This window comes from Maniola jurtina, chromosome 15 (assembly GCF_905333055.1).
Source record: "Maniola jurtina chromosome 15, ilManJurt1.1, whole genome shotgun sequence".
NCBI classification, from domain to species: Eukaryota; Metazoa; Arthropoda; class Insecta; order Lepidoptera; family Nymphalidae; genus Maniola; species Maniola jurtina.
The window spans coordinates 10,374,117-10,443,207 of record NC_060043.1 but is presented as its reverse complement, the minus strand read 5'-3'; the positions used below and the strand labels follow the sequence as shown (position 1 = coordinate 10,443,207).

At 35.9% G+C, this 69,091-nt stretch overlaps 1 protein-coding gene across 1 annotated transcript; it reads right to left on the bottom strand.

Moving 5' to 3' along the window:
• Positions 1 to 43,428: 43,428 nt before the first annotated feature.
• LOC123872557 lies at positions 43,429 to 64,201 on the bottom strand. Its single transcript, XM_045916885.1, has 29 exons — positions 64,000 to 64,201; positions 63,108 to 63,250; positions 62,293 to 62,457; positions 61,547 to 61,739; positions 58,778 to 60,937; positions 58,555 to 58,695; positions 57,687 to 57,827; positions 56,921 to 57,057; positions 56,342 to 56,412; positions 55,739 to 55,830; positions 54,703 to 54,963; positions 54,015 to 54,200; positions 53,313 to 53,437; positions 52,969 to 53,130; positions 52,399 to 52,485; positions 51,790 to 51,988; positions 51,332 to 51,457; positions 50,805 to 50,933; positions 50,206 to 50,403; positions 49,517 to 49,723; positions 49,283 to 49,373; positions 49,066 to 49,161; positions 48,450 to 48,589; positions 47,767 to 48,007; positions 47,326 to 47,493; positions 46,527 to 46,614; positions 45,426 to 45,531; positions 44,050 to 44,168; positions 43,429 to 43,485 (listed from the first exon to the last, which is right to left on the bottom strand). Exons 1-28 carry the CDS (start codon positions 64,162 to 64,164, stop codon positions 44,052 to 44,054), a joined length of 6,135 nt encoding a protein of 2,044 aa, XP_045772841.1. The 5' UTR covers positions 64,165 to 64,201; the 3' UTR covers positions 43,429 to 43,485; positions 44,050 to 44,051.
• Between the last annotated feature and the right edge of the window lie 4,890 nt (positions 64,202 to 69,091).

Genomic DNA, 69,091 nt, shown 5'->3' with positions numbered 1-69,091 from the left:
ATTATCTATCTGCATTTAAAATTTCAGCCAAATCCGTCCAGTGGTTTTTGCGTGAACGAGTAACAAACATACACACTAACTTTCGCCTTTATAATATTAGTGTGATCACGTTATGCATTGCCAACCACTTAGTGTCGTAGCAACCCCCTGCCAGACGCCCTTAAAAAGGGTTGCCACGACTCTAAGTGTCTGACTGAAATAACGATGTTACGGAACCCTTCCAGTGCGAATCAGACTCGAACTTGACCAGTTTTTATGAATCTCATTTTTATCATTTTCGTTAAAAGAGGTAGGCAATTATTTCGAAACAGCCTTCACCACAGTACACCAAAAATCTTTTAAAATTTAATATTTTACGAGACCTTTTACGATGGAAATTGCCTTACTTTTATATTGCTCATAGCAAAAAGTTTTAAAGGGTAGATAACCTTTGAGGCTTAGTAAATAAGATAAAGTTTGATATATAGGTAAACTGATTTTGTTTTCCTTAAGTATTATGAAACAAAAAAAAACACAATAAAAAATTGTTTTAGATGATTGGCAAAAACACCTAATGACAGCTTCGAGGTAATTTCCAATTTACTAGAACTAGGTTCTTCATTATACGTAGTTGTATTCCTCATTGCTGAAGGTCATGACCCCTTTCCATTAATTATGTACCTAATGGTCGGAGTTCTCTTGGGATAATAATTTGGTGGGTTCCCAGATCCTTTCACATACAACTCGACTAAGAGAACGAGATTGCGTCTCTTAGGTTTTACAGTTATTATCAGATGTTATAGTCGTAATAACCGACACCGTCGAGGAACGGGGGAAACGAAAAGGCCAAAGGACTCAATCTTTGGTATATTATACTATAAATAGTCGGTCATCCATCCAGTTTATCGTATGATATATTAGGTATAGGTATGTATTTAATTAAGGTAATTTTAGGTACTTTTCGTAATTATAAAATTACAAAGGTTGCATTTAGTTGCCAAGTTATAATTGTTTTATGTTTATGCAGTGACTGGGAGTTATCTTGGAAAGGTAATGGACAAAGTTGGAACAATTTTGTCGGACCCTTCCTCTGGAATTTAGATGTTGCGAACTTTACTTGTAAATCAAGCTAAACACTGTCTTGTCATTTAGCGAAATTACTGAGGAAAATAATTTGCGTAGAAAAGAAATTCAACTCAGGGGTCCTAAGGTGTTGGATGGCGACGTCGATTGCACCGGAAAGTACTTACAATGTCAGTTAATACCCACTGTGACCAATAATTTCAATCAAACAAGTTGCAGGAAGCCACTGGATTTCGGCAGCGTGAGATTCTGGAAGAGTCTGGAAGTCTCTACACGAAACTTATAGATAACTAGAGGATGCCCGCAACTTCGTCCGCGTGGATTTAGGTTTTTAAAGATCCCGTGGGAACTGTGTGATTTTCCGGGATAAAAAGTTGCCCTATGTCAATTACAGGGACGCAAGCTACCTCGGTATCTAATTTCATACAAATCGGTTAAGCGGATGGGTTTTTAGGAATCAAGTGGGAACTCTTTGGTTCAGTGGACGTCTATCGGTTGACGACGATAGCTCATAGCACAAACCTACCATCACTTTGCTATGCACATCCTAAAGTTCTAGCAGATAGGAAAACAGAAACACTTTCACACCTTATACTATTACTAGCTGATGCCCGCAACTTCGTCCGCACGGTTTTAGATTTTAAAAAATCCCGTGGGAACTCTGTTTTTCCAATATAAACAGTAGTTTATTACATTCTCCGTCTTTAACCTATATCTGTGCAAAAAATCACGTCAATACCTACGTTACTCCGTTGCGAGGTAATTGAAGTACAAACCAACAAACTAATGAACCAAGAAACAAACACACTTTCGCATTTATTATATTGTAGTGATATTTGGGTAGTGAGGTAGGGATTTATAGCGAGTATGGATTTGTAGCGATTTGTCAGTCCATAGTGTTGTGAATGCTCCGCATAAAGTTCCCGTTTACTCATTCTGCATTCCGCACAAAGAGTAAAGTTTTGCGTTGTGTCCCAACTCCTAGATAACGAGTTGCGAACCGCTTTATATGCGCTTTATTGTGTTAACCGACGAGTCGAAGGTTTGTTGTGGCGATGACAAGTGTTTGGAGTTAGTTGGTTATCGGTCACAGGAATATTTTATTTTTGCTACGATGGCACAAGTATAACAATCACATTATAGACCCCAACTCGGCTGAAGTTGCGGGCTTCATCTAGTTGACAGTATTGTAACTTAAATTGTGTAACTTTTTGTGATTTGAAAAAGTAACTGCTGACTTTCTTGCTGGCTGTTCTCAGAAAATCTGTTTTGTATGTATTGCATTTTAGTACTCCAAACTTTGGTTCTTCTATGGACCAGCTCGTGTGGTTTGATACTACATTTTGTAACATCTAACTTTACGTTTAAGGTACCCACGCACTTGAACTGAACTGCAGCTGAACTGCGCGTCGCGTCAGCGCCCCGCAGGATATTCTCTCCAGCCGCGCCGCGCGGCAGTGACGTACGCGCGTCGCGGCTGGAGAGAATATCGTGCGGGGCGCTGACGCGACGCGCAGTTCAGTTCGAGTGCGTTGGCACCTTTACGCTAAACTATGTCAAGCAAGTTCAAACTCGAGAACCTTACTGCCTCTTTGCACATCATCATACCTAAATGATTTACTGATTGTTTGCTGATCAAAGATTTACATGACAGACAAGGTATGTATAATTTTTTTTTTTTTTTAATGATTTTTTCAGAAAGAAACATAGCCTAAATAGTCCGCCAGTCAGAAAGAGTAGGTTGGGATTTTAAAACCCTTCAGTGCTGCACTTGAAATACAGATGAAAATGATCCATCATTATTTAAGAATCCCATGAGCCATTCAGTGAACGATGAAAAATTTTGCCCATGAAATGCTGTTCATGCAAAACATTTCCCGGATTTGCAAACTAGCGGTCGCATTATTTGATATATGACCAGTGAATGCAAAACAAAGCGTTATTGGTGCGAATAAACCGATTTAACTGCGCTTTTGTGGACTAAATATTATTTTAACATAATCCATACTTAAATTATTATAAATACGAAAGTGTGTCTGTCTGTCTGTCTGCTACCTTTTCACGGCCCAACTGTTTTACCGATTCTAACGAAAGGTACAGGGTTTGCTTATACCCCGCGGACGGACATAGGCTACTTTTTATCCCGGAAAATCAAAGAGTTCCCACGGGATTCCCAAAAACCCATCCGCATAACTGATTTGTATGAAATTTGGTACCGAGGTAGCTTGCGTCCCTGTAATTGACATAGGTTACTTTTTATCCCGGAAAATCAAACAGTTCCTACGGGATCTTTAAAAACCTAAATCCACGCGGACTAAGTCGCGGGCATCCTCTAGTGATAATTAAAAACAATATAGGTAAACACGTAAGTACAAAATATATAGCAGGAAACTAAGTCATTGATCCTGAGTCAGGAACCTAATTTTCCTTGTACACTTGTTTATGCATACCTTTGGATACAACCTCCTGTGTACAATTAGGCTGACATGCATAAATGTAAAAGCCTATAAATAAAAGATTAAAAAAAAAAACCTCCTGTGTAGTTATGTTGGCTATTCTTCGTAGAGACTCCCTGGCGTGGCTGAAATTCTACTAGGAGTACATTTTTACAAAATGTTAAAAAAATTATGACTGATGCCCTTATTAGGCTAATACGAGTAACTGTGCTTGATTTTCAATTTTCAAAATCCTAAGAGCTCAAGTTGGCCTTCAATTTAAAAATCAACTAAAAAAAGATAACTCAATCTAAGTACTTTACAAGATACAATTAATTCCTGAGAAGATGAAAATAATATAATCTTACATTTATTATTTTGGTTACCCAAGACTCTGTTAGTCTCAAGTAGTTTGTACTCAAGACTGTACTTAGATCCCTCTTATACTACCTAATTATAGCTCAGAGCCCACTCCAAGTGATTTGTTTTCTGATAAGAAAATTGAAGATTTTCCGCGATAAAAATTAGCCCTACACGTTCGCTTCGCTGGGATGCGACTTCGAATTTCATCAAAATCGGCAAAAAACAGATAGTTTGATTGTGAAAAGCTAGCAGACAGACATAAATACTTTCGCATTCATAATAAGTATGGATGACTTACACTATATCACATTAGCAAACTATATTTTTTAACCCCCGACCCAAAAAGAGGGGTGTTATAAGTTTGACGTGTGTGTCTGTGTATCTATGTATCTGTCTGTTGTATCGTAGCTCCTAAACTAATGAACCTATTTTAATTTAGTTTTTTTGTTTGAAAAGTGGCTTGATCGAGAGTATTCTTAGTTATAATCCAAGAAAATCAGTTCAACTGTTTGAAAGTTATCAGCTCTTTTCTAGTTACTGTAACCTTCACTTGTCGGGGGTATTATAAATTTTTAATGTACACTTGTCACAACTAATGATTTTAAGCTTATTATATTGTAGATAACGGGTACATACCACGACTAATTTGGTGTTTTTAACTACCAATATTTTGACTCAGTTGCATGAGTCGTGTTCATGGCGGGACGGGTATATTTTTCACATTCATAAAGTCAGTTACCTATTTGATAGATACTAGATAAGCTGTGTAGTATATCATATAAAGCGGCTGGCGGGAAGTGGCTGGATGAGGAAGGCTGAGGACCGGGTGTGGTGGCGCTCTTTAGGGAAGGCTTATGTCCAACAGTGGATGTCCACAGGCTGATGATGATGATGATGATAAAGCTATGTTATATAATATGTTGTTCAGAAACTAAATAGCTAAACTTATCTAGAGCACATTAATCTCTCGTAAGCACAGATACATTCACAAACAATTCGCACGGAAAGACGGACGCAATCAAAGATCGATCGACCGTTAATCTATGCTTAATTGGGTAACACTATATACCTACTTGTAATAGGAAATACTGACTAATAAATATTATATGAACTACAGCTCTAACCATTGGGCCTAAATACTTAAGATTTTTTGTGTAAGTTTTTCATTAAGTACTTACTTATTTTAAAACAAAATATTATAAAGTGAAAATGATTTCTTTATACTTGCAAGCGCTTTTCTTAACACTTCACATCCCTTTAGGTAAAAATAAAATTAATAAAGTTACAATACATTACAAAACTTACTAAAACTTTATTCATTTAATGGAACCCCTTCACCTATTTATTCATTTCTTTAAATAAATTAAGTTACTTAATTTATAAGACGTAACATTACTGTTATGTTAATAAAATAATAAGGAAATTTTTACTTTTGATTTAGGTAAGTACATATTACTTATAATTAAAAAAAGTCTTGTATAAAATAAACTATAACAAGAAACACAACGCTACTACTGTGGTATAACGATACTACTGTGATATTTTATATGTGATAAACACCTATCATTACTTTTACGTTCTTGTAGGATAGGTATCACCAAAAAGGTTGAGTGGATACTTGGATAATGGGGTTTAGCTATGAGTCGTTTTCTGTAATCCGCTGTCAAAGAGTTGCTTTAGTAGGTACTAAGTCATGATGTCGCGCAATGTTTTTTTAGTATAACGGATTTAAAGACTGAAGATTTACTTTAATTTTACCACGCGATAATTATTCGCTTGGGATAAGAAAAAACACGCACATAAGTGAGGCTTCACATACTCGTACACTGGCAGTCGTCAAAATTAAGCTTTGAAAGCTACGAACTGTCGTAAGCTATCTCAGGCAACGCGGCGTGGCAAATATTATAGTTTAAACGAAAAAAAAAGCGACAAATTATATCAACTTATCTCATTTAGGGATTAAACGTATTAAAACAAAAATAAATATATTATTATATTATTCTCTGCTATTTTAATCTCGACAATAATTTTTCTTGTAAAACTCAATATTTAAGGTCATATGCAGATTTTTTTAAAGCGAAGGGATAAAACGTAGCTTTGCATTGTTTCCAAAATTCAATAATAAACTTTTAGCAAGTTTTCTTTATTTTCCAGTTATTTGGCGATTGTAAAATCAGCTCTATAAAAATGTTTTTTGTTCCAACTATTTTGTACGTCTTGTAAACAGTAGGCGGAGGACGCTGTATCTACGCCTGATTTTAGAGGTTTGCTCCTCTTAACTTTTACCTCAATGTCCGCTGTCGATTAAAGGATTACCTTCTCTCCTTTTTGCGTCGGAAAATGAAAATATCTTCCCTCCGCGGGAATCGTTTGAGATTGTGATAAGTTATCTGTTAAACATTTTTATTGAAATATTAATTCAAATCTTGGATTTAGGAAGATTATTTCCCTCACTTTTGTCAAATATAAAGCGGTTTCAGTACAAAAAATAGCTTTTACTGTTTTAAGATACTGAGGATGAGGATTGGCTTTTAATCCTGCAGGGACTCTATTTTCCAGGATAAAAAGTATCTTATGGGTTGTCAGAGTGTAAGCTAGCTTCATTTCCACTGTCCAAATCGGTTCTGTCATTTTCGCGTGAAGAAGTAATGAACATCCAAACTTTCACATGTATGATATTAGTGTAGGATTAGGTTTAGGAAAGCACTCGGGAATAATTAAGCTTTCTATTAGTGAAAGAATTACCAGAATCATGTCATCATAGTTCCAGAGATATTATTAAACTTTACTTCTTTATAATATTTGTATAGATATGCCTTTATAATTATATATTTTTTTAATTTTAATTAAACGTATCCAAGCCTTTGATTTGTGTAACACGCTGCTTTAGATACCTAACCATAATATTAAAATAATTTTCCTCTGTCAGGGAACCTAAGGGTACTTCAATGAACAACTTTCATTTACACGGGTTTTCATATTTTCAGTGAATTGCCTTTAACCAATAATTAGACCACGTTCACACGGTATTGGCATCTCACGTTTTTGCAGGAAAAATCTTAGCAAATACGTAGTGGCACACATCTAAATTTAGAACCATTCACATATTACTTTTACTGCAAATTATTATTTAAATAAATATGAAAATCTTAAACCACATTTTTAAAATAGATTGAAAAATACTTAATAGCCTCTAAAATAATTTCTTGCCCGAAAATACTTGTATTTTTTTAAAACGATAAACGTACATGTTCATCGGAATGAACAGACAAACAAACTAACTAACAAACAGACAGATTGCATTGCATCGTCATCCAGTTCTAACCTATGTTTGAAATTTCAAGACTAGCTCATATGGAAGTTAGTTTAAAATCAATTGCAATATTTGTGTCGACAGACAAACAGACCGACAAGAAAGCAAGTTAGTAAATACGCGTTAAAGAACGTTCAGAGTTTTATCCGTATGAGCGATTATGTACTCTGAGTATGAGCAACTACGTAGGTATTTGGAAGATTTTGTTCTGCAAAAAACGTGCGGTATTCATGCCGTGTGAACAGGGTCTTACGGGTTCTCTTGAGCACCCACTTAGTGAATTTATACAAAGTTCTCAATTTAAAAGGAATGATAATATAAGAGACTTGAATAATAAGTTTTTCATTTGAAGAACCTTTCGGATATTTCATGTTTATCCTCCCACGCTTTTTAAAATAGGTATGTATAAGATTGTTAACTTAAAGTTAATTATTAAGAAATGTAAAAGATATTTTCTGTTTTTGCTATAGGTACCTATAGCAAAAACAGAAACTATCTTACTTACCTACACAGTCATAGGTACCTAATAATTGTTGAAACTAAATAAAGTTATTGTAATATGTTGACTTATTTTTGATACTTTGTACGTTCTATAAATTACAAAACAAAACTGTAAGCGTTTGGGACACTCTTAAACATTTAAAATACCCTATCAGTATTCGACCGTTAGACCACTTAGACACTGCCGTGCTTAAATATCTAAGCTGTACTCACAATATGAAAGTCTCGGCGACCCAACGGAGCGTTAATTAATATTTAATCAGAACCCTTACAGCTCCCCAGCGAGATATTGAGTCTTTCGCGGAATCTTATGAAACTTCAGCCCCGTTTGGAACGCCTTAATAGCCGCAAGAACATTAATCGCAGTTTTATTATTAATTCACTTTGTATATTTTTAATTAAGTGCAAGTTAAGTAATTGTTAAGTTGATGCAAAATATGGGTCTAAGTTCTTAAAGGGCCTATAAGTATGTCTTTGATCCATAAGTAATTATTATCACTCTATTTCGTCTGTAATATCGTACTTTCAAACAAATGGACTGATTTCAATGTGGTATTTTTTTCAAATCTAGGATTCTAATTACAATAAAAAAGTTAGGCGATTTTCGATACTGTGTTTGCATAAACTAATAAACTTTGTTAAAGAATACGAATTGCTAATAAGCAAAAGTCTATACCTATTATTTATTATATTATACTCTTCTTCAGACTTGGCATAGACTTCTCGATGTAATTTGGCCGCATATAAATTTACTTCACCAAGTAAATAATCTTTTAGTAATGAAAAAGTTGCTCACTGAATTTCAGCCAGCAAGAAAATAAGTCCAACTTTTTTCATAGAGATTCTCGGCCAACTTTTGATGAGTTTGTTTAATTAATTTGATGGTAAAAGACAAATAAAATTATTTTGAAATTCTGTTTTTCTTTAAAACAACAGGTATGTATGTAGAATGTAGATATACTAAGTTTAAACCCATCATTTCTCAGTTCATCCTAATATCCTAATCCTACTAATATTATAAATCTTTAAGTGTGGATGTTTGTTACTCAATCACGCAAAAACGGCTGAACGGATTTGTAAAGGAATGGAGATAGATTATACCCTGGATTAACCAAATGTACCTATATTTTGTTGAGCTTTTTATGTGTTTTTCTGTACTAATTTTGTGGTGTACAATAAGAGTATACTCATTCATTCATTCATTCATTAACACATAGGTTACCCTTTATCCCGGAAAATCAAAAAGTTCCCGCGGGATTTTGAAAAACGTAAATCCACGCGGATGAAGTCGCGGGCATCAGCTGGTATTATTATATTTAGCAATTCAAAATCGATCCTTAGATAAATAATATAATTAATGTAAATGTTATATTTTTTACAGAGCTTATTCCTCGAGTCAACTTCTGTTTTCTACTTTAGTGGAATGCGTTGTTATACATGCTGACAAATAAAAAGAAATCTAATGTTGAACCTGCGCAGTGGATGATTTATCGATACGTTTGGTTTAGGAAGTGAGGCGAAACGACAGAAGTGTCTGTCTTCCAACCTCTTGCTTAGCGCACTGTAGAATTATAACAGTTCAACCACAGACCATCTGCCACTGTATGTTGTCTAGAGCTTCTTGCGCAGTATGTGGGTAGTCCTGTGGATCAACCGTAGTTGCAATCATCTTTAGTATGAAATATTCGAGTATGTTTTTATTAATAAAATCCATACTTAATATTATAAATGCGAAAGTGTCTGTCTGTCTGTCTGTCCGTCTGTCTATCTGTCTGTCTGCTAAGTTTTCACGGCTCAACTGCTGAACCGATTTTAATGTTTAGTGTAGAGTTAGCTTACATCCCGGGGTCGGACATAGGCTACTTTTTATCCCGGAAAATCAAAGAGTTCCTACGGGATTGTTAAGGGTCTATCCGTTACACCGATTTATTTGGGTACAGAGGTATCTTGCGCCCCGGAAATTGACTTCGGTAATTTTTTTATCCTGGAAAAGCAAAGAGTTCGTTCTCACGGAATTTTTAAAAACCCAAATCCTCGCGGACGGAGTCGCGGGCATCATCTAGTAGTAAATAATTAAGCATATCTTATTAAAATTTTATAAATGTAATAAATGTTAAATAGCGGGAAGCCAGAAACATGCTAAAAGAAAGAGAGCATCACTTCCACAAACCCTGATTAATATTCTCAATATTTCTCTTTACACAATTTAATCAACCGCCTCGTAAAATACTGCATTGAAACAATAAAGTTACGATCAAAGCACTTCCCGTGAGCCTGGGCGTTAAGAGGGCTCTCTCCGTCACTCGTTTCCACTCGTTTCATACAATCGTAGTTCCAATTTCATTTGAATATTAAGCAACCAAAGTCCATGAAATTTTGCACATATATTCTAGAAACTAATATCTATGTCTGTGGTTTTCCAGATTTCTGTTAAAATATTCGGTTTCAAAGTTACGCGGTCTTAAAATTTTCATACAAATCTTTGAGCCCCTGTAATTTTAAAACTACATATTTTTAGAAAAATCTAAAACACCACAGACACAGATATTAGTTTCTAGAATATGTCTGCAAAATTTCATGGACTTTGGTTGCTTAACATTCAAATGAAATTGGAACTACGATTGTATGAAACGAGTGGAAACGAGTGACGGAGAGAGCCCTGTTAACAAGAGGTTACAGTAACACAATACGAAATTGGTTAACTGGTGGGTGTAATTTGATTAAAAAGTCTTAGTAAACCAGGGTTAGTTATTCAATTAACCTTTCAATTAATGATGGCATTCTCGACAATATTAAAACCATCTTAACTATTTTAATTTTAGCTATAAAAGATGTTTTAGGGTTCCGTACCTTAAAACGAATAAATAAAGTAATAAAAATAGGATAAGGAAATGTCGTTTCCTTTCGCACTTCCTGTTGTCGCTTCGAATATATAACTAATATGTAAATACTTTAATTTACTAATACAGAAAATATAAGGATAACTACAAACATGGACTTCGTCTGTGTTGGTGTTAGCTGGCGGGCGTGCTCTGCCTTTTTGGAGTGTTTTTTTTTTTTGTTAAAACTGACTCAAAAGCGCTCTAAGGGGGTGCCGTGCGTATGTCGGCGAGCGCCGGCACAGACGGGGTCCATAATTGTATAGTTTAACTAACTTGTTACAAATAACTACAGACTTGACATTGGCTAATCTTTGTAAAGCCAGACGAGAGAGAAAAAAAAACTACAAACATACACACACACACACATGCACACTTATAATGCAATATGCTCATATACACACACAATCTATGGTTAGTACATAATAAATCTAATTCTACGGTTTCATATAATAATATCCGTTTTTGCCGGCTGTATGTCCATAGCAGGCTATCATTGGTCTGCACCACTCCTTACATCCAAGGTTACGTCACATCCAATTTCAGGAAAGTAGGGTAAGTGGATAATATGGCATTACTAAGAACCGTTGTTCCTTATCTTTAGTCGATTAAAGGTAAAATCCTCTTTCTCATTTCTGTTGCACTAAGCTCGACAGATAAGGAATTTTCTCATTGCAAGGAAAGATTAAGGATAAAAGAAAAGGCACTTCCTAATGATATAGGGTACCTTCTCGTATTTGCTTTAGATAGTCACCTATCTAAGGCCTAGGCCTATAGACTTTTTTCTTTAGAGACCTTATTTTACCTTATCTTTTATACTGTCCGAAACTTCAGAATTCACGGAAGACCAGCGCTGTGCCTGCGTTCCCAACACAAGCTCAGCAAATGGAGTGGAGTCCATTTTGGCACCACCCGTATTATTTCAAGCAATTATTGTTATTATTTTATCTGTACTTTGTGTGGCACCAAATAAATACTTTTCTTTTCTTTCTTTCTTTCTGTCTTTTAACTTTTAATTGACCGCCTTTTTTAATACCTACTTTTACTAAACAGACTCTACTAATTGTTACTTGAAGTGGAGTAAAAAAAAGTTCTAGACCACGGCCCTGCGTAGCGCCCGGTGTTTATTCTTTCGAAGCAAGCTAATGGTTCGTGAACACTCGGCTAATCAGTACCACCACGAGAGGTCAACTATTAGACTACAGGCCCATGTTTAAAAATGGGTGGGTCATATGAACCACCAGGTGACGTATACAGGACGATATAAGAGCATAAAATAATAAGTTTCAGCACTATGCCGTCACTTGTAAGCTGTCCAACAGAGTGCTGGTGAGAATTGAAAAGTGCAGGTAGAGTGAGTACATTTTGGTCATATATTTTTGTACGGCATTTTTACCATCGATAGATCCATGAAAAATAATAAGAAAGCGCGCAGTGCCGTAAAAAAATGGTGCGCCACAAAGTCAGTAAATGTTTTGATTTTCTGACAATTTCCGGGGTAAATTTGGTCATTTCATTCTGTACGGCACTAGTTTCATACTGTTTCAATACAGCCTCTAATCCATTATTCCGCAACGCCGTACAAAAATCATGCGACAAGGGGAAAAAATTGAGGGTAGCAACCCCCTCTCTTTCCGTGGTCCGGGGGGTGATTTGAAACAACATAAAATTAATTTATTTTGAAAGTGTTTTATGCATAGATAATATTTTTTTACATGCCGTACATTTTCGTTGGTCCAAAGGTTTGTAGGGGATGTGGATATTATATACACACCCGTTCACTTCAGTTAGACGACATAGTGATTTTATCATATTATCAATTGTTCCCTTTAAAAATATGTTAATGCCGTACAGTATCAGATGGCCATAAAGTACTACCCTTAAAATGGTAGCGTCATTTTCATCAGCCTAAAAGATATGGTCTGCATTAAAATGTACGGCATAATTTTTTCCTAATTTATTTATCTTAATACTATTTAAAACAAGGGAAAAGCGTAGAAAATTGCTATATTTTATTAATCTATGAATATTTAAACTTTTGCAATAATTTGAAAAATTTCAGTTTTTGTATTTATCTATAATTTTTTTTAGAACAGTTTCTTTTGAACGGCAATACTATATAACAATAGTATTTTACACTATCATGTTAAAAAAAAAGTTGCCGTACAGAGTCAAATGATTTTACAGCTTTAAAAATTAAGTATACCATGAAATTAAGATAATTATTGATACACATTCAAATGAACACTAATTTTTTTACGGCATTATTTTTAATAGTACTTTTGAGTGCTAGATAATGTTTTGGAACCAAAGCCGTACTTTCTCAAATCACCCCCCGGACCACGGAAAGAGAGGGGGTTGCTACCCTCAATTTTTTCCCCTTGTCGCATGATTTTTGTACGGCGTTGCGGAATAATGGATTAGAGGCTGTATTGAAACAGTATGAAACTAGTGCCGTACAGAATTAAATGACCAAATTTACCCCGGAAATTGTCAGAAAATCAAAACATTTACTGACTTTGTGGCGCACCATTTTTTTACGGCACTGCGCGCTTTCTTATTATTTTTCATGGATCTATCGATGGTAAAAATGCCGTACAAAAATATATGACCAAAATGTACTCACTCTACCTGCACTTTTCAATTCTCACCAGCACTCTGTTGGACAGCTTACAAGTGACGGCATAGTGCTGAAACTTATTATTTTATGCTCTTATATCGTCCTGTATACGTCACCTGGTGGTTCATATGACCCACCCATTTTTAAACATGGGCCTGTAGTCTATATGACATGTTCGGACGCAATAAAACAACGATAAGAATAAGGCAATCGATGAGGGAAAAATTTCTGAAGCACGTTATTTATTTTCTCTACTTCCTTGGAGAAACAAACTCATAGACCGTGCTTTCGACTCGACTGATACAAAACTGTTGTTATTTATTATCTATATTTTTATAGTTCTATGCTATTAATATTATAAAGAGGTAAAATTTGTTTGTAGGAACTAGGAAGTAACCTCAGGAACTACTGAATCGATTTTGAAAATTCTTTCCCTACTAGTAAACTACATTATTCCTGAGTGACACAGGCTATATCTTATTTTAAAGATAATAGAGGTCCCTAATGCCAAGGGAACTCTTTGATTTTCCAAGATAAAAAGTAGTCTATATCCGTATACAGGATTCAAGCTCTCTGTACCAAAAAGATGACGATCACGACTTCATCCACGTGGAATTAGGGTTTGTAAAAAATCCCGTGGGAACTATTTAATTTTCCGGGACAAAAATTAGCCACCGGGATGAAAGCTATCTCTGCATCAAAGGAGGGTAGGTATGAACTCGAACATAACAAGTGTAAGTTAAAAATTTATAACACCCCCGACAAGTGAAGGTTACAGTAACTAGAAAAGAGCTGATAACTTTCAAACGGCTGAACCGATTTTCTTGGATTATACCTAAGTAGACTCTTGATCAAGCCACCTTTCAAAAAAAAAAACTAAATTAAAATCGGTTCATTAGTTTAGGAGCTACGATGCCACAGACAGATATACAGATAGATGACATGCGATATGTCATCGCATAGGTTTTTTAAATAATGGCGGGAAATTTCAAATCGTTGTGGGAAAATAAAATGTTATTTCATTAATAATAAACATTTATACTTAATTTATTTTATTTGTGAGGTATAAAATTCTCCTACTTTGTAGATGTTACAGCTGGCAACCCTAATCATAATCGGCGCAGACAAGATGCTGAATTAAGAGGGGTCTCTCCGTCACTCGCTTCATACAAACGTAGTTCCAATTTCATTTGAATATTAAGCAACCAAAGTCCATGAAATTTTGCAGACATATTCTAGAAACTAATATCTGTTTGTGGATTTCCAGATTTCTGTAAAATATTCGGTTTCAAAGTTACGCGGTCTTAAAAATTTACATACAAATCTGTGAGCCCCTGTAATTTTAAAACTACATATTTTTAGAAAAATCTAAAACACCACAGACACCTGATATTAGTTTCTAGAATATGTCTGCAAATGGACTTTGGTTGCTTAATATTCAAATAAAATTGGAACTACGATTGTATGAAGCGAGTGACGGAGAGAGCCCTGTTAAAAACCCCGCTAGAGTTGTCTTTAGCCTGTACCAAATGAAACTACTGCGAATATCGAATCCAATTCCACGCTCAGAAGTGGAACTAGCCTTCAAGCGGTGTGCAAACACAATAAAGTGCACCTGGAGCAGTTCGCAACTCGTTATCTGTATCTGCAACTAGTTGTGTTGTCCCTCTGCGGCGAACTTACTCCGTGATGCAGGCTTATTGCCTTTGAATATCATAACTATAGATCGTTTCAACGAATAGTACCTATGGCGTTATGTTGGCTCCCCTGTCTGTCCAAGTCATTGGCACCATATTTGCATAAGAAGACGCAGATTTTGTTTATTTTCATTTGATTTTTATGAATGAATGAAATGAATAAACAAAATCTGCGTCTTCTCATGCCAATATGGTGCCAATGACCACCCCAATGACTTAGACAGACAGGGGAGCCAATATAACGCCATAGGTACTATTCGTTGAAACGATCTATATTGATGTGTTACATAAGAGCACTTCGCATCGCAACAAACTCTATAATACGTGCGTTGCGCGCACAGAACTCTATTAGTTAGCCATACTTGGGATGCGTTTTCGTACGAAATTCGGTTTTATACGAAAACAGTTCCGGTTTACGTTAAAATCGTTAATAAAATAATTTTTCTTGCATAGCGAGTAAAATAAACATACGAAATGTGTAGTTACAAGATTGAAAAATAGCATATTATTTGAAATAATCACATATTATTCGAAAGACTTATAGAATAATTAGTATCAAAAATTAAAAAATAATTCACCTAAGGAATTTTCAATATTATGAAAAACTCAGAATCAAGCCATACTTATTTCATTTGAATTGGAATTATTTTGTTGTCTTGTACACATTTGACAAGAATTCCTACAAATGTTTATCGGTAAGTATCGATTGCATCACATCAGTATTAAAGAGTCGTAACAAGTGTAAATTAAAAATTTACAACACCCCCGACAAGTGAAGGTTACAGTAACTAGAAAAGAGCTGATAACTTTTAAACGATTTTCTTGGATTATAGCTAAGAACACTCTCGATCAAGCCACCTTTCAAACAAAAAAAAAAAAAACTAAATTAAAATCGGTTCATTAGTTTAGGAGCTACGATGCCACAGACAGATACACAGATACACACGTCAAACTTATAACACCTCTCTTTTTGGGTCGGGGGATAAAAAACAGGCAACACGCGAAACGTCATTTTGGTCTCCGGGAAAAAAAATAGACTATAAATTTTATATTTTATCATACCATAGAGACCACAAAAACAATTTTGCAAAGCTTGCCTGGCCAGTATGAATATTTTATTTTTGCTGCGCAGGTATTCGGAAGCTTTTGATAGGATTAGCCTGCGGAGTGCAATAGCCTGTGTCACACACAATTTATCGACAACGTGCTAAGTTTGTAATACTAAAATCCAATACAAAAAACATAAAACTAGGCTAAAACCTACGCTAGTGCATCTATTTTGGATAACACTTTTTATAGGTATGGTTTTTGTTTTAGGTAGTTAGAAACGCTGCATGGCAAGGAATTAGTTATTAGGAACAGTATACAGGAGCGTGAAAGTATTTTTTTTGCTTGTTCTATTAATAAGTAAGTACAGAAAAATTTAAAACAAAAGGGAATCGAGCTCCAAAATATGCTGTTTCCTATAAGCATTTTTCTAAAATCTAAATCCATACCGAAAAAATCTATCAATTAAAGAATAGTGTATAAAAAAAAAAAAATATTTTGGGTGGACCCGAAACTCTATGGAGTTGGATTATTCTATTTGAATCTATTTTCCGTACCAACCAAATTTTACGACGAAAGTCAGAGATCTGCTATGGAGATTAAAATTAAATTGTCAAATTAAATTTGATTTAATTTAAAAGGTAGCTTACATATTTTGTGAAAAAAAAAATTAACTTAGATCTTTTTTGTATCCACATCTGATTAAAATATAAATCTAGTAACATTTCTTGTCTAACCCTCCGCATTGTAGCACCAATCTTCTTGCACCTAATCAAGATTTTAGAATCTCGAATATTGCTTTGTAATCTTGTTAAACTTCGAGATTTACAACCACAATCTTAGTTTAATATTCTCTGCTGTCCATTTAACCGTTTCATACAATTTAATCAGACCAGAGTTTAAACACTGTATTTCATTTATGATTGAGGTGCTATCAAAGATGTTCTTGCAAGTGGTTTTAAAGTGGTATAAGTGGTTTGCAAGCGGGCTACGAAATTGCATATTGATTCTCTTGAAAATTCGTATCTTATCGCAAGTATTTTATAACTCGGTAATAAGTTAGGCAATTAAAAGTAAAGAGGTATAAAAATGCAAGATGCATTGAAAGATGCATGAAAAATTGCAAAATCTTACAAAACAAATCATTTCATCTTGCACTAATTACTAAAAAGTAGGTATAGTTATTAAAAGTAGGTAGAGATTCAATAGGCACCAAAAAATATTAAGTACTTTGTATCGGTAATGCGGTGAATGCACAATGCTTACTGAAAACTATGGTCCCGTATTATAAAATAAATAAGCTATAAGACTATTAATTAATGCTATAAACTATAATATAAAAGCCAGTAAAAATTAAATTAAAAGCTGCTAGGCTTCCACGAAGGTATTTAGAAAACGTCAGAAGTCTATCCCGTTTATGAGGCTCTTGAAATCTTATTAAAACGCACTAAAGTATCATAAAATTGTGAGAACATGCCCAACTTCTCGCTGGTGGGAGCTATTGGGGCTGATTAAGAATTAATTAATTAACACCCTTATTTCCCTGTATCTTGAGATTGCATTATGTTTTATATTTCTCATTTCAGGTTTCATTTTAACATTTTGGTAATTCAGTTAAGCCTGCAAGCATTTTTTCTTAACTATTAATTTATTGAAATTTATAAATGAAATCTTGACATATAATATTTATCCTCGATAGCTCAACGGTTAAAGGAGCGGACTGAAATCCGAAAGGTCGCCGGTTCAAACCCCACTCGTTGCACTATCATCGTACTGACTTCTAACACAAATATTAGTCAGCACAATAAACTTGGCCAATATTCTTTTTTTATATTTAAAAAAAAAAACCAAAATATATAGCAGTATAATAATCCAGGGCTCTATCCCGGGCACCCAAAGTTAGAGCTTTGCAAAGTTATGTGCGTTTGAAGCAATTAACTTGCTTTAACGGTGAAAGAAAACGTCGTGAGGAAATCTTATCTGAGAGAATCTTATCTGTAGAGAATTCTCAAGGGTGTATGAAGTTTACCATTTCGGAGTTGGCCAGCGTGGTAACTATGGCTTGGACCCTTCTAGAAGTCCGTTCTTATTAGTGGGCCGGCAATGGGTTAAGATGATGATGATAATGCCTTGAATTTTATTGATTGAAGCGTAATGAAATCTTGTCTTTCAATACAGCATAGTAAATGTGCCATGTGAAATCCACCAATATAATTAATCCACTTTTATAGCTTAGGTGGAAAGCAGTTCGGTAAAAATTAAGTGGCGATCAAATACTAGTTAGTACCTACTTATTGAGTTGAGTTGAAATGAGGAGATCCGCAGGAGAACCAAGGTCACTGACATAGCCCAAACTATTAGCAAGCTGAAACGGCAGTGGGCAGGCCATGCCTGTCGTAGAGGCGATGGCCGTTGGAGTCGGAAAGTTCTTGAATGGAGACCGCGTTTAAGCAAGCGTAGTGTGGGACGCCCCCCAGCACGATGGACAGACGATATAAAGCGGCTGGCGGGAAGTGGCTGGATGAGGAAGGCTGAGGGCCGGGTGTGGTGGCGCTCTATAGGGAAGGCCTGTGTCCAACAGTGGAAGTCCACAGGCTGATGATGATGATGATGATGATCATCCTGACTTTTTCGGATTCGAATCAGTATTTAATTAGTCATATCTAAAACCATTCGAATTTATGGAACCATACGAAATTTATATACGAAATTGTGAGTGGAGATACTAACAATTTCGGCTCATTTCAGGTTCATAGTGATATCGCGTTGGTGTACGAAACGCGCGGTCTAAATCTGAAAAAAATACGGTCGTTTCTGTCGTTCTGCGACCATTTCGGAATAGGAATTTTTTTTTTTTGCACTCTGTTCAGATTCGAATAGGACTATTGCATACTGAGCTCCAAAACCCAAAACTAATCTAGAGTAAAATAGTAGGTAAACTCCGCAACCTTAACCTAATAAAAGCTTATCTAAGAATTAATGGCGTAATTTAATGGCGTCAATATTCACATAAAGCTACGTACCTACCTACTTCATACGGGGGCGTTATCTTTATGGTTTTACGATTCTTGACTCATTTACCCTCTTCATTATGATTTAAGTGTGGTGCTGCATAAATTATTATTAGACTAGTTTTGACCCATGACTTCATTCGCATAATATAGTTGATAGCCTTATAATACGAGAATAATATAGTTATCTAGGTATCAGTGAAAGAATTTTTGTAATCGGATGAGTAGTTTCGGATATTACCTTCGAGAAAAGCTTTATGCAAAGTTTCAAACTAGAACCAGTAGAATTCGCCTACGATTGCGTTATTTAAACACCCCTCGGGATTCCTTTGTTTTCCCGAACAAAAAATAGCCTGTGTCCAGAATATAAGCAATAAGCATGTAACAAATTTCATCAAGATCAACAATTTAACCATTAGTACGGATTTAATTAAAAGATTTACTTATAGTCAAATAAACTTTTAAAAATGCTTTTGAATCGTCAAGTAAATCCACTAAGTACCACTTATAGTTCGGAATAATCCTCGCCCCTACTGAGAAGAAATTATATTGTTAGCGACATTGCCTTTGCGCAGTGTTCAATTTTTTTTATAGCTTTAGAATAGAAAATGGACAATAAAAGAAGAAAGAAGGAATCTTAATAGATTCTTTCACTGATATGGCACTAATGTGGCAGATCAAAATGCTAGAATTCAGCGATTAATTTTTTTTAAAGAACATTATTATTATTGGCGTCACTCAGAAAAGCAGGTATTCAATAATATTTTTATCGAATTATTGGAATGTCCTCTCCAAAACCAACACAAAAAAAACACAAGTTTAATGTGCAAGGTTATCCGAGAGTTTTAATCTAAACAAACGAATGCCAAAATAAACTATTTAATTAGAGCGTGATTGCTATCACAACATCTAATTATTCAGTTCACAATCCAAATACCGAAAATATGCGATATCGCTCCGAATCTCAGAAGGAGACTGAACTGAAACCTTCAAAACACCCGTATTTATGCAAGTTCAATCTTGTTGGCCTCCTAGTAACAGATTGTATGACATCGAATGAGCCAAATATCGATTTTACCAAACTACCTTCATCAGCTAAATTAATAATTTTATATTATTTTTGACAACTCAAATCAACTTTTTAAAAATAACCTTACAGTTCGGCCGTCCTGAATTTAACACGCCCTCGTGTTTCTAAATAATCTTGTCATGTCAGTCGCGGGCTTCCTTGCCCTAAGTCAAATCCAAATCATGGGCTATCCTGCCCTCCGTTAAATCATTAAAACCTACCCCTGAACTGCCGAACTCTCAGTTTTAACATCAAGTCAACAATAAATCCAAACGACTAACTTCTCATTCGATGTATACAAAATCTGAACCACTCATTGCAAATTACTTTCCAATTCACAAAAGACTAAATTATTAAAAAAAAACTAAAAATTTTAATCACCAAATCAAACTCAATAAAAATTTTAATCAAATGTGGGTTGTTTAAAAAAAGATACCAAAGCGAAATTAAGACAACGTGAGACACGTCCCGCTTCTGAATTATTGGCGTCACTCAGAAAAGCAGGTATTCAATAATATTTTTATCGAATTATTGGAATGTCCTCTCCAAAACCAACACAAAAAAAACACAAGTTTAATGTGCAAGGTTATCCGAGAGTTTTAATCTAAACAAACGAATGCCAAAATAAACTATTTAATTAGAGCGTGATTGCTATCACAACATCTAATTATTCAGTTCACAATCCAAATACCGAAAATATGCGATATCGCTCCGAATCTCAGAAGGAGACTGAACTGAAACCTTCAAAACACCCGTATTTATGCAAGTTCAATCTTGTTGGCCTCCTAGTAACAGATTGTATGACATCGAATGAGCCAAATATCGATTTTACCAAACTACCTTCATCAGCTAAATTAATAATTTTATATTATTTTTGACAACTCAAATCAACTTTTTAAAAATAACCTTACATTATCGAAACAGTGCTGTTTAGAACTTTTTTGGAAAGTTCGCGGGAGTAAAGAATAAGATGTAAGATGATGTAAAGAATAAGTCGATGGACAGCTTGAAAAGGGGTTGATCCTACTACTTATATGCTTATTGTATCATATTGGGCTAATACAGTGTATTTAATTAGTATTTGGAGTTTTATTTTAGTGACTATTATAATATCATCATATTATATAGATAGAGATACCGAAAGCGAGAGAAGAGATTTGTAAAATCCGAAAATGTTTAAATTAAAACGACAAGTTCAGAGTTCAAATTGTAAATATTATACTTGAAGTATTTGTAGGTAGGTAGGTACACTCGTAGCTAATTTTAAAGTCAGTTGCACAATGTGTTTGTATGCAATTAAAGTTGGATTTAACCCGAGTCGCGAGCGTGGAGTGCCATTTACAGTATATCATAGTTAATTTAAACTTGTTCAACATTTGAACAAGAATATGAAATGTTGTAGTCGTAATCACCTTACTCGTTACGTAACGAAAGTAATCCATTCTTTCTGCAAACCTACCTAACTAATAATAATATTAAAATGTCTATTAGTGTGTAAAATAAGATAACATGTAACATGTGTGTCTGTCTGTAACATTTTTAGCTTCAAGTTTTTTGTTTAGTATGAAATAAATGATGCTTTTGTTTGTCTCCAAGATTCAAGCTATTCACAAATCGGTTCAGTGATTGAGCCCTTGAAAGGTAACAGACTGACACTCTTTCGCATTAGGTACATACACTACTAAAGGATGTCCGCGACTTCGTCCGAGTGGATTTTCTAAATCTCGTGGGAACTCATTGGTTTCCCGGGATCATTGATTTATAGATAGGTTTATAGATCATTTATAGATATAAAGTGTGGTTTTTTTTGACTGGGGCAATATGGTGAAATCAAAAAATAAGGAACCCTTACAAAGGAAGTACTTACAGGGAAACTGTTTTAGAAACCATCAGGTCTTTTTTTGTGAAAGCAATTTGGCATGGTCAATTTTTTGGTCAGGCGTGAGTTGTCCATAAAAATAAAATTGACCCTAATTGGTTTAGATTTATGAGATTGTATGAATAGTGCGCAAATAACTACATTTACGTTTTCCTCTAACTCCAGTATAAAACACTGCACTAAAACAATGAAGCGATCTCGGAAAATTACTTAAGTATAACAAGCTTAAAACCTTTCGCCAGCGAGGCCTGTGGAGCTGAATGGGAATTAATTAACGCCTTGTTGGGCGAGGCCCTGGGATTATATTATAATACCGCCTTTTATGATATCAACAGCTTTGTGCTAAAAATATTGCTTCCCTACATTAAGCGGTTTAATGCTGGAATTAAACGGTTCATTATTGGTTTCATTTTTGGTGTCACGTTAATGGAGTGCCATATTACATCAGTAAAATTGACCTGGGTAGAATTTCTGGACATCTTCTCTTAGTGGACCTATCTTATCTTATCTACCTTGACTTTACAGGTACGGTCGGCCTCAGAATTTAGCAATTCCGCGAAACTATTGCATCAAAAATCTGTGGCACTTATGACCTTTTTTAACCCCCGACCCAAAAAGACGGTTTTATAAGTTTGACGTTTGTATCTGTGTGTCTGTGTATCTGTGTATCTGTCTGTTGCACCGTAGCGCCTAAACTAATGAACCGATTTTAGTTTAGTTTTTTTTTTGTTTGAAAGGTGGCTTGATCGAGAGTGTTCTTAGCTATAATCCAAGAAAATCGGTTCAGCCGTTTGAAAGTTATTAGTTATCTTTTCTAGTTACTGTAACCTTCACTTGTCGGGGGTGTTATAAATTTTTATTTACACTTGTCTATAAACATGCCACACACACCTAACGCATGTGCATAACCGTGCCACGACTGTGACTGTACTGTGTAGACCATTAATTGCAGGCTGCGTTGCGATGCGTTGCGTTGGCGGCGACGCCTGAGCGGTTCCACTACTTCATCCTCTTCATCCTACATAGAAATCATTGTGCCATGCCACACGATGCGTTACGGCATCGCTCGTATGGCACCGCACTCGCAACGGACTTGGGACCAAGGAGACAAAACGGGGTGGTGCGGTGCAAAGAAATACTTTATGCCGGAGCGCGGCAACGCAGTGCCCGTGTGGCAATATTCAAACCCACAGCGGTGCGGCGCCGCAACGCATCGGAAACGCATTGTGTGACCTCAGTGTTATAGTGATTGTGTATTGTAGTAAAGAAACCCTGTTTGATGATCTAGTTCTAGATCAAAGCGCGTAAAGATCAAGCTCTTCTCAAACTTGGGCGCTTTTGGAACCCTCGTAGTTTTAGTTTTAAGTTAACATAATTAATCACCACTGTATCATTGTTTGACAATCAGTGTACAATAGTAGCCAATTTGAATAAATGACTTTGACTTTGATTTGATCTGCAAGCTATGAGAAGCACTCATCGTCGAAAAGTACCTACTGTGTGTGGCAGATCTTAAATAATGTGATCTTTATCCGCGTACCTAGGTACATAATAGGTATAGGTTTTTGAAAAACCGAACGATTTTTTTTTTCGGGATAAAAGTAGCCTGTGTCTTCACGATGCAAGCTATCTAAGATATAGATATGTTTTCTTTTTATTTAAGTGCCTTCGGGCAAGATTCTTCTTAGGGTATTGAGACAGTAAAAGCTTAATTAGACGAAGTGTTCAATCCAAAACTCATCTCAAGTTGAGGTAACGTCGGAAGTATTGATAAACCTACTTCACAGTTCGAAAAGACGAGAAAATATTCAAATCTCAGTAAATATTTGAATAACTTTTGCCGATGGATGCCATTCATCTTAATTCTAAATAACCCTGCATTTGGCAGCTCTGGAGGTGCTCATTAAACTTTAATCAAGCTGTTGCGTCAGATATTTCGGGATGAAGCTAAGCTACCAGCTATGACGTAATGCTATACTTTGCGATATAGCTTTGTTTTCTAATCCTTACCTATTGATATTATGAGTCTGTCCTGTCTGTCTGCTTGTCTGTTTGCTAGCTTTATAGGGCCCATCCATTTAACAGATTTTGATGAAAAATACAGAGTTAGCTTGCCTGTTGAGATCCCGGGGGCGGACATCTTCTTCTCTCTGGGCTGGTTTCCGCACTTAAACGTTTCCGTCTGTTGTGCGTCGGGGCGGACATAGGCTACATTTTATCCAGGATAATCAAAGAGTTCCCACGGGATTCTTACAGGCCCATCTCGATTTGTATGAAATCCCTAAATATTTAACATGGTGCTGTTCCTTATTTTCAAGAGGGGATAATCTCTCTAAAATAAGGAACCTCTCTAGGTCCTAGTGGCTTGTGGCGTTGGTCCCCTAATCGCAAAGTCCGCCGTTTAATCCCGGCACGCAAGGCCTACGCAATTAAGTATCATTTGTTTTAAAAGTGAAGGAAACCTCGAATGCAGAGTTCCCAAAGGTCAATCTGCCAATCTGCACTTGGCCAGCGTGGTGGACTATGACCTAAGCCCTTCTTGATCTGTGATGATACCCGTACTCATTAGTGGGCCGGTGATGGGATGATGATGATTCCTTATTAAGAAACTTATCTTTAGTCACTCTTTCCTACTTAAAACATAACTAAACGACTCGAGACGGAAAATGCTCTCAATTCTTAATAAACTTATGAAAAATAAAAGCTAGCAAGAGCTTGTGGTCTTGGGAAAAAGCTTTTCAGCTTAATAAGCTATTATTAGTTTGCCTTTCACCGATTGTTGTGTTGAAATGACAATTACCCTATATAAACTTTTCTTCTTTCGAAAACTGGGTGAAAATAGAAGTAAATAACCACTTAACTGAATGAAAAGAAAAAGTCCTTCAACTCCAAGTTTTATAAGACAAAACCTCGTAATTAAAATAAAATTTAAAACTGCCATAATCTCATTCAATTCAGGCGGTTTTCCACGGCCCACCACACCTCACGACTTGCGGTTGCACTACATACGACACGATCGTGGTTTGTGTGGTTTTCCACCAGTAATGATTCCCACAGACGGGCAGTATTAGTGCGACATAATATTTTCACGGTTTTTGCAAAGCTTTGTCGATATATAAGTTGTGAGAAAGCTTTGTCGAGCTGATTGTGCTTGGGCTTCACTCTTCAGCAGCGACATAACATCACAGCAGTCACGCCTTATTAAATAGCGTTCATGATTCACTTAAAAATCATACAGTACAGTGTATATATATCATGTATACAAATATATTATAAAAAGGTAAATGCCAGTAGGTATGTGAATTTTCCGTAACTAAAGATTTCGTTCTGAAACTTTTTTCACTAATAGATTACATTATTTCCAAGTTCAATGGGCTTTAAAGTTTAACTATATCACGCGGATAAAGCTAGCAGTTATAACTTATAAGCTAATTACTATAAAAGACGACACTCACTGACTGACATAATAATTATCAACTCAAACCGCTGGTACTAAAAACTTAGCGCTTTTTTTTCATGCCGTTGAAAAGAACGAATAAACAAAAATAAATAGAACAGGACAGAGGAAAACGTGAAAGAGTTAGCCAGGGTTCATCAAAAATTGGTTTTTGCAGCAATTTGTCGTGTCGTATGGCGGTCAGTATAAAAGCGCATGCGGGTTGCAACAATACGATAAAATAAAGTAAAAAAGTCTAGCCGGCATAAGTGCAGGGCTCTATTGTAAGGTGGGCATTGTTTATTTATAATTGCTAGAAACGTCGGCTTAGCTTTTCTCTAAAGTTATTAACCCCAAGAGCCTCAGGGTAGGGGTCCAATTCAGGTGCCTAGATTAATGAATCCTATGGACTATGGTATGACTTGCTATTTTTTTCATTCACTTTCTATGTTAACGGGTTACTATTTTATGTAGTCAACTAAATTTAGGCGGTAGACAGCTCACACGGACGAAGTCGCAGGCATAAATATGTATGAATCTATAAGTAAATGTGGGATCAGAAACATTAATTAATGTCCAACAGCGGCCCTAAGAAATCTTGTTTGTTGAATAGATCCGAATTTAAAGACCTCAAAACCACTTACTTGGAATTTCCATTAACCCAAATAACATGAAACCCAAATTACTGGACCGCTCAAATATAATGATGTTTTTGAATAAGCAAGCGTGAATTGAATGGCTTAAGAAATTAGAGCTTATAACCTCGTTTTATGTTTTCTATGCATTGACCTTTCGTAAATACCTTTTTGGGGTTGAGTAGGTATGAGATACGTGTCCACACGTTCTGTCATCATCATCATCATCATCATCTCAGGGTCTCCTCTCAGAATGAGAAGGGTTTAGCTGTCCAAATGGAGATTTGCAGAACTCTCAGGAATGGAAGTTTCCTCACGTTGCATTAAGGCAAGTGATACTTAATTGCTAAAACGAATATAAACTCAGATCTATTTATATTGCCCCATTTATTGCGGTTTATCTTGTAATATAATGAAGTAAAATCACAGTGCAATTGAGGATTTTGCTTTTAACTATGAAAAGTTTAGATTGCTCTCGCAAAACTTGAACGGCCAAGTTTTGTTCAAGATAACTTGTTTTTCATTTGACTTCGGCAAAGAGATGTCACTGATTGGAGGAATGACTTGGCTACACTTACTTATTTGGCTACACGCTCCATCTTGTCTGCGCAGTTGAAACTGCACTGGCAAGACCGAGAACTGCGCAGTCTAATCTTTAGCAGCTTTTAGAACTGCGCGGGATACCATATTACCGTCCACACGCACTGCGCAAACTGGCTTGTGCAGGTAATCTCTTAGAAGACGGAGCAGAAAGTCGGACCTTAAGCTTCGCAACACTTGGGGAACGACACTTCCACTTGAGTAGTTACGAGCGGACATAGGAACCGACATACATACAGGTCAAAAAGCATATAATCCTCCTCTTGGGTTTCACCGAAGTCGGGTAAAAAGCACGACTCTCTGTAGGCCAGTCAGAGTGAGACCATTTTACGGGACATTGCACCCTCTAGTTGTAGTAACAAAAGACAGCTCTCTGTCTGTAAGTTCCACGGTTCGAATCATTTGTAGAACGATCGCAATTGAAACGTCCAATGAAAGCTATCCTTGATCATTCGTTTCTTACTAGTTTTGAACCAGGGATGTATATTTTTAGCTGGATATGTCATAAATATACTAACAATGGATTGTACCTACCGTAGAAGATCCAAACTCCCTGCTTAGTGTTAGCAAAGAAAGGTTTCTGAAGTAGATATTGTAGGACTTTTACTAATATTTTCTTTGTTTCATTCTTGACCTTTTTATAGACCCATCTGCGGAATTAAATAAATAAATACCTAAACTAGTTACCATTTATGCGACAAAATCAATGCATTTTCTTAAAAACCACGCTACTAACAAAAATAATCTTGTTGAGCCGAGATATCACATCTGCGTTATAAACCCAAGATGCGGGATGCGAGCCGCGTGGCTGATGTTCCCTCTTCGTAGCCGTTTAGGTCACGCAGGTCCGGATGATGCTCTAGTTTTAAGAGAAGTATAGGCCCTAGCACGTGTCCCAGCGCTTTCCATACAGTTCGGTTCTCATTTGAATACTAACCAATCAAACAGAGATATTTGTTTCTAGAACACGTCTACAAAATTTCATTGAGTTTCGTTGTTGAGTAGAACGTGCTAGCGCTACTTCTCTAAAGCTGATAGAGTTGTACTAAATTTAAAGAACATCATAATTTAAACTAAGAGAAATAGAAAGCGGAATTATTATAATAAAACAAATCAAAACTTTACTTGTCTCATCTAGTTTAACAAAATCTGCAGATCAACGGAAACGCGTTAAAGTTTAAACTAGGGTTTAGCAAATTTATATTGGCGAACCTGGAACCTGGAGAAATTGATAATGAATTAATTAATAAAAGTTTATTGGCAACCGATTGACGTCCACAGCTGAAAATAGGGGACACCTTGTAGGGAATTCCACACGTCACGGCCTTGCGCCGCCGCCTGAATCGAGCCGCTTCTTGCGACTCGTTTGATAATATCGTCTGCCCTCCTGTTGTGGGGCCTGCCAAGGCTCCGTTTTCCATTGCGAGGACCTCTAGTTATAGGTATCATTTTTTATCATAAAGTTGCCAGTTGAAGTGTAAAAGAGAACATCTGTGATCTCTATTATAACTCATAACAGACGAAAAAACAACAAAAAGTTGGATATAGCTTACTGGGAAACTAAAAAGAAAATTATATTAGTTATGATCATCATTTCTTACAGCTCACTGCAAATAAAATTGTTTCCCGCGAAAGAATTCAGTTAGTTTCGCCCTCATCTGGGAGTATAAATTTATAATCTGTACATTCAGCAATTCCCGTGGGATTTTGCGGTAAGTAATTCTTTGTTACGACTTTTCCTACTTTATCTCAATAAGTAGGTATACAGTTTCAAGCATTCACGGTAAATTCTAAAGATGATTGTTTACTTTTCTTTTCATTTTATTAACCCTCGACTCAAAAAGAGGGGTGTTATAAGTTTGACGTGTGTATCTGTCTGTGGCATCGTATCTCCTAAAATAATGAACCGATTTTAATTAAGTTTTTTTTTGTTTGAAAGGTGGCTTAATCGAGAGTGTTCTTAGCTATAATCCAAGAAAATTGGTTCAGCCGTTTGAAAGTTAGGTATCAGCTCTTTTCTAGTTACTGTAACCTTCACTTGTCGGGGGTGTTATAAATTTTAATTTACACTTGTTCGTTTACTATATACAGGGATGGACCGTGACTTTGTTGAATCTGAACCTGCCTAATTATGTAAGAAATACTGTAACATCAAAGTAGTGTAGATAATAATATATCGATCTATGTTCGTATTTATCCACACAGTAACCTAAAGCCAGCGCTCCGAACGCAATAATCGTGAGGTAAAAATGAATTAATGAACTGCATTTAGGTTTTTTCTATAACCTAGTCTACATTCAGAAGGTTATCGTAAATATTTCCCACTAAAAAAGTGATTTCAGAATTTCCACTTGAGTGAAGCCTGTTTTACCCCTTTACGGATTGAATTTTCAAAAATCCTTTCTTAGCGGATGTCTACGTTATAATAGCTATCTGCATGCCAAAGAGCCCGATCAGCTGTGTGTTAATAGATCAGTCAGTCAGTCAGTCAGTCAGCTTTGCCTTTTATACATACAGAATGCCAAAAGATGGATGAATTACACAGATCTGCAGCTGAGTACGTTAGTAATTACCGAGTGATGCGATTTCCACCACAATGGGCGTTAACAACAATGCCTTAGTTTGCAGAGTGTACAAGTTTAAATTGAATCCCTGTGAATTGAGCGCCACCGTGTACCCGTCGTCGTGTAGATTTTTGGTAACAGTTCTTGCTTAATTTGTGTACTAAGCATTGTTTTTACTAGCAAAGTTTAACCAAAAGTCTCTCTCAGGCTGAAGATATATGCAGTATAGAGCGAACTTTGCTCATACTTGATTTAGCGTTAAAAAGAGACAGATTTATGTCAGGCACATAACTCTGTCTTGTTTCAACTCTAAATAAAGTCAAAGACGCTCTATTCATCTCGCCTAAGTGCTTGGGCGCGTGGTGTTTTGAGTTGCTATCAAAAATGCTTCGCTCCGTATTAAGTTATTATCAAAAAAGATACCTTGACTCCACTACACTCTACTCCACTCTGTTCTGCCTGTATGCATTGAGCCTAAGAGTAGGTACAATTTCGAAGAGTGAATCGCAACCTTGAACATACCACCAGTATTTTAGAAAAGCAGAACAATACTAATTAGTAGGAGTACTTTTTCTTTTGAATTCCCTTTTTGGAGTTACTTACTCTCTTATCTCTGATCAATAGATAGTGAGATAGATAGATAAAAAAATATTTGTTGACCTTTTACAATTTATGCTCATAAAAAGTAAATAAAAACTATTTCCTAAATAAATTAATCGTCAAACAAATAAGGTTCCCCTTTCTAGTTGAGTATGAAATACCTGCAAATATTTTTCGACAACAATATGCCCGTTTAAACTTCCACCATTTTATACAGATTCTTTCTAAAGACAGCTAGTTTTTGAAAACTCAGCAAATCCAATTCCAGGTGAAATTGTTTCCGGGTTGCAGAATGCCAGAAAATTGCCCTCTACACAGTTGAGTCCACGCGAAATTTTGTATTTCGTGCATAAACTTTTGCTTTGAATTATATTTTCCAACAGAACTTAAAATATTTGCTTAAATTATGTAAGCTATGTCAATAATTGAGAGTTGTATTGAAATGTATATGCTGCAAGCGCTCTAACGGGACGTCGAATATTATGTTTCAAAAACATAGTTTTAGTAGTAACGAATAGGTCATTTAGTCATTTATTTCATGTATTCCAATATTTTAACATAATTTATAACAATAACAATTACAGTAAATGTTTAATTATTATTTTACAATGTCAATATTGGAACCCCGTTGGGGCACAGCAATTTAAGCAGAGGTTTTTAGGTTTGTACTAAGATGTTTAGTACTAGATTACTCATCCGCATATACAACGTTAGCTTTAGTATAATTAAAACTTGAAAGTAGTTTGATCAGAATCAGTAACAGAATTAATTGCAATCAGTTTTACAGTGTGTTTGTTATTTTTTGACCAAAAATTACTTTAAAAATTTGCAAGTTCTGACACCTAGTTGAATGACCGCAAGCACCAGCTGATTTGAGCTGCGCAAGCGCCCGCGCCGATGCAAACGATATACTATAAAAAAATTGTATAAGTATACCTAATCTGGACGGGCGACGTTAAGCCTTCTGGAATAATTCCTGGCACACACAAAATTTTCATAAAAATAGGGGCTCTAAACCTATGAAGGTTTGGAATAATTTAGTTAGTTTATCCAGTTCAGAATATTATGATTGATTAGAAGATAATACAAATAAACGAATAATTATTATTTAAGCTTTGTACGAGTATGATGTTACTAATCCAAAGAAACATAACTTATACCTAAAGAGTTTCATTTTAGTTGTAATCGAAATAAGTTATTATAATCATGATCATTTTCATGCAAATGGTTTCCGGCTATTTCATTCTGCAGTTAACTAAATAAAAATTGAAATTATGAACAGCTTATAGTGACATAGCTTACGGCAACGTTGTTTAGCAAAGCACTTTAATAATTTATTTCTTCAATGTGATTAGAAGATATAATATTATGGACTAAGAGCCAGCACGTAGTAGATCTTCTTTATTTTATAAAAGCTGAAAGTTTCTCTACGTACTGTCCCAACACAGGGAGGAACGATCAGCGATTATGAAGTTCGGATCATGGTGGCTTTGGGAGATAATGTATGGGACGGTTACGTATAAATGCGGAAAATAAACCCAGGAAGAGAGGAGAGAGAAAGTGAGTTAAAACCTTTCAAATCAAATCAAATCAAATCAAATAAAAATTCAAAAAATAATAATAGAACCATAGAACCATAAACCATAAACACCCATTGTTCTGGTAACAATATAGCCATTTCAAACTGCTTCATAAAATAAATGGACCTGATCCGTGGCAATTTTTCGCTATAGAAATTCGTCCAATCAGGAGCCGTAAAATAAATTTTCTGTATAGAAATTCGTCCAATCATGACGCGCTATTATGAGAGGATGTAATGGCCGTATTACCTCGAACATGCAGCAGGAAATAGCGCGATCTCACGCCTGATTGCCTGCGAGTTATGGAGGGCTTACCATACACGTACAACGAGAAATTGGGTATCTACAGCTATTGACAAACATTTTCAGTAGTAAACAGTATTTACTAACTATGAAATAAACCTTTAACTATCGTGGTTCATTCATTATTACCTACTAATAATTATGCCCGCGACTTTGTCCGCATGATAAGCTTAAAATCATTAATTAGTCATCTTCAAAAATATTATTTCTATTTCTTAAATTCAATTCTACTCTATTTAAACTTAAGTCTAACTCGTTTAGTAAGCACTCAAGCAAGAAACGTTTGTGAATATGGGTATATGGCCCGTTCTTTAGTCGCACCGCCAGTGAACGCCGCGAAAAAATAATCTTCCCGCTTCGTGACGTTCGCGGTCTAATATCTGTTTCGCTGATCACAACAAAGGAAATCACTGACTAGACTGCGAAAAGTTACGAGTGTAGAGGGACATTTTGAACAGAGTTAGATCACAATCCAATCCAGTTTTTAATTATGAAATTGAAAGCTGTATTAATCGATTCTAATTAAAGCGTTTCTAGCGATTCGAGATTGAATTCAATATCACTGAAAACTCGATCCTCGCTTATTGAATGGAAAATAGACAATCGTTTCATTATACATGAGCTATTAGATGAGCGAGGCGGGGATTATTGGAAAAACTGAATTTCAATCACCGAAAGGTCATGAAAGAAAGTTTTATTATGATATCATCTTTGGTTTAAGAGTTCGTCCAACTGTGTCAGATAATAATGTTGGAGTTACTTTTTCAGGATTGACACTTTTGTCTGCGTGCAATATCGTCACTTTTGTTTGATTATTTTTTGTAGGTAGCTTATTTTTTCACTCTTTTCTTTATTTATTTTATCTTTCTTGGATAAGGGTAAACCCTTATCCAAGAAAGATTGTAATCGAGTGTAAATTAACATTATTTTTTGTTATTTTTCTCGTACCTATTGAAGATTTTAACAGCACTCAACAGGCCAAGCGCTCAAACACAATCTTCTTAACAAATACTTAACTCTAAATAGTAGACAAGAATTCTAACGTCTCCAGATGGTCGTCAGTTTATGCAGTTTGTTCACTAGATCTCATTAGGTACTGAACCCGAGGGAGTACAATATCTCAATTGTCTCCAAGCATCGTGGAGTCGTTACCTCCTTAAAAGCAATCCCGTTTCGTGAATTTTTCATCGCATTATGTGAGTAATAAAATTCTTGGATGTTTCATCGCGACTGGTATAGTGCAAGAGACAGTGGAAAAGATAGAAAAAAATAGAGACAGTTTTTTTTAATTTTTAGAAGTTACAAGTGAATGAAAAATTATTGCTTTGTTGAGGTAGAAACATGAAAATAAAGCATGCATTTGCATTTTTTTATAACGGCCACTGCTGTTGATTTCGTGGTAAATGACCACGACCACCCTTCTGTATAGGTAAGTAAGTAGGCTCGGAATTACTAAGGCCGTCTCGGGTCCCTTACCATACGATTGCTCTGGATACGATTTCTCTAAACGGCTTCATCAAACCTCTGTAGGTAATAACATACTATCCTTACTCTGTGCTTTAATAATGATTGTTCTATATACAACCAGCCTTCTAAAAGACAGTGATTTTATATGTATCCCAATCCTGGCATATTCCACGACCATCTCTTGCACTATAACGGTCGACGAGGCTAATAAAACGAACCACTTCAATTATCACTTGGATCTTCGTAACAGCATTTACTTTTTCAATTTGCATTGTAAGAACAGTATGAAAAATGGCCATTCCACCTTTACGTGGCAGTTTCGTTAAATTATAGACTTTGAATGGCAGTATTTCAAATCGGCGACAAGTAATGCCGGTAATTTGCATAGCTTTCAATATTTAAGTAGACACTTTGGAACTGAATAGATAATGATTGGTAGTACCTACTGATTAACCAAAAGTGCGTGTTGCCAGTGATAATATAATTATGGATCCGAGACATGCGGGGTGATTCGCTAACTTAGTGTCTAACACTGAATCATAGCCACCGAGCTCATTTGACATTACTTGGTTCTATATTGCTACGTCACTGAGTGATACCTATATATTTTTTCGTACAAAACCTTCAATGGATTATAAACAAATGTCAAATGGGTCAGTGTCTATCATTCAATGTTACGCTCCAGCCACACGCTTCGTCTTGCCTGCGCAGTTAAAACTGCACAAGCAAGACCGAGAACTGCGCAGTCCAATCTTTAGCAGCTTTTGGAATCTTGCCGTCCACACGCACGCACTTAGCTGCGCAAACTGGCTTGTGCAGGTAGGCTCTCCAGTCAGACGGAGCGTGTAGCCAGAGCATATGACATTAAGCTAGCGAATAGGTAGCCTAGTCACAGTTAGAGCCCATACTTAATGGGCTTCATATTAAATAATTAAAACACAAAAATCCGAACTGCGTAAATATGTATTAAAAAGTCACTTTATTGCGTCCTAACAAGAGTCACTATTTACTTAAACGTATTTGCGGAGTGAGCATTCTGTACCTGTAAATTACATATCCCGTGGTAGTACCATGTAGGTAGGTAGTTTGAAGTGTCAGCATAAATCAGTTACGCAAATTATCCACTAACAATACTACGCACTTAGGCAAACAAGCAAACATTAAGTTGACTGAACTTAATGTTGCCATTTTCTTCTCCTTGTCTCATATAAAATTTATGCAATATTAACCCTTGCTTTACACATTCAAGGACTATTTAACTGCTGTGATTTTTATTTTCATAAAAAAAATTTCTCCTACATTTTGTAACTGTTTTATAGTATCCCTAACTTGTGTTACATTATGGTTTAAAACTTCCAAGTATTAAAGTATGAACATAAATCAACACACTATACACCTCACGTACACAAAGCGAAGCGACCATTAAGCTCAAAGCTGATTGAGTTAAATGTTACCATTTTCTTCATCACGTATCACAATACACGCAATATTAACCCCTACAAGAAATGCATAAAGATTATTTTACCCTGAACTGTTTGTTGTTAAGAAATAAAGTGTGAAGTATAAAATTTTGTTGCTTTTGTTTCATAGTTTAAGCTTAAAGCGCGATACTTTGTCTAGAGAATTTATATTTTACGTTCTAAAATCTCAAGAAAAGATAAATATTTTAAGTTTGAAAAAGATTAACCTAAATCTTTAACCTCAGGTATTACCTAGAGACTACAAACTTTTCTTCAATTTTCCCACCTAGGTGAGGTCGATGAGCCCAATGCGCATCGCGCAAGAGAGAGACCAGAGTTGGCAAACCTTCTTTAGAGTTACCGGAGCCTCAAGGATTTTTTTGAGGGAGATTTAGTTGGTATGGTTAGTGAATTTTGTCTAAGATAATTAATTCAGCGGTTAAACAGTGAATAGGTAACAGACAGAAAGATAGACTTTAACATAATACTAGTATGAATTAAATAGATGCTGTAGAGCAAATTAATAATATTAATTGGTCTATAGCGTCTGTCTGTTTGAAATCACTAGTTTCAAAATGATGAATGGAAAAAATTGACCGATGAACTATTACATAATATTTAAAAATATTTTGTAGAGGCTACATACCAATCCAAGTTGCAATTTTATTATTGTATAATACATATTATTAGATATTCATAAAATATTTTCTAAAAGCTTAATTGATACAGGCTAGGCATTGTTTTAGTTTTGATATTGAAATCGTTACAAGTAAAACGAAATTCAAATAAATAGTTTCAAATTCCAGGAAACTTTTGCAATAAAGGTTAAACTCATACACGGAAAATATTTCCAATAAGCATGCACCCCACTTCTGATATCGCTTCAAGTGGGGCTGGGCATTATTGCTACTTTAAAATCATTTTCATTTGAAGAATTTATTTTATGCTTCACAGTGATTCAAAGGTGATTTTTCAATTTTCGCACTTTATTTGCTACAAAATCATTTACATTCAAAATCATTAAAAAGGAATTTTTAACCCCCGACCCAAAAAGAGGGGTGTTATAAGTTTGACATGTGTATCTGTCTGTAGCATCGTAGCTCCTAAACTAATGAACCTATTTTAATTTAGTTTTTTTTTTGTTTGAAAGGTGGCTTCGTCGAGAGTGTTCTTAGCTATAATCCAAGAAAATCGGTTCAACCGCTTGAAAGTTATCAGCTCTTTTCTAGTTACTGTAACCTTCACTTTTCGGGGGTGTTATAAATTTTGCTACATTATTTTAACCAGATGTTTCTGTCTTAGCTCAGGTTTTTCTTCGTAATTTTTCACAGGCTGCTTTAAGTGAGGTATCAAGTGTTGTATATGAAAAGGCTTTTCATGTGATTTTTCATATCATGATCATGAACAACCTATCGCCGGCTCACTATAGAGCACGGGTCTTCTCTCAGAATGAGAAGCATGTGGCCATAGTCTACTACGCTGGTGCGGGTCGGCAGACTTCACACACCTTTAAAAACATAATGGAGAACTCTCAGACATGCAGGTTTCCTTACGAATGTTTTCTTCACATTAAAGCAAGTGATATTTAATTGCTTAAATCGCACATGACTCCGACAAGTTAAATCTTCTTATCAGTTTAAGTTTCACGATGACCGCTAAATCTTGGATCTAGTAGTGAGTGTATGTGTGCGTATTGCGTAACGTAAACCACAGACGTAAACGATGTCATAGTCGAAACTGAGTGCCAAGCATGAGCACAGTTTACGTGTACACTTACACAAACATAGCCAAACGGTCTTCGTGAAATAGTTACTACATATCTGTACATATTTCACATGCTACCTGTGAAATGGTCCATCACTAGTCCAAAGTGTAATTTGTCCTCGTCGCAGTTTATTTTCCTTTGATATTGAATCTCAATCCTCACTGATTGCAGGCTGGCAGCACTGGAAAGGCGATATGAACGCTAAATGAAGTGAGCGTGCTCAGAGCCTTTTCATTTTTAAATTTAACTCTTTGAATGCTGAAACGGAACTTCCTTTTCTACCCTATACTTTTAGAACGTTACTTCTTCCGTTTTTATTAAACTAGCTAGCCCCGCACGGATGGGCTTACTAATTCTATTGAGTAAATATAGTAATAGTTAATGTGTTACACAACAGACCTTCCTAACCTGAATGGTGGTAAAACCTGCATTGAAATTCGCAACGAAGATCGAGACTGTCACCTACGCAAGAGACATTATAGTTCACAAGTGTGTGAGCAAACACAGTTGCAACTTGACCAAAATACTACGTACACGATACGATGTCACATCGTAACACGTTGCGGTGTCGCAATGCAATATCGTGTCGTTGGAAGTTTACGACATGCATTGTAGAAAATCACGACACGGAAGTTAAATCGTGCAACGCCTCATGACAATCAGAGCCTCAATAGGTCAACGGTTGAGGAGCGAACTAAATTCCGAAAGATCGGGCGCGGGCGGTTCAAACCCCGCCCGTTGCACTATTGTTGTACCAACTCCTTAGCTCAAGCGTACGCTTAATTGGTGGGGAAAGGTGGAAAAATTAGCCTTATGAGAATTTGAAACCGAAGCCTCGCGATTTGCCGAATAGGCCCAACGAGACAGTCAGCTATTTAATGAGTATTGAATGTAAATAACATTGTATGTAAATAAATATCAAATAATGTGAGTGAATGATACCAGAATAGTTAACAGAAACGGTCTAGTATCTCCACATAGTTTAATGTTACACACAGTTTAACTGTCTACAATTCAATTTAAAGTTGTACGGATGCAAACAAAGCAGTTGCTGTTATCACCCGCTGCGAGGGAAATCGCGTTTCGAAACCATGTATATGCATCGCAGATAGGATGCAATAAGTATGTGGTAGCTGTACACTATATACGTACATACTAAGGGCTTACATCGAATAAATAGGTGAATAAAGCCGGTACAATTTTATGTTAATAGTGGAAATCACTCATGATGTAGGTGCATACTATTTTGAAGAAATCAAATGTCACTTGTGCACAGTGGACTATGGCCTAAACGTAACTTGTTGAAAGACCCGTTCTCAGTAGTGAGCCGGCGATGGGTAAAGATGATCATCATTTAGGTGAAGTCATAAACAATGTTTTATATAAAACTAGTTTATGCCCGTGACTTCGTCCACTCATACCCCTTTTACCCCTTTAGGGATTGAATTTTCAAAAATCCTTTCCAAGCGGATATGATTTACTTCATAATCGCTATCTCGATGGCAAATTTCAGCCCGATCCATCCAGTAGTTTGAGGTGTGCGTTGATAGATCAGCCAGTCAGTCAGTCAGTATATTTAGAAAATAGCTCATCCGCCCTGGCTTTGTTCAGGTGGAATTCACTTATTACATACACAGTCTCACGTCTTTAGACCCTGTTTGAGCTGTGTATTGATATGTCAGTTAGTCAGTTTCTCCTTTACGTAACCTGCTGCGGGAGAGAGCGGGTGACGTGCGGGTGTGCGGGGCGTCCCCTCGCCTCATACCCCGATTGTCATTTCAACCTATCGCATACTAGGAGAAGATAATGTAGCTAGGTCACGAAACCACTATGGCTTATCCAAACAAAGAAGGCAGTTTCCATTCTACCTTATAATAAATAATATCGGCCGTCTCCCAAGAAACAATACTTAATTTGCATGTTAATCGGGGAGTGGACGCCGTAATTTTTATTAAAATGAACTTTAGCTAAGCTTGCTAATGGAATTTTATATTTCGCCCGTCCTCTCTGAAAAGATCATTAACTCCCCTTTGATTAAATGTAGATAGGGTTTTTGAAGGAAAGTAAGGTCGGATTATTTTGGAAACTATAACATCAAAATTGATTACACAAATACTATATAACAATTATGTAAGTTTTCATACAAAACATATCGTAGAGTGAGAAAATTTAACGTTGTACGCACACAAAGCCTCTGTCGTCCATTAAATAAATCTGTTTGAAGATGGTTGGGATCATGTAAGACGAATCTACTACAGTTTGAATTAATAAGGGGAGGCCTTGTAGCTTAAGCTCATAAACTCTTACACAGATCATTGTGCCATAAAACCGGATTAATTTCAGATTGTTTACAAGTGTTCACTGAAACGAATACGTTCTTGATAAATTACGAGTATTTCGCTATACTAATCTGCTCTTCCAACTTTGCCAACTTTCAAAGTAAGTAAAGTTTGAAGTTTATATGGCTTAACTGATACAGCGCATATCATATTCTTGGATGCGGTGGTAGCCTAGTGGTTAATCGGCCTCTTAGTCGGAGGGTCCGGGGTTTGAGACCGGGTTCGCATCTCCAACTTTTCGTTAAATGCGGAGTTTAAGTGCGTTTTAAGCAATTAAATATCACTTGCTTTAAATGCGAAGGAAAACATCGAGAAGAAACCTGCATACTACAGAATTCTTCATAATATTTTTAAAGATGTGTGTAGTCGGATAATCCACACTTCGCCAGCGTGGTGAAGCGTGGGGCCAAACCCTTCTCCTTTTAAGAGGAGACCCGTGTTCCCCCGTTGGGATAGGTTGTTGACTTGGATGAATTAGTGTTTAATTGACCCAAGGTTGATGATGATAATGACGAGTCTATTATCTTTTCAGGATTTTTTATTCGATTACAAGTATCTAAGCCCTTGAGTGCGATCTCACCTAGCAGTAGGTAAGTAATAATGCAATCTAAGGTGGTAGCGAGCTAACTTGGAAGGACTTTGGCAGTTTTATCAAACCCATACCACAAATCAGTTTCCACATGGCATCGTACCGGAACGCTAAATCGCCTGGCGGCACGGCTTTGACGGAAGGGTGGTAAGTAGTCACGGCCGTAGCCTTCAAGACCAGACCAGTGAAAATTCTACAAATTATGAATTCCGAAACCGCCCCTGCCGGAAATCGGACGGAACCTCCCGCTTATAAGACCATAATTCCAGAGAGATCGCCAATAAGGAAGGTTAAGTCAAAGTCAAAGTCAAAATCATTTATTCAAATTGGGTACTATTGTACACTTTCTGATACATTCCCATTTCCCTGTAACTGTACTAAGTATTGTCTGTAGTTCAAAACTGTACGAGGTATATTTCTTACTGTAAACTGACTCCTTACATTCAAAGCGTCTCGCTTTGATGTTTTAACTTCCCCTCAGAGACTACTACGATGCTCTTAGCGAAACTACCTACATAAATTCGTGGAGCCATTTAAAACCACCAGTCAAAGTGTTTGTATGTAAGTACTTTGAATGTGGAATATGGAATACAAAATTGGTGTTGAATTCGAATTAAATAACATATAATATGCTCTATACGGAAATAGCGCATAGTAGAACTACATAATATGTACCTACAGAGCATATCCTACTAATATTATAAACACGAAAGTTATATAAAGTATGTATGTATGTTTGTTACTTACTCTTTCAAGAAAAACTACTGGACGGATTTGTCTGAAACTTGGAATGGAGATTGGTTATTTCCTGGATTAACATACTGGCTCCCACGGGATATTTAAAAACCTATCCCCATGGGAACAAAGTTGCGGGCACCAGCTAGTACAAGATAAACTAGGTCAATACTTTTCTCATTTTCTTCATCACTATTGAAGTGAACTAGTGAAGAATACGTGTATTGACACTTTATGAAAAATACCATCTGTCTGATTTTTCTAGTGGATTTTTCAAAAAAAACTTTCGTATAAAACTTGTCCTGATAATTACGAACACAACAAAAAAATAGTCAAATCGGTAGAGCTTTTCCAAAGTGATAATCTTTCATACATACTTATACCTACGATATTTGATATGGTGTATGCGTAGATATATCCACTATTCTTATAATATTGCCCGAATCAATATTCGTTTTCCATTTTATTACCTACCTACCTTGCTAATCACATTCGCTTCTAACGTTTGAGCATCTAATCTCTCTAGAAGGCAAAGCACCTGAAGAAGTTAAGCTTACGGAAATTAGGTTAATGCTTCGTTTGGTATACCAAAACCACCGCGGCTGACCACCTTTGTTGCTAAAAATCAGTCATTCAGCTTCTGAAAGTCGATCACTCGGATGACAAAACCCAAAGGCATCCAACCAGAATAGAATCAAAATAAAATGTCTTTTAAATATAAAAATACTCCTCTGAAGAGCACTAGATGCTGAATAGTTCTGATGTCGCTATGAAGAGTAATTTGTACGAATTGCAGTTTATTTTTCCTTTTGATATCGAATTTCAATCTGAGCTGATTGCACGGTTGAATGTATATAAAATGAAAAGAATTGAAATGAAAATACCAATGAAACGCAAAGCGCCAATCAAATGACCATAAAAAATCTTATTACCATTTACGTAGGTTGTTTCTATTAACCTAGAACTTTTATGCACCTGAATGTTGAAATAATTTCCTTTTAACCAAACATCAAAAACTGGTCAAGTACGTATCAGAAATTAGAACACGCATAAAATAGGGTTCCGTAGTCATGCTAGCTGCCAAAACTTTGACGGTCAAAACTGTCTAAACACCTCTTTATAAGCCTAATGACTTTTAATTTTTTTCAAACATTTATTAACATTATCAATCATCATCAACTTAACGCCAGCCCACTACTGAGAATGAGTCTCCTCTCAGAATGAGAAAGATGTAGGCCTCGCAGCACCACATAAAGGGCATCGCACATTACACAGATTTGACACCGACTCCATTTCATCTCTATTCACAGGAAATGTGAGCTTTATATCGTGTTACCTTCGGTGGAATTTTCAACATTTAATTAAGTGTATGACGCGTGGACCACGCAAGGTGAACAATTCGTACACTTATGGCCATCAAACGGTGCTGGATTGGTGTCAAGCCTAGCCGCTGCGAAATTTTTGTTCTTGATCCCATTTTGTTCAGTAAGGCACGTGTGCATGCAAAAACACCTTCTTTAGTATGTGTGCTAGTTTAAGAGATATAATTTTTAAGTTTATGAATTTGATCAAAAATTAAAGCATTTTTTTTTTACTTCTTTAGTTGTTTTTCCTGAAAACTTGTGATTTTCCACATAGCGCAAATCGCATGTGCAGCGACGCTATGTACCTAGTACCACCTTTCGGACGGAGGCGGACCAGCCCGCACCGACGACGCACCGTGGCAAGAGTATCAATCGTGAAGCATCCGTGGTAGCACAGACACTTCGTCATCGTCACCCGAGCATTTTACGCAGTGCGTGACAGTCCGTGGTCATCGGCCGTACGTGATAATCCGCACAATTACGCACCATAGGAACACAGTTTTACGATATATGAATCAGGCGTTATGAGAAAAGACCTTTATTCTTTACAATACTGAGAAAATTGCAAAAGCAACAGCTTTTATAAGGAGCTAAGTGGTAAATGAATTGGTTCGGTTTATTATCTTTATCGGCAATAACCGTCACAATGGAAATAACCAAGACTTTTTATTGCTCGTTTAATACGATGAAAAATATACACGAAACGAAATTACTTCCCCAAAGGTAATGTCTAAGGGAGTTATTAAATTTTTTTAGGGTTCCGTACCCAGAGGGTACCAACTGACCCTATTGCCAGAGTGAACTAGAGTGAGAGAACTCTGTTTGATCTTGAATCGTAGATTTGTCAGTTTGTCATAGGCTACGTAGCGTCAAATATTGTAGGAACATTAAACGCCTGCTAGTGAAGCCGAAACCTCGACCTTTTGCTACAAGTTCCTAACTGTCGTAAACTGTGCTATTACTAAGCTTCCGCTGTCCATCTGTCCGTCTGTCTATCGGCAAGCTGTATATCATGAACCGTAGAGAGTAAAAATTTTCACAGTATGTACTGCTATTGCCGCCATAATGAAAAATAATAAAACATTTAAAATAGCCGCTATATAAATTTTAAAAAGTATACACAACCTTGCACGATAGTACGGAACTCTTCGTATGCGAGTCTGACTCGCTCTTGACCGGTTTTTTGGGTAATATCTTCATACCTATTCGGAGACTCGAAAAATTATTAGAGTGGATTATTTAACGTCTTCTTTTGTATAAAAATTAATGTTTGTTTTTCTGAGTTTGTTACCTACCTATGCGTTCAGGATTCAGGTAGCGTTCATTTGAATGAGTTGAAGCTTTGTACAATTGTTGTTAATGCACACATAAAAGTTTCTAATGTAGTACCATCAACTACAATAATAAATGTTGCGGAAATCGCATTACACATTATACATTGTACTATGTCAGACACGTTTACGCAAGTATCAACAACAATTGTGCAATGATTCAACTCAGCCGAATGAACTATAAGGCTTATTGCATAGGTAACAAATAGACAAATATTAATTTTTATTATGTAAGTAGCCGTGATAGCCTAGTGATTAAGGCGTCCGCCTCTTATTATGGCCGGGGGTTTGTACCCGGGCAAGCATCTATAACTTTTTGGAGTTATGTGCGTTTTAAGCAATCAAATATTACTTGCTTTAACGATGAAGGAAAACATTGTGAAGAAACCTGCATAATTTCTCTATAATATTCTCTCCAGCGTGACAGCAATTTGCCCTGGGCCTTTCATCTTCTCATTCTGAGAGGAGATCTGTTCTCAGTAGTGGGCCGGCGATAGGTTGATCATGATAGTGATGATTATGTAAGAAACAGGTATAATATTATTCATGTAGGTAGATACAAAGAATCGTTTACTCCAATACGAATTGAATTAAAGCCTCTCCACATCCGGAATGGTCGTAAAATTTCATGATTAAGATTACGGTCAAATGTTTATTTTTTCGCAAATGAAACTCTTTGTAAGCAGCTATATTTCAATTTAATAGAATAATAAATGCTTACTTAATGTTAAACGAAATTCTTCTCATGACAATTTATTCAGATATCTTTAATACAAGCGAATTTAATATCTTCAACCACGAACAAAATATTTTCTTCATGTTCCCGTTTCTTTCTTCAAAGCTATAAAAATTAAATAAAATCAATACATGTGACAGGAGAAAATGACTAACTCAACGTTCGCTTAGTTCAAACTGCTCGGTCTAGAAATATTAGAAATTGGACAAAGGTTTTAGGTTTTAGACGGTTGTCCCACCGCACCGCCCGTCGTGGAAGCGACTAACATTGAATATTTTCTCGCTCAAGAAACGCATAACGATTTCGTGTCAATAAAAAGATAAATATAATATCTATTAATAGTTGAACGCTGATCGTGCACACTGCCGGCGAGAACTCTCTCTCTACTACATAGTTTGTTTCATAAAGAGCGAAAAGAGCTTTCAAAAAAAATCGCTCAGCGACGCTGTCTTGGCGGGTAAAACGCTCGCACAGTTTTCGCTAATTAATGTATGACAGGTGACTACTCACCCGACGCACTTGCATACTAGTCGCTCATAGGTCAACGGCAAAACTAACCCAATTACCTACACACTCGCTTCTCTTAGCTCGCCAACTCATTTCACGCTAATCGGTCAGACAACTGCCTTAAAAAGGATATTTCTACCTATTTGAAAAATTAAACTTTACCTTCAAACCATCTCTCTTCTGTATTGCATCGCAGCAGTATACAACTGCTCCTTAACATCAGGGTATCCTAGTAGAAGGTCTTGCCAATCCCTATACCTTAGGAAGACAATGTCAACCACCTAAAAATAACAACTGGAAATTAAAGCAAAAATATCACCAATGTTCAAGCCAGGGTTTTTTTTTAGGGAAATGTTAAAACAGATTTTACAATAAGAAACAAATACACCGTACCCATGGTTTAAAAGAAGTAAGCATTCAAATTAAGGAGAGGTTTGGCCCACCAGACTAAGGGACGATGCGCTCTAAAGCATGAAAACTATAGAGCACACTTTGACTTTGCTCAGGCTTAAGATACTGTTAAGACGAAACAGCGCTATACAGCTGGCATAAATCTGTCTCGTTTTAACTGAAGTCTTAACAAAGTCAAAGTGCGCTCCATAGTTTTCGACTTTAAGATGAAAGTAGGCTAACCTGGAAGTGGTAGGGCAATTTTATTAATATCGTACTCCTAATCGGTTTCATATAGAATTATATTAGCAACCTACGAATAACAATATCATTTTAGTCGGTAATAATAGTTAGTTATTTATCAGAAAAAGACTACACAATTTTTGACAAATAATAACATTGCTAAGTAACTTATCAACAGATTACTTACAAGTAGGATTTATTATGAATTTTGGACACAAGCCGCTTGGAAAGGGCTCGCTAAGCCCTAATTCACACGAGCGTTATAAAAGCGTTGCGTTAAAACGCGGCGTTGGCGGGTATTACCTAACGTTGTACGCGTTAAAAAAGCGTTGTCGTGTGAACAGATACTTGGGAATGCATTTGTTCTATTTGAACGCTTTTTAACGGACATTAAAAAAAGCTACTGTGTGAATGAGGCCTAGCTGGATACAGTTAAAGCTTCCCACTAGACAAAGGGCAGTGGAAAATCGGCTTCACGTAAAATGTTAACAGGACTCTCTCCGTCACTTACTCCATACAATCGTAGTTCCAATTTCATTTGGATATTAAGCAACCAAATTCCATGAAATTTCGGTGACATATTCTAGAAACAAATATCTGTGCCTGTGGTGTTTTAGATTTTTCTAAAAATATGTAGTTTTAAAATTACAGGGGCTCAAAGATTTGTATGTGAATTTTTAAGACTGCGTAACTTTGAAACCGAATATTTTAACAGAAATCTGGAAAAACACAGGCATAGATATTAGTTTCTAGAATATGTCTACAAAATTTCTTGGAATTTGGTTGCTTAATATTCAAATGAAATTAGAATTACGATTGTATGGACCAAGTGACGGAGAGACACCTCTTCCCACCAGACAAAGGGCGGTGGAAAATCGGCTTCACATAAAATGTTAAATACCTACCGTGCGTGAGTAATATGTAAACTGGAACGGCGAATTTGGGAACAGTCCTGGAATCAAGCCGAAATACCCGTTGGTGTTCAACACGGACACCGTTTTTCTTTCGCCTCTGAAATATTAGTGCAAATCTTTAACATTATATTACTGCAAAGTGTTCGTGAAAAATATACGACTAACAAATTTTAGCGCTAATATTTAAGGCTTTTCAAAATATAGGTAAAGGTATTCATTTGTTTTTTTCTAAAACATACCTACTTTAATCATATTTTGATTTAATGTATTTTACCCTAAAATGAAAATTTAGTAATGTTATTTATTTTGAACTGATTTAAATAATCAAAATCATTTTTATCAATTTAAATTAATAAATTCTCTACTGTTCAAAAAAATTTAAAAACAAAATAAACTATGTACATTATTAGTCTTTGTACATGGTGGTAATAAATAAAGTTGTTTAAACAAATAAACAAAAATAAATAGGCATATTAAAATAAATCTATTATTAAAATATGGTTTCCACAAGACTACGAGGGTCGACTTATAACCTATACGTAATTGATATCGAAATCACTTTGTAAATTGTTTTGGGGCTTAGACCACCCAAAATATAATAACTTCCATCATGATATATTGATAATAATAATCTAATATTACATTGGCGGGTACGTTTATCACACTAATATTATAAAGGAGAAAGTTTGTATGTGTGTGTGTGTGTGTGTATGTTTGTTACTCCTTCACGCAAAAACTACTGGACGGATTGGGCTGAAATTTAGAATGGAGATAGATTATACCCTGGATCAGCACATAGGCTACTTTTTATCCCGGAAAATCAAAGAGTTCCCATGGGAATTTTAAAAACCTACTTCCGCGCGAACGAAGTCGCGGGCATCAGCTAGTCTAGTAAATAAAGTGTTTTAAGAGCTTGTAGCCTTTGTACAAAGATGATGATAACCGAGTTTAATATTCCGAGGAATGTAAGTAGTACCTTCTTAGTAGTAAACTGTGCTAACTTTGGCTACTACTTCACATGATGTGACCTATTGTAATATTGTACCTAAGCCTATACCTGATATCTTGTACGTGAATACAGAGAGAACTTACTTTTTGTTAGTATACCACTTTTCAACTTCTCCTTCATGGATGAAGCACATAAAAGAGTTCATATCACCTTCTTGGACTATGCATTTACCTAAAACATCAAATATTTACAACAAAAAAACTGTTTCCAATTTTTCGAAAAGAACGACAAGAGTCCAGACGGAATAACAATAGTACTGTGATGGGGTGTGCCCTGGTGTGAGATGCGACTTCCGTTGATACAATAGCAGTTTTTCATTTATGAGTCATCCAAAAGGAGGGTACAACTTCTGAATCTGCTCAAATGCGTATCTAATCACCGTATATACCAACTCGGTCAATTGGAAGGATTTCGGTTTTTGTGGCACTTGCGATTGGGACTCCAAGCTCTCTGAGTCCTCTCTTTAAGACTCTGAGTCCAAGCCAATACGCACGCAAAGTTTAAACAACGTATCCCGCAAACTGATCCATGCATCCAAACCTAGAGCTGGTGCTTGTTTCGTTCAGAAACTAACCCTTTAGTCTTGCTTTCCAAAGAGAATATATTGCCAGTGTCTTGAAATATGAACACCAAATAGCGTGAATTGTAAGTCTGTGACCATTCCAATGGGTAAACACTTTGATGGTGTACAGATATTTATTTACCTATTGCAATTATTTATCCCTAATATTTTTTTTTTATAATAGATAAATAATTAAAGGTTACTAAGAATTAAAGACTACTTAATCTAATCAAATAAATTTAAATATCTATGGCAACCTTTTAGAAACATCCGATTATTAAATGTTCTACAAAAAGAGCTAGTAAAAATGCTCGGGTTACCTGGAAAAATTACCACTCTTCGAAAACGAGCTACCAACTGTCGCTTGAAATACTCAGGTAAATCTCTGAAGATAGGAACGGTTTTCAGATGATGTATGTACAGAGCACCAAAAAGATCTTCCCGAAGACAATGAGGGGCATGCTGGGCTAACTCTGGAAGCCAGTTACCTGTAAACATCCAAACCAATAAGAAAAATTCTACAATGATCTGGGCTAGAACACCCTATTCTCGTTGTGACCATCATTGATTGCTACAATCTCAATTATTGATGTGATTTGCTGAATTGTTATATTCTTTCTGCTAAAGAGCATTTCAGCCAATAGTAAGAGGGTTCCAGCTTATCACAGATGAATGCAATCGTCAAAATATAGCTCTCAAACTATGGTAGTAGGCCTTTTGGATTCTGAAATACACTAGGAAAAATAAGGAAAAAGTTTCACCTCTTTGTCTCTGCCAAAGCTGCTTAGTATATTCCCGTACAGATTGCAACAACATCGGTGACAAGCCACTCCTTTGTAGGTAAGTAATAAGATTGTTAACATCGTAATCGTATGTGTACAGTTCACGGAACTTCGTATACACAGAGCTGATCGCGATGCTCAGTATCCAGATATCAGCTGCGTATATGATGAAGTTGATTAAAAGCTTATAGTAGATCTGCTTTAACGTTAGCGCCACTACCTAAAAGGAACAATAAAGTTATCTAGATGATTATAAAAAATACAGCGCACTTACCAGGAAAATTACAAATTGGCAACGATGAAAGTAACCGCAGGGCAACGGTATCCATCAACGCTCGTCTACGGCTGGCGTACGACAACTTACTTCTACCTTTGGAAATCTCCATTTTATTTTAAAACACGTTAAAATTGATTGACTGCCGATGATTCTGATGATTATTTAATATGTACTATGTATTATTTAATATGCTTTAAAACTAAGTAGAAATATACCTGAGCTACTCAACTTGCAAAACTTTGTCAGCAATTGGTGTGTATTAAAACTGTTTACCAGACACAGAATCTCAGAAGAAATATCTGTCCACTTATAATTACGTGTCTTTGACTGATCACAGAAGAGTAAATAAAACTTACTATATCAATTACTATATCTTACAACTTACTATATCAATTTCGGTGTGTGTATAAATAATGATAACGTATAACATAGCCACCAAATAGTCCGCCGTCCAAGACACAGGGACCATGAAACCAAATTTAGTTTTGTCGTTTGCTAAGTAGTTCCTTGTTAATCGGGCACATCCTGACAGAAATATAATTAGACTTAAAAAAAAGTAAGTAACTAATTACAGTACAAAAACCAACAGTAGAAAAACCAGCTCAATTATAGACCACGAAGCTGATGTGAGAAAGGCACATAGGTCGAAAATCGATATACGTTGGGGTTTTGTGCGGTGTATTCAGGCATCAGAAAAAATGGAGATTTTACAAGTGGTGGTACTGGTAGGTATGACGACTTTAGCACTAGCTTTAGACTTTAGGACACAAGTAGTACAAGACCGTGTTATGTAGAGATCCTTGCAAGACAAAAATATGTCCAGTCGTGGGCATCTATTAATTCAACTGACAGTGAAGAAAAAGTAGTGCATATTTGCGTCATGAAATAAATCAAGCATAAAACAAGAATTATAAAAGATTCTTACATTCAAAAACAATAAGAAAGTTTCTTTATAATCTACATAATTTATTCCCAATATAAAAATCTCAATATAAATTTACCTCCCTTTCTTGAAAACGGCGAAGTCCACTGATTATAATTGATTGTTGCATTAATATGTCTAGGAATTTCCGGGAATTTTAATGGAAATTCTGAATCTAGAATCGTAAATAATTGCGTTACAATCAAGGAATATCCTTATTTTACTGTAATTCATACTCTTTAGGATCTGTTATCAAAATATAAACTTGATTGATGGAATTATAAAAAGCGAATCACCTCTACAAGCTACGTAAATCCATCCACATGTCATGCAATGCAGCAAAAAGAATATGATTATGAACTTCAATAATATCGGAGCTATTGTACTCTGCAAGGGTGAATACAGTTTTATTATTTTTTTATTTTGTATTCTTATTAATATATTCTTTTATTTGTTTTAGAATTTTTATTCCAACAAAAAAAATATCAATTATTGTAAGTTGTGACAAAGTGAGCATTTTGATAACTTACTTGAAATCCCTTACAAAAATGTACGTGAAAATCGTAAAGTAACCGAAGTCTCATAAGTCTAAAGAGCCCATATTGTCTATTGTCAAAGCAATAAGCGATCACTGGTATAACTATTGATATAATATCGACATAAGTTTGCCATTTCTTAAAGATACCCCATTTTATAACTCTATTCTTGCATCTTTTTTGATCAACCACTAGCTCCGTCTGAAAAATAAACATATATTAATTAAAAAAAAATTGGCAAATACAAGAACTTCATTCATTACTTTTCAATAACTTCGTTTTGGGATTTCAGGGAGGAAAAGTGGCGTAGACTCTCATTATGTATACCTCTATGTATTGGAGTACTGTGGAACAAACAGAGCTGAAATGTGTTGAGAGTTCAACAAACCGATCAAATTAAAATATGACGTTATAAAATTAGTGCGTTGAACAATGCTTCAGGTGGCAGTCAAATTGACACTGAAATTCATAGTCAAGATAGGGGATTTATTAGGGGACCATTCAGATGGCATGTGTCATATTCAACCGTTACGCAATTCATCAAGGTTGCAAATGACACAATATGTCGTTTCAACGGTCCCCTAAGGAGAAGCCCCTATCTAGACTATGAATTCTAGTGTAAGAAAGGACTTTTTGGTGGTTAGTTAGTTTCAAAAATATCTAAATATCTCTTGCATATTTACAGAATAAAACTCAGAGGCCATATGCAGCAAATGCATAGCATCCAACAGCAGCAGAAAGGAGAAGATATCAGATTTGTACTCCACGGGCACCGTGACGAGGAACAGCGCAGTGAAACCGGCGAGCACAGGGCAGAAGACCCAGGAGAAATATAGCCAGCGGGAGTACCAGCCTTGTGCCCTCATTCGCTTGTGCATCCACTGCAACAAAATATTGGTTTGTTGAATATGTTCCTTCATTCCTTCATTATCTTTTTTGATGGAAATTGGCTTGTAGGATACAAAAGTAACATTATTTACTAAAGTTAAGAAGACCTAATTGACTATGGCCTAAACCGACAGTCTACAACGACGTCTCATTTTGATCGGAGAACCGTGCTCAATAGTGAGCCGGCAATAGCTAGAGATAATGATGATGCAAACTTCGGCACAACGCATAGTGGACTGAAACTGAAGCATCTTATTAAAAAAAAACTCAATCCTAGCTTTATGTATTTTGACATATGGTTGGAATTAGCATACTGAAAATCAAATAGGGAGGAGACTCAAAGGATGTGCTGTGTAGTTACTTACTATAGTTATTACAGATCACTGTCACTTACTGGTAATTTAACAGCTTTTTGTCCTCTAAGCAAATATTTCACGGTATTGTAGGGGTTCTCAACGACCAATTTCTTCACAGTCATGAAATCGTACTTAGCTTGAGGATTTTTTGCGATATTTTGCCTTCCCTGAAAGAAAGAAAAGATTTTTACAATATAATATAGTAGTTATAGTGAGCAAAGGAACCACCTATTCGTTTGCTGATTACATGAGTTAACTGATGTCATGTGATTACCTACTGCTACCCATGAATACCTGCAGAACCAGAGGAACTGTCAATGCGTTGCCGGCTTTTCAGGAATTTGTTGATCAGCCCATCAAATAACCCCATGTTGGAAACTAACAGGAACACCACAGATAGGAGCTAGTTCCACAGTTTACAAGTGCGTGGAAAAAATATCTGTCACAACGGCTGATTGAAGATAAAGCAATTTCTCTCGTATTTTTTTTCTTTAAACAACAAAAGAAAGTCTTTAAAAGTCTTCAAGCCTTTAAAAGAACATTCATTTAATATACTTATGGTTACCTCATCATAAATTATTTCTTGAAATTCTTTAATAGGGATCTGAAGAAGATCAGCATGGTCAACTGAAAACGCTGAAATACGCAAAGGTCGTACTGTCGTTCCATCTAACTGCCCAAATATAGCACCCTGTAAGAAATAAGAATCATAAATATTGTCCTTTATACTCGTATTATGTTAATAAATTCTCTAAGGTTCATCAGGATTTGCTTAGTATTTAGTTATTTAGTGTTATTTAAGTAGCTTTAGTTATTTTAAGATGCTTGTTACCCGTTACTTTATTGTGTTACTGTAATTAATATTATAAAAACACAATCGTATATTATGTTTGTCTGCTTGGCTATCAGTTTTCTTTGATATTAAGCACAGAAATATCTTAGGGTTGTTAAAAGTCTTTTATGGCGTGAAAACAAAAGGTTCCACATGGACGAAGATGAAAAGCTAGTCATGGAATTATTTACCTTTGTCAGAAGAGCAATATTCTCTCCTTTTCGTTGAATCATTATCTTACCACGGTGGACGATGTAGACCCAAGGAGTCAAGTGCATTTCTCTAACTATAACCTCTTGGGGTAGGAAGTAAAGTTGTGTTGAAGCACTAGCTAGCTCTCTCTCCAGAGTTTCACCACCTTGTAGCAAAGTGTCTGTTGCTTCTACCGTTCTAATAAACAAGGATTCATATATAACAAAAATATTTCCTAATTAAGAGAATCAAAAGATTTTCAGGGATCCGCTGGATTAAGGTGGCAAAAAACTAGCATGTAGAAGTCCCTACAATAGATCAGAAGTCGTTTACCCTGGTCAATCTCTATTTCAAATAAATTGTTGTTGAATCGTAATGTAATAATATACAAGACCAAGCACATGATTCTTGGTTTATTTTAGTCAAGAATGAAAAAAAAACACGCAGAAAAAAAATCGAGTAATGGAATCGGATAAGGTTTAAAGGTAGCAATCATTGGATATGCCAGGTGAGGGCGTATAATAGGACAGAATATCTAAAGTTATTCATTCTCAAGCAATCGCCGTCAGCGAAAGTGGCTTGGAGAACTAAAAAGTTTTGGAACTTACTTTTTAAAGAAATAGTAACTTAAGTCCTGTCTGAAAATGCCTCCGATGCGCTCGTTCATCAAACCCTGTATATTTATTCCCTTCGTTCTGAAATTTTTACATAATGGTATGTAAAAATTATGTAAGAGATTAGATATTTGAGAGTATGGTAGGCTCTAATCGCGATACTTAAAAAGACCTCTGCACGATAATATTTTTTAGCCGACTACAAAAAAGGAGGAGGTTCTCCATTCGTCGGAATCTTTTTTATCTTAATTAAGTAAGTATATTATAGGCTTGCGCTTAGCTACCATCACATACAAACTGATGATACAGCCATAGAAAGTGCGCACCTGCCCAGATGGTTCAATTCTTCTTTTGAAGGTGAATAGTGAAGATATGTCCACGTATGGGTATTTGGTTATATTGCCTTTAGCTGCAATCCACTAAACAAAAAATTGACTGAAGAGACAATGCATGATGGAAAGAAATAGATCGAAAAATCACCCTCTGAGCAGGTCCAAGGTCAGATAAATTTTACCAACCAACCAACCAACTCCACTGTAAGAAAATTATAAGAAAAATTATAACCTGAACCACCAATATCTGAAATGGGCAACTGCATGAATTATAATATTCTTGTCAACTCTTTCAGCTTGCAGAAATCTTCGGAGTTGATTCACGCCATGTTGAAATAGCGTATTCCCTCGACAGTTCAATACTAGTAGTGTAAGTGTGTAGCAAAGCACATACCTGAAAGCAGAAGGGTGACGTGAGGCATTAATATCTCGCAAAATGCTTTCATAATTTTTTTAAAAGAATATTAGCTATGCTAATCATGACTAATACTCCCCTTTCGCTTTGTAATGCACCTTACTTTAACCATCTCTCATGCAACTGGACCTAAATCACTTAATTCGAAACGGTTTTCTTACCAGAACATGATTCCTATAAGTAGAAGCACAATTGCAACGCCTAAATTGAGACGGTCTATTCTAAACCTTTCCAGGTTAAATCTCATAAAAGCATTTTGAGCTAGACTTAGACTTTCAGCGTATACCTTGAACAAAATGTAATACACTAACTTATAATTCTTTTTTTTTTATTAAGTTGTTTAGAACAACTTAGTAAAAAAATTAAATGAAAAATTCCATTGTTAGGGTTCCGTACCTCAAAAGGAAAAACGGAACCCTTATTGGATCACTTTGTTGTCTGTCTATCCGTCCGTCGTGTCTGTCAAGAAACCAATAGTGTACTTCCCGTTGTCCTAGAATCTTATAGCACAAATACAGGAATAAATCTGAAAACCACGAATTTGTGGTTGCATCATTTAAAAAAAAATATTAAAATGTGTTTCAATTTTCAAAGTAAGATAACTATACCAAGTGGGATATCATATGAAAGGGTTTTACCTGTACCTTCTAAAACTGATTTTTATTTATTTTTTTGCATAATAGTTTTTGATTTATCGTGCAAAATGTTGGAAAAAATACACGAGTACGGAACCCTCAGTGCGCGAGTCTGACTCGCACTTGGCCGGTTTTTGGCTAATAACACTGAACGAGGAGTTGCAGCTGAACATAACGTAGTGAGTAAATCATTGAAACTGAAATAAAGAAAATAATAATATATAGTACCATATGCAACTGGTGCACAGTAGGAGGATCGCTTATAGGAAAATATTTCGGTAACCAACAGTGGTCGCGAAGTTGCATCCCAACAAGTCTAGTTTTGTTGTCCCAGGCGAAATCGATGCACTGACTCACGAAGTACTGCCCGGCGCCGAGCATTACCAGTAATGTTACTACAAGCCATTTCATGATCTACAAGGTTGAAGTGAAAGAAACTGCCTTTTATAATGGACCCTTTATTATACAATGCATCAATTTATGCGTCAATAATCAATATATTTAAGGATGTTCAGTAGGGAAATATATTAAAAAACTAGAGGATGCCCGCGGCTTCACCCGCGTGGATTTCGGTTTTTTTTTAAAATCCCGTAGGAACTCTTTGATTTTCCGGGATAAAAAGTAGCCTATGTCCTTCCCCGGGATGTATCCCAAATCTGTGACAAGTTTCATTAAAATTGGTTCAACATTTGGGCTGTGAAAACGTAGCAGGCAGACAGATAGACAGACACACAGACAGACACACTTTCGCATTTATAATTTTAGTATGGTTAGGAAAGGAAATCTCCTGAGGTTCTATCAAAATAAGTTTGTACAACATTTTTGACAATATGTACTAAGTTTAGGCTTTGGACGGGTTGATTACGATGATGATGATCACAATGACTGCTCTAAAGATAGGCTGACAAGTACAAACCATCAAAAGCACAAAATTAACGTTAGGACAATCCGCCAAATAATTGAAATAGCCCATCAAAATATACAAATGGGCGAATTTACTGAATGTATTGATCAGCATCGCTTCGTTCTCACTGATCGGTTTAGCTAGGAACAGGTTGATGATCTCCGGCCAAGGCAGACATCCGATGAGATCACAAAGGAATCCTCGGCTCATATAATGTTTTGTGGTTTTGCCAAAACTGGTAATAAGTAAACCGCGTTCATCGTAGTAACCAAGCTAAAAAAAAATTAAAACTATGATAGGGACGTAAAAAAAATGAAATGAATTGATGCAGAATAACATAGGTCTTCCCATGACATATCATGGCAAGAGGTATCTTTATTTACTTACTAGAGGATGCCCGCGACTTCGCCCGCGTGGATTTAGGTTTTTAGAAATCCCGTGGGAACTCTTTGATTTTCCGGAATAAAAAGTAGCCTATGTGCTAATCCAGGATATTATCTATCTCCATTCCAAATTTCAGCCAAATCCGTTCAGTAGTTTTTGCGTGAAGGAGTAACAAACATACACACACACACAACATACAAACTTTCGCCTCTATAATATTAGTGTGAAGTGTGATTATAATACGTTTTTTAAATTCTGAGATAGACTTGCGTTTAACGACAATCATGCCTGAGAAACAGAGTCTAGGTTCGTTCGCGCTTGCCTAGAAGATGAGTCGAAGGTTTTGCGTTAAATGCGTAAATGTGCAGCGTAGGTTTTTATGGACATGGAGCTCTTTACGGACTTTCATAACATTTTACCGATCCAATATAGACCGTCTGGCGCTACAGTCTGGGGTTATTTAAAATTAACAAATATTGGCTACTGCTGTCCACAGTATTACTTGATAATTTTAGTCACTCTGATATGTGTGCTTTACTCAAAAGTTTCCAACATGGATGGTACTTGGTAAGCACCAAATCTAGTCTTAAAATACTCAAACGTTATCATGTAAATAAAGAGTAAAATCTAAATATTTAAAGAAGAGACTACTAGAGATACTAACAAAGATCTTGAAAAAAATATCCAGTATCACAATCACATCACAAATTCCGCTTATTAAAACTAACGGCCATCTGTGAAAAGCCCCACTGCCACCTTAAACAAAATAATCAAACTTAAACTCAAATAATTTATTCCAATTGGGTACCATTGTACAATTTTTATAGTCAATTGTGGAATTTGTAAGACAATAATCATATAATGGTGATAATAATTAATTAGGTAAACTTAAATCTAAAGCTACGAGGGTTCCAAACGCTCCCAGATCTGAGTAAAAGCCCACAACAAACACAGCCGGGAATTTTTTACTATCACCATTTCACAATATTATTTAAACTTATTAGAACTATCAATTCCCAAGCTTTCTTATCATTTAAATAATTATTTTACGTTGTAATAGGTTCACTATTTTCATGAAGACCTTTCACAGCTTTCCTTTAGTATTGACTTGACACGTACCTATCTACCCACTCCACTCTGTAGATTAGACATTTTTGAAATTAAAGGTCCATAGCTTTGTACTTTTTATGGCACCTGACAGGCCTACCATATAAAAATAATTCAATGCAAGCACTTTTGACTAATGACAATAAAAAAATACGCAAACCTTGTATTGCAGAGCTGGTTATTGAAACTACCACCAGTAAAGCGCGGAACGTCATCCAGTTAAACATAAACCTGAAAAGAATCATCAACTTTCAAAATTGAGCACAGAAATAAATTAGCGTTGGGCATCTGGTACCTCAGATGTTCGCCATAGAGATTTATGTGGGAGAAGCCTAAGTCCTAATATAAGCTGAATGTTAGGCTAACAATACTGTAGGCTATTTGCTGTATCTTACTGATACAAGACAACGATCATAAAATTGCCCATTTCATGAAGTGACTGTCAATTCGATAAAATGTTATCAGGGCCTTAACTGAATCCCCTCTTATGAAAAAAACTTTTGCTTGACTTCCTTCATTGGGTGGTTGAGTGAAATTTTACCTTTCAATTTGACAGTAAGATAGAACTTAATAGCAAGTGGAGCCTGAGCATTTTAAATTAAAAAAAGTAGAGTGAGTCGAGATGCATATCTACAGATTTAATTCTATAGTCCAAACTACTACTTACTTTGTTAAAATCACAAAGATCGATCAATCGATTGAGATAAATCATAGATATGTAGATAAATGAAGTACAAACCTTGACTCAGGGTCTAGCCAAGCATCTCTAGTAATGTAAGTTGTTATCGGCTTTTTGTCGTCTACAGTATTTGCCGACGATAATTCTATGCCTCTTCTTCTGGCATGAAAAATACGATGCCTCATTATTACTTTATACTGAAATATTAATATATAAATATAAGATACAATAACCTTTACAACATAGAATGTTAAGTGACACCTACAACTTTAGGGAATATTTAAATAGCTCTAACGATAAAATTAGATTTCATCGTTAGAATTAAAGATCGCAAGATAAAACGTTTGAGAGTATGTAATTTGTATTTTGCAAGCTTTATATTTTCACTAGCTGATACCCGCGACTTCGTTCGCGTGGATGTAGGTTTTTTAAAACTCCCGTGGGAACTCTTTGATTTTCCGGGATAAAAAGTAGCCTATGTGCTAATCCAGGGTATAATCTATCTCCACTCTAAATGTCAGCCCAATCCGTCCAGTAGTTTTTGCGTGAAGGAGTAACAAACATACACACACACACACACATACAAACTTTCTCCTTTATAATATTAGTGTGATAATAATACATCTGTTATATTTTAACCGACTTCCAAAAAAGGAGGAGGTTCTCAATTTGTCGGAATCTTTTTTTATTAGTCCGTCTTGTAGTCCGTGTGAAGCAATAGGTAGCAGTAGGTATGGAAAGGTACTCAAATAACCAAGAACAATAGTTTAACATAATTCCAAAACATACACACCAATTTACCTCCTCAAAATAATATTTCACTTACATTTTTAAACTTTTCAACAAAATCTTGAACTGTTTTATTTACACGTGTAGAAAATTCCTCTACACAATTTTGATAATGTTCCCACTCGTTCGGATAGCGTTTCATTGTGTCTATAAAGTCTTTAGTTGATATGTACAGTATCTACAAAAATATTGTGATTAGGCTTACATATTTTTCCTTGACATCATATATTTTTTTACTAGGCGCTATCCTAAGCATATGTTTCCTAGCCTCACAGAAGATCAGCACAGTGTCCTAACTCGTAAGAAGCAGTATAATATTATGGCGAGTGAAGACCATTTTGGCGATCAACTTTCAAGTAGCCCTTTACTTGGTAATATTTTAAAGTACACCGTTTTGTCTTTTATTGCTTGTACCCCAATTAACAGTTTCTTTATTTCTGTTTTTCATGTGATATCTTAAACTTGATAATATAGTGTGAGATAAAGGATCTTCTCCTTTAATTTGTGTTTATTTCACATTATATGACGTTGTTCCGTCCAATATCCCTGTTTTATTCCGTATTTTCTACTTTACTGAAAGAAAAGATCCAGTTTGTTCTCATTTTAACATCTGATCAAGTTTTTTAGCATATCCATAACCAATCTTCAAAATTTAAGTGATTTTGTGAAGTGATGAAACTAAAAAGAATACCCGGCTAAGTTTGTTGTGGGCTCTTCTCAGACCTGGTTGCGTTTGAAACCCTCGTAGCTTTAGTTTTAAGTTTATCACCACTATATCACCTTTCAAATCTAAAAATTTTGACCATCAAAAGGAGTACAGCAGAATCTACTTTGAATAAATGATATTGAGTTTTTAGTTTTTGAAGTCTACTCGCATTGAGATTACTAATTCAAGAAATACATACTTCACATTCTGTATCAGCTGTTAATGTTCCGAGTGACGCACAACCAAAAAATACCCCGAGGGACGTCAGGATTTCGCCAGGATATAAGGTCTTTTTTAATAATTCACCTTCCTCATTTGGATATTCACATAATACGGAGCCCTTGAAGCCAACATCAGAACGAATTTTATTACGAATTTTTCTATATTATAGGTTTTTAAGTTTGTTTAAAATTTTAACTCACTTGAACAATCCAAGACACGTTCTTGCAATTCAGACCAAAAATAATAATTGTCGACTTCTTCGGCAATACTAAAAACTTTGCTTTATACGCCAACTCTCTTATAAATGAACGATCAGCATAAACAAACGCCTTTGACTCTCCAATCACTTTTTCCGCTACTTTACCATGAACTTTCCAATAAATATCATATGGTTCATTTCTTAATAAATTCGGATGCATAACATCCATCCCATAGTAATATTTCCAATGACATACTAAATATCTATTCAAGCGCATCAAGAGGGCTGGGTGAATTATATGATGATAGTGACTTTCTATATTAGACACAACGAATTGATAATTTGCTATCTGTTGGTATTTCAAATACAGTGAACCAACCAAGTGTGACTGGCAAAATACAAAAACAATAAATGCGATGTAACTTATGATCATTGCTACATATATATCCATCAATGTGTTCGGTGGATATTCGTTAACCACATACTCTAAGAGCCACGCTAATACTACATTGAAAGGAGAACCATGTTCAAAATCACATGGTTGATTTGGTGCTCCCCGCTCACAAAACACTTCGCCAAAAAAATATGATGTGCTTATCTTGATTTCTTTTCGGTCCATCATGAACAGAAAATAACTAACAATGTAGACAAAGCAGAAGTGTATCAGACCGATCTTATAGCCGACATCATATAGTGGATCTTTTCTTGTATCCCATTTCGTAAACAAAACGTATACTTTGATCAAGCGGTTGAACTGACAAACGTCATAATATTCGGGTACGCCAGTAATTACTGCCAAATCTTCGAGCCAAACCGTCGACAGCAGATCGAGAGCGAATTTCTTACTTTTACAACGAGCGAACATTACAGACGCAAAATTGTCAGTAACATTTTCGTGGCTCACTATAGATGTTAGAAGAGAAACACAAATATCACAAATGTAAATAAGATTTGCCCAGAACTGGAAAAACGTAAACCAGATCGGTATGTTTACTCTCGTTATGTACGGCGGATATAGCACCAACACAAAAAACACTGTAATTATAACGATCGTTTTCCAAATACGGCAGAATAGTGACTCCGGTACGAATATCCATGGGAATTTAACGTTGGCAAACAAGGATTTTGTCTGTAGCTGAATATCACTGCAGAGTACCAACTGACCAATATATTTGGCGCAATGATAAACTACTTCTTCAGCGGGCAACTCGCATTTTTGGTTTTCCTTTTTAGACGACCTCCTTTTCCAAGCGGCAACAGCTTCAGAAATCTCCCACCAGCGTTTTTTGACCCATGCGATGCCCTCATCTTCAGTTCTATCTAAGCCTTTCACGTGTTGTTTACATGAGTATAATGTGCGGGCATGCTTGATTCTATCTTTAGTTAGTTCCATGATCAAACGTCGATCTTCTGGATATTTATGCAGGGAGTTCAAAAGATCCACGCGTGGAATATACATAATTTCACAGTATGTTAGACATTTCACTGATGCTTTTCTATTGAACAATGGAAGAAAGAAGCTAACATCACCAAAAATTGTGCCACTCGTCACAGAAATTAGAGGCGTCGAACCGTCATCCAATGATATCAACTGAACTATTCCAGATTTGATATAATATAAATGGGACTGGTAATGCGGACCTGCGAAAAACTTCTCACCGGGAAGTTTGTAATCTAAGTGGACATAATTACAAAGCCAGCGTTTAAAAGGAGACGATGTCTTCCTCAATGTCGGACTATGATAAAATACATGCCAAACCAGATCCTGTCTAATGTCTACTCTTAGATATCTTGGTAGTTCTGATATAACTTCAGGAATATGAGTGATACCATTTCTCGTTTTCCACATTAGAGCATAAAACTTTTTCACATCCTTGTATGCATTTGATGAAGGATTACGCCTACGAGTTTCTTCTAGTGTCCTCTGCACTTGCGGATAAAAAGTGCTTCTCTGACGGAAGCGCAACATAGCTTCCGCTACCATCTTTGGAATTACAACAAACTTCATCAAAAGATCTCCAGCTATCATCAAGCCACCAAAAAGGATATATTCCGATAAAACTGCGGGTTTTATTTCATGGTACTGGTTATTAACTGCATATGACAAAGATATTGAGGCTCCATATACGTAAGTGCTGAAGTGATGGTCAGTTTCGTTCAACTAAAAAAATATAAGAAATATGAGAAAGTATATATCAGAAACTGTTAAGCATAAATTTACAAATGAAAATTTCCTGATGATATTCTCGTGCACCGTTAAAGCGACTGATACAATTTAAGTGATTGCTTAAAATGCATATAACTGAAAAGTTAGAGGCCCTGTCCTAAATAAGGCCAGCGTTTTAACCACTAGGATATTTCGGACTGACATTTTGGAGAGTATTTTCTCAAACATAGATCAAACCTACAGCACTTAAGTGAACTTTGATTTTGCTCAGACTTAAGATGCTGTTAAAACGAGACAGTGTTATACTGCTGAGATAAATCTGTGTCATCTTTTTTAAACTAAAACTTAATCCTCGCCGACTTGGGTGGCCTACTTGGATTTGAGATCTGACATTCAACGCTACGTCTAATTAAAGAAAAGAAACCCACGAACAAAAACAAAGAAAGAAAAAATAAACTAACACTTAAGTCTAAGTAAAGTAAAAATACGATCTATAGATGGCAGCCTTAACAGGGCTCTCTCCGTCACTCGCTTCAAATGAAATTGGAACTACGTTTGTATGAAGCGAGTGACGGAGAGACCCCTCTTAAGTAATCCACGTACTTTATGTAAAACGTGAATACGCCAATCATAGTGTCCTTTACGACAATTCTTGCAGAGACCGCGCGTTGTGAGTAAGAGCAAGAAGCTAGCAATACAGTTAAGGCTCACAGCCAAAATTATTGTGTACCCACACACCATCCATAAGAAATTATGTGTTGTTAAGAGCGAAAAACTATCTGCAATTCTGTAGACACTGTGAAGAAGAAAAAACATGATACTTAATATCCACCTATAAGGATTCCAGATAGTAGATATAAAAAGTAATCACTCTCCTGTCCTATATCTAAAAACGGCAAAAGTTTGAAAATTATCGCCAAACAAAAATTGGAATTTAGAAAAATTGATGACCCTACTACAATGTAACTAAAAACCTTGGTCCTACATAGCATTACTTTTTGAAAATTCACACGTTTCGTTGATGATATCTCAAAAACTACTTTTTTCAGTTAACCGCTCCAGCACCTTGGGACCTCAACAACTATAACTTCTTCGAATTATGTGCCGCGCCCATTACCATTTTAGAGTCAGACCCCGTTTAGCTATATCAATTACTAGTGTTCCTGCTTACTTTGAAATTAATCCCTTAAATTCAAATTCAAAATATTTTTATTCAATTAAAACTAATTCAACTTTTACAAGTACTTTTGAATTGTCTAATTCACCTACCACTTATTCAGAATGCTTTTCCTACCAAGAAGAACCAGCAAAAAAACTTGACGGTTGACTATTAATGATAAGTAACTTACATAACAAATTCAGTGAAAGAAAGTATGTTAGGGTACAGCTCCACTGGATTACAGCTATCCTCCGACAAAAGACGGTAGAACGGAATCAAAGATATAATGTCAAGTAACAATAGAAATGCCGACTTTGGCAAATATTCTCGTCTCATAGCTTCGTCCGTGACTTGTCTAAAAATATCATAATTTACGCCTGTTCACTATCAATGTTATTAACCCCGACCCAAAAAGAGGGGTGTTATACGTTTGACGTGTGTATCTGTGTATCTATGTATTGTGTATCTGTATATCTGTGTATCTGTCTGTGGCATCGTGGCTCCTAAACTAATGAACCGATTTTAATTTAGTTCTTCTTATTTGAAAGGTGGCTTGATCGAGAGTGTTCTTAGCTATAATCCAAGAAAATCGGTTCAGCCGTTTGAAAGTTATCAGCTCTTTTCTAGTTACTGTAACCTTCACTTGTCGGGGGTGTTATAAATTTTTAATTTACACTTGTCAGACGATACGATGGACGATTGAGATCCTGTATTACAATATTGATGATACCTACTGACAGTATATCAACATTCATCTATACCACATAGACAGTATATCTATATTCATTGCAACAATGAATATAGATTTTTCTTGGGATCTACGATGCCAAAATCGCGATATGGTATTGACAATGTATCACCGCCTAATAGACACGTGACAAAACTACATCGAAATCCCTTACAGGCATTAGAAAGCGTTACAAGCCTTTTGAAACTTTTTAAGATCACGAAAACATAGGCTTACGTAGACGTTTTAGTAAGTAAATAAGATAGGACTTCACTAACCTGTGAAGTATATGAAGAAACGTATCAACTCCATAAATAGGGTCGCAAATGTATAAGTATAGGATTTTTATCAGTACCAAAAATGGCTCGTAGTTCATAGTATCCCAGCAGTGCACGATCGGATATACGGATTGGATTGGACCCTAGAAAGAAAAATATAATAATATTCCTATTATCTACCTCGTGTGTGACAACCTTTATAGCTCGTTCACACAGGCTGCGTAAGCGTAGACGTAGCGGGTACCATTGCGGTGTAATGTATGGAACTGTATGAAAAATGGCACACAGCTTGCGTAAAACGTGGCTACGCACGTGTCTCGTGTACGCAATTGGTGTGAATCGGCTTTTGAAGTAGTTTTCAACGCAGTCTACGTACATTTAAAAGGCCATAGTATGCAGTTTTTTCGGAGATCGAAATCAGGGTCAGGAATATTCCTGCTTACGAAATCGTACAGATAAATTAACCCAGTGATGTTATACCAAGGATATCATCATCAACAGTCACTATGGATCCACTGTTGGGCAAATGCTTCTATTAAAATGTTGCCTATCTTCGGCTTTTCGTATTTGGATACGATACCAGCCACTTTCGCGAACGTCTACCGCGCGTAGACATTCCGTTTGTCGAGACTTTGTCTCCACTCGAGCTTACAGTTCTACCGGCCATTCCTCCGACAAACTTAGTCAGCCTATGCCACTTACCATACCATAGATATTATGATACGTCCTTATAAAATGCGTTCTCACTAATGAGTACGACAGGAGATACAAATCGCAAGAGAGTAAAAGAAATAGCGCTCTACAATGTGACCCAAATGTGCGGTACTTTTAAACCTTTACATACATATCTAACCTCTAGATTTTTTTAACATATAAATATCATCGGACTTACCAGAATAGTTTTTATGATAACCACAGTAACAACAAGGCATTTAAAGACCGGATGGAATGGTAAGAAGATCAAATTGGACCAACTTATGTACGTTTCATCCGAGTCGGCCTCTTCATCTTCCTCGTCAACGTGGCTTTGATGTTCTTTACCATCATCACTAACCATTACTTATAAAAATATATCTATTTCTAATGTATTAATCTATTTTGCAATTAATTATTGTATAACAATTAAGAATAACAGCAGAAATGTTTGACGGTCTGTGACAGTGGCAGAAGTTTAAAGGGATATTCATAGATTAGAATTATTGAAAGTTGAAAGAGAATTTAAGTTTCTGAAAAGCTTTTTTGTCCTCTGGGATGCCTCTGGGAACATTGGGAATATTTTTTTCATTCTCAATGTAAGGTTTTTTTTTCAAAGCAATTGTCGGCTATTTTCCGAAGAATATCTGCACCTCTATCATTCAATGCAATCTTCTTGTGCGAAAATTCTCAGCTGCTAATAAATTAGTATGGAAATTGAATAGGAAATTGTACCTATTAACGAAACCCAGTTTTGTCCCATAAACTTAGCATCTTAGTAACATAAGTACTAATCATTGGATTTGGAACATACTAGTAGTAATCATTGTTGGAATAATTATTAATAAAGAAAAAATTTTTTTTTTTACTAACAAGTAACAGTGAAAGTTACATACAATAAATACAGTAAATTATATAACCAAAACTAGGCCGCACCGCTCTCAGAGTGGTCACGATTTCCATTACCCTCTATAATTTAACAAACAACAATTATTATTTGCCTGCAGTGTATATAATTATTCATACAAGTGACAGTACTCAATGATATGACGATAAATAATAATTGAATTAACGTATTTCCCGATATAGAGCGGCGATAGCTTAGTACTCAACAAAATATAAAGTGGTTAATACTTCGCCCTCCTATTCAAGGGGGCATCTAAAATACCACTATCTTTTCAAAGTTATATCCGTTTTATGCAATTAAATATCACTTGCTAAGGAAATATCGTGAGGAAACCTGCATGCCTGAAAGTTCTCCAACATTAAAATATACCAAGCAACAGAAAAACAATTTTATTATAATATTTCAGACAATCGCAGTCGGGTTTTAGTTTTCAACTTTATGGACTATCGGAAGGCCCCTGAAGAAGGCTTGTTAGCGGCTATCTTTATTTTAAATTTATTCTCAAATTCTATCTCAATTGAGCCGCACCGTACCGTACTAATTTGTGTCCGAGTTTTAGTACACCCATTTAAGTTAGCTAAATTATTAACCCCCGGGCCCCGACCCAAAAAGAGGGGTGTTATAAGTTTGACGTGTATATCTGTGTATCTGTCTGTGGCATCGTAGCTCCTAAACTAATGAACCGATTTTAATTAAGTTTTTTTTTTGTTTGAAAGGTGGCTTGATCGAAAGTGTTCTTAGCTATAAACCAAGAAAATCGGTTCAGCCGTTTGAAAGTTATCAGCTCTTTTCTAGTTACTGTAACCATCACTTGTCGGGGGTGTTATACATTTTTAATTTACACTTGTTAAAGTAAATGTTGAATGTAGAGTACAGACACGTGGAATTGTGATTATATCGGCATCGTAAGAGGTCATGTGCGAAATGGCACAGAAGTTGTGCGGCATAGTTTAATTGCTTCAGTTCTGAGAGCTCTCAATGCATTCGACACTTGCATGATTGCTTTGGAACATGCTTTGAAATTACTATGGAGACTGGTTCGTAAGTGGTTGAATTCAAATTCACATATTATCTTAATTACATAAAGGCCAACTTGTGGCTCTTATGACAAGTCAGGACTCTACCATCGGTTCGGAAAGCTTTCACGGCTAGTGTGAAACTTAGCAGTTACTCTTTTCAAAGCTGATTGCATTGCTTCCTTACAACTTTGTTGATCATAGGTTATTTTGATAATTCTTAGATGACAAGGCGCTTGCGATCCAACCTGACGGTAATTGACTTCAAAGCCATCACCCACGGCGACTTTTTGCAGCGATAAAGTTATAGCGAGGAGTCGTTGACGCTTGTACAAAATAATAATGCTAATAAAAATCACCTCTCGTATTTTTTAATACGAGGCATACAGCATTTTGCTGAGTTAGAGCCTTTTTCAAAATGTGCCACATACCCTGGCGCTTCTATTAGGTACTCTAAGCAAATGCTCGAGTGCTGGAAGGGCCCGACCCTCTAAATACTTTAAGGTAACTCAAACTTTAAGTTAGTGTATTGTTTCATTCCGTCTTTCAAATGAGACTGACAAAATGTATCGTTACAGTGCAGCCATGCATTGAAGATACGCGCGGCTGTTGCATCGCAACAAAAATTCGCCTAGTCTAAAGCATTATCGTATCAGATAGCTAAATTGCTTGATTGTACCAAGTAAGACCCTTGAAGTCATTATTTAAATACATATACCCACGGTTTTCAATGCAACATTAAAGAGTCATAAATCAGAGCCGGTGCCCGGCGTACCTCTTCCCTTGGGTCCCATTTTATAAGCAACAACACATGTTTTGCATAACATTATACGTACCTAAGCCGTGGCTAAATATTTAGTTATATGTCGGCACTAAGGCACAAAAGTAATGAATATTTTACGTAAGTGAGGAAGTTAAAAACAAATATTTTTTATACAGTAATATTAAGTTTATTACATCTCACAATAGTCAGATTGGTTGAAAAACTATAGGTGGTAAAAAGCACTAGTCTTGATGAGATTTGTGCGAATTAAAATATATTTTTAAGCAAAAAAGTTTTTGAACATATTATTATCTAAGTATTCCTGAAATTACGAGTAGTTTAGGGCCTGAAGGAGTGCTTCAGGCCCTAAATTACTCGTACCCTCAAAAGAAAAACCTATTTTACGAGCATCCTAGAGTCTTCTTTCAGATCTCTACAAGTTTTAAATCTCTAGCATAATTTTGTCAAGGTGTGTGTGTGTATGTGTGTGTGTGTGTGTGTCTGTATGTAGTATGTGGGTATTTATGTATGGAGTGTGAAGTAACTAGAATGTGGGCAAGTTAAAAAACATTATTATGAGTTCAATTCAGCGATAAAATCTTCAATTTCGGAGTAACTTCTTTAGCCAAGCATCAATAATTTATTTACACAGTAATAATCTTGCAAATCTTAAAGAAAGTCCTTGAGTGGAGACCGCGTATAAGCAAGCGTAGTGTGCGACGCAATCCATCACGATAGACCGAGGCTGGCAGGAAGTGGCTGTATGAGCCTTCCGGCTGAGGATCGGATGTGGTGGCGCTCTTTAGGGGAGGCCTACGTCCAACTGTGGACATCCACAGGCTGATGATGATGATGATGAATCTTGCAATATATTATAATATACTTGCCAATTCGTGCGAGGTGGTTATTCTAATCATAAAGGCGATAATATGCTGCATTTCACTTGAGAGATCCTAACTAAATAATCGAATTTTTTATTAATTACTATTATTATGTATACTTCAGACGGATAAGGGGGTGATAAAGTTAATTATAACAAAGCATTATAATTTATATTCTCGGATCAAATACCTACTCGAATAATTTAGAAACTAATTAACTAATCAAATTAGTCATGATACCAATTAATCATTAACTTGCATTATCTCGCGAAACGAGCAATTTATTTATACCATTGTTCTAACTAGGGTTACTAGATAATATAGGAGTTTAGATGAACATTTAATTATTAACACTTTTTTTTTAAGAAAACACTTTCTCTGCCCATAAGTCGTATCCCTCATTATTGAAAGTAGTGACCATTTTCCATCAAATTATGTACATAATTTAAATTCAAATTATTTTTATTCCATTAGATTTTACAAGTCGGTACTTTTGAATCGTCAAGAGCATTTACCACCTAAGTATCTAATGGTAAGAGTTTCCTTGGAATGTTATGTGGTGAGCTCCCAGATTCTTCCACATATATTCGACAAGACGAGAAGACGATTGTACAATCACTATCTGATACTAGTACGTAATAATATTAATAACCAGAACTGATAGCGTAACGTGTTACCACATGGTAACCCATCCAGTTACTGACTTGAGTCAACGTTGCCTTATTAGCAATACCAACCTTAAACAGCAAACACTATCATTATTATCATTACAACCCGTCGCTGGCCCACTACTGAGCACGGGTTTCCTCTCAGAATGGGAAGGACTTAGGTGATAGTGCACACCTTTGGCTAAGTGCAGATTCGTAGAACATTCTGGAGAACTCTGCTGGTATGCAAGTTTCCTCACAATATTTTGCTATTAAATTGCAAACGCACATAGCTCTGAAAAATTAGAGGTAGGTACGTTAAATTTGGTGACCCTAATCACAACCACCTAATCGAAACAAACTCATTCATACGTTTCATAATAATTAATCGCAAATACCTATCACTTTAATTCAATTATACACTATCAGTGATACGAATAATTTGTAATTAATTCTCGCGAACAACCACTGTTTGTCAAAATACCGCGGGTAATGAAAATCGCAACCACAATATTATTTTATTTCCATAAACAAATCGGTAATTAAATCAACATTGGTTTAATATTTCGCGTAAAAACCTATTTTTGAAGTCGGTTTTGATAAGGATAAAAACTACAAAGTAGACATTTATTAGGGCACTTGCTAATATATGGTATCAGGACACTAACTAATAGGTTGATTTCCGAAAACCTCCATCAATTATTATTACAATCGCAATTGTTGTTATTGGCTAAAATGCTATTATTGTTGCAACAATGCATTGTAGCTAATAGTGAGCGAGCGTCAACCAATCAGAGTTGATTACGATTGTAGCTGTCATTCTACCATAATTGAGCCGCTGAATCCGGTTACACACGGTTAGTTATCTATAATCCATTCAAATACGAATGTTATATTACAATAATACTTTAATATTAATTGTAAGCTGTTTTGAATGATAATGAAACCCGGATTAAATTAAAATTAGAAGATTAGATACCAGTTTTTTAAATTCAATTGAACCTGTTACTAATAGGGAAATAATGAAAATGTATATATTAGGTATAGAATGATGTATGCTATGTAGTATGACTAAAA

What these genes read in the sequence shown, in the direction of transcription:
- LOC123872557 (XM_045916885.1), bottom strand. Translation starts at nt 64,164, where the DNA reads ATGGTTAGTGATGATGGTAAAGAACATCAAAGCCACGTTGACGAGGAA. An exon ending in TTGTTGAAAAGTTTAAAAAT is followed by an intron (nt 57,058 to 57,686) that starts GTAAGTGAAATA and finishes TTAATATTTCAG; the next exon opens with TATAAAGTAATAATGAGGCA. An exon ending in GATTTACGTAGCTTGTAGAG is followed by an intron (nt 49,162 to 49,282) that starts GTGATTCGCTTT and finishes TTACGATTCTAG; the next exon opens with ATTCAGAATTTCCATTAAAA.